At 42.2% G+C, this 60,732-nt stretch overlaps 1 protein-coding gene across 1 annotated transcript; it reads right to left on the reverse strand.

Moving 5' to 3' along the window:
- Positions 1 to 15,954: 15,954 nt before the first annotated feature.
- LOC120309842 lies at positions 15,955 to 43,886 on the reverse strand. Its single transcript, XM_039347458.1, has 9 exons — positions 43,760 to 43,886; positions 30,817 to 30,826; positions 29,107 to 29,229; positions 27,106 to 27,712; positions 25,980 to 26,124; positions 23,097 to 23,253; positions 20,989 to 21,149; positions 18,492 to 18,574; positions 15,955 to 17,729 (listed from the first exon to the last, which is right to left on the reverse strand). The coding sequence occupies exons 1-9, from the start codon at positions 43,884 to 43,886 to the stop codon at positions 17,109 to 17,111; spliced, it is 2,034 nt and encodes a 677-aa protein (XP_039203392.1). The 3' UTR covers positions 15,955 to 17,108.
- Positions 43,887 to 60,732: the final 16,846 nt, after the last annotated feature.

Consider the following 60,732-nt stretch of genomic DNA (forward strand, 5'->3'; position numbering starts at 1 on the left):
CAGGACAATTCTTTTGTAGTCAGTGAAGAATCACGCTGGCTTTTACTCTAACAAAAAAAATTTAAAAGTGGTATTGCAAAGCTTAAATAAAGTCTTTTCCGATGATGGTAAGCAGATTTATGATAATTTTTTTATATCTGAAATTTACTCAGAGTCACAGAAACATGGGGTTAAAATGACTCTTGGAGGATTTCAAGTTGAACTCCTGCTCGGGGCAGGAATCTTCTTATCAACCAGCCTATCCCACTTTCCCTTGAAAACCACCAGTGATTGAGAACCCATGTCTCCAAGAAGCAGATTGTTCCATGGTTCCATGGTCAGGAAATTCCTTTACTTTGAATCTGCATCTCTCTCTGAAAAGCTTTAATTCATTAGTTCTTGTCCTATCCTCAGGTATTACAACAAATATATTCATATCCTCTTTCTTGTGACAGTTTGTCAAGTACAATTGCAGTTCCTTTAACCATTCTTTTCAGGATTTAGCCCCCAAGTGCCTCACCATCTTTGTTGCTCTTTTCTGCACTTTCTCTGGTTCCTCAGCAGCCTTCTTACAGTATATTCTGGCAACCACTAGTGGACATAGTATTCCAGATGCAGCACAGAGAAGAATGATCAATTCCAGTGATCTCAATACCATCCTTCTGCTGATACAGCCCAAGACTGCCTTACCTCTTTTGACAGCTATGGTATGGCACATGTATTATTTCTGGGTCAGGTCCCATCTATCGTGTATTTCAATATAGAAAAATTATGAACAATTCACTTCTACTGGTGCATGACACCCTTCCTCATTTATCAGCTGAAAGACTCAAATCCTGGAGACCCTCCCTGGCACTTGCACAACATCTACCCATCAAGTTTAACATAGATTCCCAATAGAAAACTAATGGGGCACTGAATGCCCAGACATAGGAAAACATATAAATGGCCACACATAGCATTACCTCCATGTGTGTGTGAATAGAATACGGAGTACAGAGTATGGAGATTCTTCCCTCCCCCCCCCCGTCACAGAATGTGTTACAGCTCTCGGACACACACACACACACACACACACACACACACACACACCTGGAAACTCGCCTCCCATTTACTTCCTCAAGGTGGAAGGTGCAAAGTGATCCATCATTGAGAGGGGAGGGGGGAGCAAACTTGATGGAGAAAGCAAATATCATTTAGATCAGTGGTTCTCAACTTTTTTAATGCCGCGACCCCCAACCGGTCGTAAGTCGAGGACTACTCACCTGGTCATAAGTCGAGGACTACTCAACTGGTGCAGCACCGTTTGCAGAATGGGACTTTTGGCGGGTTCAGCAGGGCAGAGACAGCCTGGACAATTCCTATTGGCTTTTGAAAGCCAATAGAATTAGACTCTATTCAAGAGAGTCTATTCTATTGGCTTTCAAAAGCCAATAGAATAAAAGGGAGTAGCACAGCTAAGGAAAAGGGGGGGGAAATGGCGGACTGCGTTGTTTGGCGACCCCCGTGAAATGGTCGTTCGACCCCAAATGGGGTCCCGACCCACAGGTTGAGAACCACTGATTTAGATGCATTTCTCCCAGTGGACATCCTGCACTGTAGGAGTCCTACAAGGGACCAAGGACAAGACATTGGCTAGGAGGAAGGGGGACTGAAACCAGACTGGATGAACAGAGGGGAAAAGGGGGGAAGGGAGAGTTGAGAGCCACGCAGAAGCCCGTCAGGCTGGAGTCCAGGCACAGAGGCAACGACAGGTGGGAAGGGTCAAAATGGGAAGCCTCCGCCCACTGCTGCTTGCCTGTTACCCTCTCTGCCCAGAGCTCTGGCAGCTTTAAAAGAAAAAGCCTGGAGAGCAACGGCTTCCTTTTTTTCTTTCACCCTCCCCTCCATTGCCTCTGCTCCTGGACTCTGGCCTCACACTGAACGGGGAGTTGGCCTGCTGCCCTGATGACCAGGACCTAGGGGACAGTATCAATTGTGAATACGTACAGATGTTCTAAACCCACCTGAGGACAGCTCGTATCTTGGGGAAACACGCAAACCACCCAAGAGTGATCATAATGGTCTTGGGGGAAACACCCAAGAGAGAACATACTAGCTACTTCTGCTTTCTTATCTACAATGTGCCAGCCTTAAAGTCTTAATCTTATGTATGTCAGCTTTGCTGGGTGAATTGCTTATGTAATCAAAGTAACTATAAAAATAAGCTTTCTTTTCTATTTGAGGCTTTGGGTCTTTTATACAGAAGCCCATCTCTATTCAGCTGAATAAACACGTAAGATTGAACGCAACTTCTGGTTTCCTGTATTTTTTATCAAGCAAAACCTCAGAACCTGCATATCCTTTTTGGCCAGCCAGCCAGGAGAGGTGCTTGGTCCTAGGGAGGCTCAAAAAGGGGAAGGCGCAAAGTGCGCTCTGGGATTTCCTAGAGGAGCCCCTTTTCTTGACTCTTCACTATGGCTTTTAAACAGGAACTACTTTTTTTCCCTTTTTCTTGTGGTTGTTGCCTTTACTTGGTTCCTGCATACTCAGGATGTTATGGATAGTGACCTTAATTCGCTTTTTTCCTGTACATAGTTCCACAGATTACATATGATATGAATAAAACAAAGTAGCTTATTTTTTGTTGAGGCTCTTAATACCAGATATACAACGATAATAATTTTTTCCTAGATTTTTTTTTTCAATCAAATAGCATTTGGCAAATGCTTTTTTCTTAATCCTTTAAACTTCCTACCTTATTCCTGGATCAAATATTTGCTCTTCCCTTTCTCCGCACAATTATTTCTCCTTTGAACACACTTCACCTGAAACTTCCAGTTTGTTAATACCACATTAAACCTCAGTGCAAACAGATGGAAACTAATCAAGGAGAGAAGCAAGCTTGAACTAAGGAAAAACTTCCTGACAGTTAGAACAATTAACCAATGGAACAACCTGCCTCTAGAAGTGGTGAATGCTCCAACACTGGAAGTTTTTAAGAAGAAACTGGACAGCCATTTGTCCGAAATGGTGTAGGGTTTCCTGCCTGAGCAGGGGGTTGGACTCTATGACCTCCAAGGTCCCTTCCAACTTTATTATTATTATTATTATTGATCATCGCACAGTCAGCCAGATGTTCAGACTGGATTTGGCATTTTGTCTACCTATCGAGTCCTTACCCAGGACCTGGGATAGGCAGATGTGAATGTTTGATGGTATTACAGATATCGTCGCAGGATGGAAGCAGTTCCTAGTAAGGCCGCCTTTTGCAATTGACTAATAGCGAATTTGTCAATGCCAATGGTGTTCAAGTGGTGCTCCAGTTGTTTTGGGATTGCACCCAAGGAGCCTATTACTATTGGTACTACCCTTGCTTGCTTTTGCCACAGTCTTTCTATTTCTATTTGTAGGTCTTTGTATTTTGTTATCTTCTCTAGTTCTTTCTCTTCTATTCTGCTGTCTCCAGGCACTGCCACGTCCACTATCCAGATTTTTTTGTCTTTCTTATCGACAATTGTTAAGTCTGGGGTGTTATGTTGCAGGTGCTTGTCTGTTTGAATTCTGAAGTCTCAGAGCAGTTTAATTTTATCATTTTCTATGACTTTCTCTATTTTATGATCCCACCAGTTTTTGCTTACAGGCAAATGATATTTTTTGCAGATCTTCCAATGCACCATTGTAGCTACTTTGTCATGCCACTGCTTGTAGTCAGTCTGTGCAATCTTCTTGCAACAGTTTACCAGGTGGTCCACTGTTTCTTCAGCTTCTTTGCATAGGCGGCACTTACTGTCTGTTGCTGTCTTCTCAATTTTGACTTTGTATGCATTTGTCCTTAAGGCTTGGTCTTGTGCAGCCAGAATTAGTCCCTCGGTCTCTTTCTTCAATTTTCCTGCTCTATTATTATTATTATTATTATTATTATTATTATTATTATTATTGATCATCGCACAGTCAGCCAGATGCTCAGACTGGATTTGGCATTTTGTCTACCTATCGAGTCCTTACCCAGGACCTGGGATAGGCAGATGTGGATGTTTGATGGTATTACAGATATCGTCGCAGGGTGGAAGCAGTTCCTAATAGGGCCGCCTTTTGCAATTGACTAATAGCGAATTTGTCAATGCCAATGGTGTTCAAGTGGTGCTCCAGTTGTTTTGGGATTGCACCCAAGGAGCCTATGACTATTGGTACTACCCTTGCTTGCTTTTGCCACAGTCTTTCTATTTCTATTTGTAGGTCTTTGGATTTTGTTATCTTCTCCAGTTCTTTCTCTTCTATTCTGCTGTCTCCAGGCACTGCCACGTCCACTATCCAGACTTTTTTGTCTTTCTTATCGACAATTGTTAAGTCTGGGGTGTTATGTTGCAGGTGCTTGTCTGTTTGAATTCTGAAGTCCCAGAGCAGTTTAATTTTTCATTTTCTATGACTTTCTCTATTTTATGATCCCACCAGTTTTTGCTTACAGGCAAATGATATTTTTTGCAGATCTTCCAATGCACCATTGTTGCTACTTTGTCATGCCGCTGCTTGTAATCAGTCTGTGCAATCTTCTTGCAACAGCTTACCAAGTGGTCCACTGTTTCTTCAGCTTCTTTGCATAGGCGACACTTACTGTCTTTTGCTATCTTCTCAATTTTGACTTTGTATGCATTTGTCCTTAAGGCTTGGTCTTGTGCAGCCAGAATTATTATTATTATTATTATTATTATTATTATTATTATTATTATTATTATTATTATTATTATTATTATCAGTTTAATCTTAAATGTGTTGGCAGTAGAAATAACAGGAGCAGGCTTGGCACATCAGTTCTACAAATCATTATTTATCTCAGTGATAAGATGTTGACCCTTTTGGACAGAGAATATCTAACCAAAAGGGGCTTTGTGTGGACTTCCAAGACTGATACTTTTCCAAGCAAAATACCCAAGAACAGAATATTCACTTAAATATACACCTCTGTCTTTCTTCTTGCAATGTCCAATGTCCTCTTTTTCATTCATTCTTTTGTATCTGAGGAAATCAGTAGCCCAGGAGACCTGTGGAAAACACAACACAGATTCAATTTATTGTCTTGAATGAAAAATATGGATCCATTTGATCACTTCAGAGTCTTTTAAGACTGAGTGTTCTGGGAGTTGCATATGGCTATAAGCTCTCTCCCCTTTTTCTTGTCCCTGCCTGCTGTTCCAGAGATAAGAGGCAATGGGAAAATAGAAATACCATTAGGAATTAAATGTTAATGGAGTTTCTGAGCTGAAATGATCCACAACTGTCATAAAATTTGTCATCCTCATTACTAATCTCTATGCTGCTGTCTGGATTTTCTGTTTCAAATCCCAGCAGTCTCCCTGTTTCTTTCAAGATGTCAGCCAAAGTGACAAAGCTTCACTGATTTGACATACTCTGAGGCTACTATATTTGAAAAATCTTATGTTCACATCAGTACAATTAAGGACAACATAATCCTATCTCAAACATGGATTAAGAACAAGATAAAAGCAACTTTAGAGATATGACCAAAAAAATTAGAAGAAATGCAGCTAGGGCATTTTGGGGTCATGGTTAGGATCGAGAGAAGAACCCCCCCCCCCATGTCTGTTCCAAATAATTGTCAAATAATGTTGCCTTGATTGTTGTGTGCTCTTTGTTATTGGTTTTCTTTTCTGGCTTACTTATCGCTGTTTCTCAACAGTAAGTCATCAGCCTGCAGAGGGAAGCAAGGTATTTCAGCAGAAATGATGGAAGTTTTTTTAGGCCTTTTTGTCTGCTTCTCTCCTCTGCATCCCATTTGACCATCCTCCAAGTTAAAATGTGAAAAAGAAGGAAAGGTATCAGAGGCAAAAATTTGTCTCTTTCTTAGCTTTTTTTATTGTCTTTCAGTGGTGTGTAAATGTGGTTTGTTTCTATGTATCTGTTGATGACACACACTCTTCTAAATGGAATTCTCAATTTTCTGCATGTTTTGTTGCCGTCTACTGGCTTTCTAGATTTTTGCAGGGCAGCTATGCAAACCCTACCCTAGACTGGTGTTTCTCAAAACTTCAGCAACGTTAAGATACACGGACTTCAACTTCCAGAATTTCCTAGCAAACACAGGGTATTTAGGAAATAGAAGTCCACAAACCATTTTGAGGCCATCTGATCAAGTGATTAAGGTACTGTTGGGAGGAACTCCCCCGTTCGGTTCTTCCAGCCGGGATTCTCCTTGACGGCGCAGTGCAGAAGAAATAGATCGTGAAGCCAGCTACCAGAAAGAGGTTTTATTTCAAGGATCAGCGTTGAGTGACAATTCAGCTCGAGTCCCCGGCTAGCTAGACAGAGTGATCTTTAAACAGGGGTTTTTATACCCTTTTGTGGTTTCCAAACTTGTCATTTCTGATTGGTAACAAACTTACCATTTCTAATTGGTGAGTTAAAATTTGTCTTTCTTGATTTGCTGGTTTGTGACTATTGTTAGTTCCTTTTTCTTGCCTAAAAGGTGTTAATTACTTTTATTGTTGTGTCCTGATTGCTGCTAGCTGGTTCCTCATTGTGTGTGTCAAGTGTTTGCTGTTTTAGCCTCAGGCTGCTGTTGACCCAGTTTAGTTGGGGTGTTCCTAGATTATTTCTTAGTTGGGCTGGGGAGGGGGTGTCCAACTCTCATCAATTCCCCCATTTTGGGCTATTACTGATGTATCAGTGATTAGCCAACTGGTTCATATATACGGTAGTGGTGATCAATTTGGCACATCATGAGAGATGTTTTCTTGCTCTGTCCCTTGCTTCTGATGGGAGTTGTGCAGACCTTTAGGCATTTTAACCCTAAAGGTGCTAATTGGCATAGGCAACAAAGGAGGGCTCCACCTATTGCGACTGTGATTATACTAACAATGAGAATTTTCAACCAATGGAAGTCTGGTAACCATGAAAAGAGCCAGGAAAGGTTCCAGGATGACTGGTTGTGCCCAATGTTTTGTGCTAGTTCTCTTAAATGTTGGATGTCACCTTTAGCTTCCAGTCAGGTTTGCATACCCCCCCAAAATTCTTCACAGCCATGGTTCTCCTTAGTACATGACCACTGACTGCCCAGTTTCAAGGGTTGTTTCCTGCCTTAGCTCTTAATTCAGTGCATCCAGGTTTGTAATGCCCAACTGCCAGGCTATTAAATTTTTCTTTAAATTGCACATAATGAGTTCTAAGAATCCCAATCTGAGCTCAACAGTGCAAAATATTCAGGGCATAAGTTTGGGATTTTTCCTATTGCTTCCTTAGTCAGGGCATATGAATTGCAAATCACCTGAGGGGGCCTAGTTCCCTCCCCCCTGGAATCTGTTGGAAGTTGGTCCCACAAAGCTTTGGTGCAATAGAGCAAAAATCAGCCTGAGGAGAACTTTACTAAAGGCAGGTGGAGGGGATAGACTCAAGTATGATTCTGAATGGTGTGTGTGTGTGCACTTTTACAAAATAGTCAATACAAACATTCTGGATAAATTTTCCCTCCCACCAGATAGAAGTCCAAGGTGTTCAGTACTTGTTCTGCCACTATTCCTAAATGCCATCTCTCCATTAATACATTCAACTGGCTTGTTACAATACAAATGGGGCAAGAAAGAAAAGTTTACAATGAGTTTCCACCCTCCCCCCCCCCACAGTCTAATTTTCTCTTCTGAGGCTTCACATGGCACCAGGAATCTTTCCTTCTGCAGCTCTCACAGGCATCTGGGGAAATGGTAGGACTTGGGAAGATGTTCCACTCAAGATTGCATGGTGGCTTTTTAGTGGATGGCTGGATTCAAAACTCAATTCCATGGCTCACATGGATGGAGGCAGCATCTGGGTCTGTGTGTTCTGCTTCCAAAGGCTTGGGAGAGGGTTTCAGGGCTGAAAGATACAAGAACAAGGTCTCCCCCCCCCTTTCTGGGTGGACTCTCCCAGGAGAGGCAGACAAAAGGTATGGAGAACAAAGGTCAAGAAAAGAATTGGAAGGGGGGTAGCTTGCAGACAGTTTGAGAATGCTGAGAACTCCAAATAATTTTAAAAGCCTAATATTTTAATATGTGCAACTTGCCAAGGGCAGGAGAATCTGCCTTTAACATTTATTCTAAAATAGATAATATTATTTTAGAGATTGGAAAATGCTTATGTTTCAGAAAGCTTCATAGTAGTTTCACCAGTAAGTGATAGGATAAGAAAAGTAACTTTAAAAATTATTTCCCTACACAAGCAGACTTGAGTTTCAAAAGGCTCTTGTAGATAGACACACATTTTTCAGGAAAAGGATAGATAAAACACATACAGTAAATGCAAGTGAAACTTTTCCAACAGATAAACTTAAAACAATCCCTCCTAGTAACTTAAGGCTGTTCTTGAGCGTACACAGAGAGAAAGAGGAAAACAAACAAACAAACACAATTTTTTTTTCTTCACTCTGTTTGTTGGCCAGACAAACAGAGTGAGGTATTTCCTTTTTGTGGCTTATTTTTAAGCATAATTTCTAGCAGAATTTAAAATTCATTTTCCTTTGGATTTGAAACAGTTAACAGTCACATTTACCTCTCACGCACAGACTTTGACAAACATATATACACAAAGACAAGAGAACAGAAGTCTTAGTTTTACACATCCTAGTCATTCCCACCATAAATTTCAGATAACTCAAGTTAGGGAAGGCACACATTTTAAACATACCACGTGGTTGCATAGAGAAGAGATAGAGAGAGATAGAGAGAGAGAATCACTATTTCTTATTTTCCCTTTTAAGTACCTTTATTTAGCCAAATTGGTTTCCCAGCAAGGCCCTAAGCAAAGTCTGTTATTCTTTCATACACTAAACAGTTGAAGTCTCCTTGTGAGACTTCTTTCCAAACACAGTCGAAGTCTCCTTGTGAGACTTCTTTCCTAATACAGTCGAAGTCTTCTTATGAGACTTCTTTCCTAACACAGTCGAAGTCTCCTTGTGAGACTTCTTTCCTCCAATACAGTCGAAGTCTCCTTGCGAGACTTCTTTCCTCCAATACAGTCGAAGTCTCCTTGCGAGACTTCTTTCCTCCAATACAGTCGAAGTCTCCTTGCGAGACTTCTTTCCCAATACAGATTCTCGGAGGTGAGCGGCCACCTCCGCTCGGGGCTACTGCTTTGATATTTACTGGCAGAAGGGGTCCTGGCTTGCCCAGAATAGGGTTCTCTTTCTCTGCCCGCTCGGTCCTCCTCTCTCACCAGAAGGTCTCACGCTCCGATGCCCCCCCCTTGCTTTCCCGAATTCCGCCGGTCACGGCTCCACTGGAGCTAGCAGCAGGTCGGCTAGAGGGCACACGGAGGGAGCGAGCTCCAGCTGATTCTAAGAGGAGGATGCCTCACACACACACTCATGCATTCTTCCTTTCGTTCCCCCAGACCCTTTAACCTAATAGATTTAAATTTGGTGGCACTTACCCTCTTTCCTGGTAGCTGTTCGAGCGTAAGACTCAAAAACTCCCTTTACTACCCGATGCCGACCGGGCAGGGTCCGAGGAGGCTTCCCCACGGATCAAAGTGTCCGCTGCCGGCTGGGTGATGACTCTTCCGGGCCCAGTCCGGTGGCTGGGTGAGCTGGAAATCCCTTCGTAGGTCGCCAGATTGTTGGGAGGAACTCCCCCGTTCGGTTCTTCCAGCCGGGATTCTCCTTGACGGCGCAGTGCAGAAGAAATAGATCGTGAAGCCAGCTACCAGAAAGAGGTTTTATTTCGAGGATCAGCGTTGAGTGACAATTCAGCTCGAGTCCCCGGCTAGCTAGACAGAGTGATCTTTAAACAGGGGTTTTTATACCCTTTTGTGGTTTCCAAACTTGTCATTTCTGATTGGTAACAAACTTACCATTTCTAATTGGTGAGTTAAAATTTGTCTTTCTTGATTGGCTGGTTTGTGACTATTGTTAGTTCCTTTTTCTTGCCTAAAAGGTGTTAATTACTTTTATTGTTGTGTCCTGATTGCTGCTAGCTGGTTCCTCATTGTGTGTGTCAAGTGTTTGCTGTTTTAGCCTCAGGCTGCTGTTGACCCAGTTTAGTTGGGGTGTTCCTAGATTATTTCTTAGTTGGGCTGGGGAGGGGGTGTCCAACTTTACTTCTAACAGTACCAAGCTAGAAGTCAGTTCTAGTCCCATGAAAGCCAGCAGTGACCTTGAACCTGTTTCTCTCTCACAGCCCAATTACCTCACAAGATTGTTGTTGTGGAGGCTCTCTCACAGCCCAACCTACCCCACAAGTTTGTTGTTGTGGAGGAGAAAGGAGTATTATGTGCTTTCTCCACCTTGAGTTATTTATTTTTAAAAAGTGGGATATAAAATAAATTAAACCTTAAGTTCCCTGAGAAATATTGTTCGAGGTGTTATTTCTGACAGAGGACAGATGACTAAGACACCTTTACTATCCAAGCCGTATCCCGCATTATCTGCAAACGTGGGGGCGGGGGAAGCAGCGACAGATATGCTGCAGCATGTCAGAAGGCGGGAGGAGAGGGACTACAGAGAACTAGCTTTAAATTGGTCGGCTAACCCTGCGCGCCTCTATCACTCCTCGCACGGAGTTTCCTTTGGAAATTCTGGGAATTCCATCTTAAGGTTGCTGAGGTTGAGACCGAGTCAAAAAACTCTACCTCGCAGACGAGGGCGGGGGGAGGAGGAGAAAGAAACCGCGCGATGGTCACGCGCTTAACGCCTGCCGGGAAAGACGCCACGCCCCTAACGGACATCCGGCGCTCGCGCTCACTCCCTCCGTCGCACGTGCGGTGGGCTGAGTGGGGCGAGATCTTCATAGGAGGCGTCATTCGTTGCAAATCTCGCGCGAGCCGTTCCTTCGTTTTCCCGTCGGAGCCGGCTGGAGGGGAGGTGAAGCACGGCTGAAAGAGCTTTAGGGAGGACGTTTCGCCTAGCTTCCAAGGGGCGGCTCGGCTCACCGACCGGGGACTTTCGTGATGCTGCAGCTTGCCAGAAGTGGGGTGGGGGAGAGCGGACGGGAACCCGGGTCTCTCCTCCCCCGGAACCCACTCTTGGATTATTTGGCTCTCTTTTATTTCCTTCATTTCGTACCTCGATACCTCTCCTCTCCTTCGGGAGCTGAAGGCCGTGTATATGTTTATTGTTTTGCATTTTATTATCTCACCTTTATTTTGTAAAATTCGACAAACCTCGTGGTGAGCTGGGTTGTGAGAGAGAGTGGCGTTGGAAAGTCTCCAGGGTCAGTCCAACACCATAGAAAAATTGGTAGGCTGCCTTGTCTGATACAGTAATTGCATTTACGTTCTCCTGCAATCCACCGATCTGAGCAGCAGCTCAAGATTCCTGGTTTACTGAACTCGCACTATGCTTCTGTGGGTTTCCTAAACAGTGCATATTTGGATGTGATTTGTATTACTTATTAACTATCTCTGCACCTTTGTTATACAAACATGCAAGGCAGTTTACAGTAATAATCTGGTGAACCAACTGAAGTCTTCCTTCTTCATTCAAAGAAGGAAGACTGCTGTTTACAGTATTTGTCTCCAAATTCAGTCCCCTCTTTTCTTCAAAGTAAAAGGTTGAATTAAACAGCATTGTCCAAATATATTTGTAAGTAGCCTTATAGCGAGGGCCAGGTGGGATGAGCAGATATGCCTTTTTTGATCATTGGAAAGTGAAATACCAGGGGAAAGTTGTTTTTCTTTTAGTTGAGAACTGGTGGCAGTAAGTAGATGCAATTCTCGGAATGAGTTGTGTAGTAATGTTTTATATATTATTGCTGAGAATATTTCATAGGTCTAAAGCAGCAGTCCCCAACCTTTTGGGCATCAGGGACCAGTTCTGTGGAGGTTTTTCCACAGACCAGAGGGGGCTGCCTGCATCCCATGGATGGGGTTATTTGCACAGCCCAGTTTCTGGCATGCTGTGGACTGGTGCCAGTCCATGAAGCAAGGGTTAGAGACCCCTGGTCTAAAGCATTCAGAGTACACACCTGTATTGCTCTTCCATCTGCTAGCACGTTATTTTTCCATTACTGAAATTATTAAGCATGTGAAGGCAAGCTTTGACGGTTCAGCTTCAAATCTTGTGTAAGATCTGCTATTTTCCTTAGCCAAGGAATTATTATTGTTGCTTGTATAAACACCATTTTAGAGCTTGTAACATCATTGATATTCAAAGTCATTATTATGCAGAGAAAGCAAGTATAAAGTGGGCTATAAGCAGACAACATTCATAGAATTGAAAACTGCATCCAGTGTATGGTCTCTGAAATAGCTTCACCTATCCTTTATACCCAATGAAATAAGGTGATAAAAATTTACCACTCTGATCTATATATGCTTCAGTTGGGTTGTTTTTGGCTCTGAATTAGTATGTAGTATGTAGCTCTAACCGGAAATAAGCTTTTCAAAGTAACAGTCAATAGTTTGACTCTGGATAAAACACACCCAGTAATGGGACTAATCACTTTGCTCAATTATTTATTTTGGAGATTTTGAAACATTTAAGTCAGTCCATTCTATCACTGTATGAAAAAAGACCATAGATTCCACAGGTTGGGTTTGGGTGCATTATACAGCATTGTAAAGCATGGTTAGGCTGTGTGTTATTAAAACAATTCTCTTGTAACACTGCAGATAATTCAGTCTGCTATATTTTCCATAGTACTGTATATGATCCAGTTATTCTCAGTTTTAATTAAAATGAGACTAGACTCACAAGTAGAAATTGCCATGTTGTACTGTCATGCTTGGAGAATAGTACCATAATTGATTTTGCTTCACTCATTGCTTTTCTAAGACTCAGGCACTAGGCCCAATATTTCAGAATTTGTAAACAATGAAACTAAAAGAACCAAGAATTTTATTTTGGACTACAGAAGTTTGGCAAAAATGTGTGTGATGCCATTTGGATCAAGTGAAGCTAGATAATTGAAAACATGGATACCTGAATCAAAATCTAATTCCAGGAGAATGGGGCATGTGAGTCGCACACAGTGATAAGGTTGTCTTGTCATCTTTCCTCCAGAGCAAAGGTGCTTCTACAACCTTGTTGAAAACATACTAATCTTTTTTCCCTCAGGGAACATAACCTATTATCTAGACCAGTAGTACATTTATATTATTTGATTTACAGTTGAACTTCCTGGCCATATCCATTTTTCTATTTACTTCTAATATTGATGTATTATTTTCACTGTTTCTTTAAAATTAATAAACAGAAATAAGATGTAACAGCTGCATGTGCAAAGTATGGTGCTTCATTTAGTAGCCTTACAAGATGATGTATTAATGTTATGGTGCATACTCACCCTTACCACTAATACTACTGCAATACCAATGGTTCATAGTGCTGAAAGTCATCAGGAATTTCAAAATAGTACTGTTCTCCTATCTTCCTGGCTCAGATCATCCACTAGGGCAGTGGTGGCGAACCTATGGCACAGGTGCCAGAGGTGGCACTCAGAGCCCTAGGCCTTCAGCTGGGTTTTATAAAACCTTTTCGCTTTAGGCCTTTAGGTTCAATCAATCAGTCAATTTCAACTTCTTGCAGGAAAAAAAAAAGATCTTGTAAAGTTGGAATTGATTGAATTTTTTAGTCCCACCCAGTCTGCCGTTACCACCACAGCCACGCCCACCCAATGGGCCACACCCACCCAATGGGCCACACCACCCGGCACTCAACAATGCATACGTGGGGTTTGGGTTGCAGTTTTGGCACTCAGTCTCTAAAAGGTTCGCCATCACTGCAATAGGGTGAATAGGACAGTTTTGAAACTTGTCTATAAATCAAATTACAGCACATCCAAATAATCAGTTTCAAGTTGGAAATGAAATTTAACTTGCGGTCATGCATACCAAGATGGCATTTTTTAATTTTAAAAAAGGAATATATTTTCAATGTGTTTTTATACAGTCTACTTCTTTTAAAGTCTGTGTTTTTTATTCTTGTATGTTAGAGCTTTCTAATTATTCTGGAAGTGGTTAATACAAATGCAGGAAATATTTGCTGCTTTTCTAACCATCCTGGTTATTTTGGACAGGTTGCTTTACCATTTGAAGAGTAACTATATTTGTGTTCCACAGACCACCTAGATAAGCTCCAAATGTTTGTTAGTGAGCAGGCAAAACTGAAATATGCTAGAAAGCAAGTGTCTCACCTGTTAAGTGTCATTTGCTTCTCTCCTCCCCACCCCATTCTTTTTGAATATGTGATGTTTTTGTGTTTTTATGCTTGTGCTGTTACCTTAAGGGAGGGGTGATGTAAAAATTGTGTTGAACGAGAATAGCGCAGTATCCTAACACATTTTGTTGTTTTGATATGCTTTGTTTCTCGAAAAGGAAGTTCAGATACAGTTGATTGTGATTGCAAGTCTTGTACCACAGTCAAATAGTACTGATTATATTAATAGCTAATAAGGCTGTTTTCTGGAACAAAGTATGGGTGGATCACATCAATTCACATTATAATCTTGAATATTGTATAAATGATTCTTTTTCTAAAACAAGCTACTTCTCATTCTGGAACATTTTTAATTTTCGAAACCATTTTAATTAATGTTAATAATTAATTACATCTGTAAGGATGTAGAAATTCACAAGAAGCATTTTAGTCAGACAAAGCATTTGCCAGTGTAGTATATTAATATATTCAGAGCACTTGAGAATCTCATTTACCTCTAGCAAAAAACTTACCTTACGATTTGGTATCTTAACTGAGAAAATATTCAGTGGGAAGTAAAGACTAAAGATATTTGCCTGCAAGAATGTGCATGAACCACAAAATAATTCTTTTAAACTCAGAACCATTGTGCTCTGGTTATTCTGATGAATAATTTCAATTTGGCAATGATTCAGCAGCAACAAAACCTGAAACATTTTGGATTGTTGTACATTCTGCCTAAAACATATCCCAAGGGGCTTTACACAGCAAAAAGCACAAAGCTGACGCCACACAAAATGTGTGTTCTTACGTTTTCTAGATTCCTCTATCAACAATTATTTTTGGCTTCAAATAGCCACACGGAGGCTCTGTGGGCTACCCATCTGTATGCCATCTCCAGGGAAACAACCAGGATCTGCTCATCCCTATTGCCATGGCAACTGAACTCACAGTTCCTTCTTCTGTACACAACTCTGCCAGCCTTCCCATTGCTATGCAACAAGAATGAATCAACAGCCCATTTGGGCAATCAAGGGCTGGGTTTGAGGCTAACAATGCAGGTTCAGATTAAAATTTGAGTCCATTAGAAAACAGCTGGGCCTGTGAAATTTTAGAAACAAGATATTGTCTACTTTTTATTTTGACAGACTTTCACATGGGCCTAAGGCTATTAGACAATAGTTTCTATTCAGCCAGTTTCTCTATAGATGTGAAATAAATATTGCAAAAGGAGTGAATTTCACACTGAGTCATAAAGACTAGTGATTGAAGGTTAAAGAAAAAGATACTGTAAAGGATAATGTATTTCATCCCTTTCCATCTGTATTTCAAGATTGTATACAGCTTTTATGCCATTATTGTGTTCCGCTACTATAGCACACTGTAAAGTTTTATGAATGCATGAAGATAAAAGCTGATTTCACGTGCTATGTAAAAGCAGCCAAAATATTAACTGGAAAGCTTTCAGAAGCCTACCTGCTTTTCAAAGCTCATAGCAGTGTCTTGACTGTTCTGTGCCACAGATTTTGACTTCAGGTTGCATTTTTAAAAAATATTTACATTGTAGAAAGGCTTTTAGAAAGTTAAATATTGTATAGATTGGGTTTGGCTAGTCCAAAGAAAAGAAGAAATAGAGGTGACATGATAGCAGTATTCCAGTATTTGAGAGGCTGCCACAAAGAAGAGGGGGTTCAAATTATTCTCCAAAGCACCAGAGGGCAAGACAAGAAACAGTGGTTGTGAACTGATCAAAGAGAGAAGCAACCTGGAATTAAGAAGCAACTTCCTAACAGTGAGGACAATTAACCAGTGAAACAAGTTGCCTTCAGAAATTATGGGTGCTCCATCACTGGAAGAGACTGGACAGTCACTTGTCTGAGATGGTATAGGTTCTGCTTGAGCGGAGGGCTGGACTAGAAGACCTCCAAGGTCCCTTCCAGATTATTCTATTCTATATAATTGGTCATATGATCTCCAATTTAAAGAAAAAAATACAGTGGCAATTTAGTAATTTGAATGATTAAACCTGTCATTTTCAGTATTAATACATTTAGCAGACTACTCATCTTTTTCTCCTTTAATTTTGCAGAAATGTATTTTTTCTCTCTATTGCCTTACTTGGCCAGCATAATCAGAAACAACTTACAAATTATCATGCTCAATCTATCTCCTGCTCAAAGAAAGGCACCTATGAATTTTACGTGAAAGTTTTAATAGCTTGTAGGACAATTTGTTAAGATATATGAAAGATTAAATATAAACTCAATGGTCCAAATGACCATTGCTTCACAACAGTATTCTAATGCAATAGAAGTGTGTTTAGGAAAGTGCTTGATAACCAGTTGGACAAATATTTGAACTGCCACTCTAAGTGCACAGATTTGACACGTGTAAAGGAACGAAAGAAAAGGTGTGCCTTATTTATGCTTTCAGTTCTTTGTGACAAAGCTCATACACATTTTCATTTGGCATAATAAATATTTTCCCCAACTGACCTGAGTAACAGTATCAGAGAATTTCTTCCTATTATAGGAAAGGTAACATTAATCAAAGAGATAAGAAAGTATGTACAGATCTCTACTGAAAAGGCACAAAACAAATCAGTGCATGCTTTCGTTGTTTGCCAAAGAGAAAAAAATGATGTAAAGTGCTTTAAGGACACTGATTTCATGCAAAATTGTAGAAAGCAAAAGTTAGATTAAATAAGCAACACAGAGCAGCTGAGAAAAGAAGTTGCCTTCCTATCTTCAGGGCCAACTTTCTACTTCTCAAAGGAGGCATTCATGTCTGATTTACTGTCTGAATTTATAGAGAATTCGATGAAGAGAGAAATGATGATGTACTGAGCTTATTGTTGGCATTTAAATGTGCAACTAATTGCTCATGTAAAGCAAAGCGCATGTAAGGAAGCCATACTTGGCAAATATATGCATGGGAATAGGTTTTTTTTTTACTTTTTAAGATACAAGAGAAAGTTTGATGGCTTCCTCTTCAAACTGAGCTCTGGTTTAAATAATAAGTAACTTATTCCTTAGATTTCTATAACCAACTTCTCTTCATCATCACTGCTGCTTACATCATCATATTCCAAATGAGTTGGCTTATTCATTGCTTCCAAGCTTTGCTTTTGTTTAGGTAGAGTTCCTGGCGAAGGTTTAGTTGAAACTGACCTCTCAGTACATAGTCTTGATGTGAGCGAAACAGGATATAGTCTTTGGCGTGTGGGAGCATGTTGCTCTTTTAAAAAAGGATACAAGTCTCTCTCCATGAATTGTTCTGTTCTTTCTGCAATAGGAATGGGAGGTTCTAGAATTATAACATTTTTATCCTTTGATTCTAAGTTATTAAAACCTCTTTTTGAATGAACAAAAATAGGTCTAGTAATCTGAGATGCAACAAAGTTACATAAGTGGCTCTTTGTATCTTTGAATTCCAAATGATAAGATTCAGTGGAAGATCCGTTGGACTCAGAATCCACATCTGGACATTGTTCTTTTGGAAAGACTCCCAAGGAGCAACTATCTAGACTGCTGGGTTTTTCTGCTGATATGTTATTAGACAGTGGACAGGAGTATGTAGGTACTTCTCGAATTGTAGAAATTTGTTGAAGAAATAAGCTATCGCTTGAGCATTTGTTCAGTCCAGGTGTTCCCTACCAAACATAAAGAAGAAATTATTAATTCATCAGTTGCTATAAACTACTAGTAATATGTATGTCACTGAACCCTCTTTCTGTGGGAACAAAAATCAGAAGCATTAATACATCCTTGATCTGCATGAGGACTTCTTCTCAGCAGCTGATTGGCCATTTTGGGAAGAGAATGTTGCACAAGATTAAGCCGACAGGACTGTCCTCTAGAATACTAATAACATCATCTGCAAGAATGTCTTCCCCTGACATGCTTTGTGTTAAGTATCTCATGCAACCTGTCTTGTAAATAATTGTGAAATCTATATTTTCACATAAAATTAGATTCCATAAGAATGATCACAATACAATAAATCTTATTAAGAATGAATTTACTTAATATCAACTGAATATATTTTGCCACTGACCCATCATAAATGCTACAATAATACAATATTATACTATTCTTTCTTGGTACTAAATAATTGGTAACAAGCAAAATGTATTCCACTCATTATCCAATAGTTTACAACTCTCTAAAGTTATTTTTGATAGGCTCTTTAATCTTGTCTTTCCAAGTTCTTCCTACACAATCTTCTGCATTCTAAGGATACTTTTTTATTTTTTTTAATATGGCCTATTAATGCAAACATCTTATTTTGTTTGATGGATTTTAAGCAGATATTACTATCCGTTGGTGAACAATCAATAACCCATTTGTCAGATTAACCTGAAGTTACCTGATTTAGCATGAGAAAAAAGTGTCATACATAAGTTACTCCTTACTTGTTTCATCTCATCCACTTCCAAATGGAAAGCTGCTTTATCTGTTGTGCTGTAATGTGGCTGTTGCAGATTTTTGTCATTTCCTGTTTGGAAAAAAAATGCTTTTATAAACAAGATTACTGATGTTCATATACTTAACCGTTTCTCAGAGAAGGGTAAATACATGTGGATTTTGCTTAAATCTTATTTCATTATTAATACACTTGAGAAATTGAATAATTTACAGGCATCTCTTTAATTTTAATTAGTTAGATATCTTTACCAATTTATCCCCAAGGGATCAAAATGGGTTAAAATATAATTCTAATTATGACCTCAGTTATGGTCATAAGCTTAAACAAAAATTTTAAAGATCAACATTTAACTGAAACCAGAACTTTTTTTGCTGGAATGAATGGACCATCATTAGGGAAAAAAACATGGGAAATAATTTTTAAATGATTATTGCTGCAAGACTATTATATGTACAAAAATTAGAAGATTCTGAAATAACCCACAACAGAGGAATGGCTGATGAAGATGACAGAACTAGTAGAGATGACAAAACTTATTTGTTTGATAATATATATCTTCATTTATCAGTGACTAGAAACCACTTATGGATTTTTTGTTGGAAAAAAAGAAGTGTGTTTTATGGGGTGATTATTAGAAACTGTAACTTATTGAAAGAAGGAAATTATGATGTAACCTGAAAGTGAGCCACGCAAGAAACTTCAAAGTCTAAAATCAAGCCCCAGGTATAATTCAAAGAAAAACTGCACAGGAATCCTGGTGCACATGCAAACATAGAAATTCAAAATTAATATCTTCTTATAATAGCAGTCATATCATTATCTTGATTATCTACTAGTAGGCAGTATACAGTTCAACATTTCAATTTGCTTTAATCTATCTTCAAGTCAGTTTTTACTCCTGGCAACTGGCTGGGCTAATCCCTGCAGTCTTGTGGCCAAGATTTTAGAAGTGGTTTGCCATTACCTCCTCCTTAGAGTTGAGAGAGAATAACCGGCCCAAAGTCAACCTGCTGATTTTATACCTAAAGTAAAACTAGAACTCAGGGTCTTCAGCTTTCTAGTTTGTTGCTTTAATTACTATACCAAATTCTATAGTTACAAATATCTTAACAATAAAGAACATAGTAAAATTTGTTGTTTAGGATGAACTATCAAGTTCTGTAGGATGACTGTTAAACCCAAGAAGTCTGGGCAATGCCCTAAGGCAGGGGTCCCCAACCCCTGGTCCGTCGACTGGTCCCGGTCCGTGGCATGCCAGCAACCAGGCCATACAAACAAAGCCTGTCCGCGGGATGCAGCCAGCACACAAAACCACGCCCCCTCTGGTCCGCGGAAAAACCTCTCTCCACATAACCGGTCCCTGGTGCTCAAAAGGTTATCCTACAATCTGTTGAGGTCTTCAAACAACAGATTTTCAGGATAGATGTTGGAGAAAATTCTTCAACTCTGAATAGCTTTCCTTATTCTTCATTTATAGCCTGCCTTTCATTTAATAGATCATTGTCAACGCTGTGACAATGGATGTTCCTGCTCTGACAACTGAAGGAAATTGCAGCCATTTTTACTCTGCTTACAGCTTGCTTTTTCTGCTGTTTACAAATCAGATGTAGAAGAGGGGAATGGGGTGAATACTTGAGCTCAGCTAGCCATAATAATAATGCAGCTTCGTGGGAACCCAAGGACACAAACCGATAACGTTTTGGCGGGCTGAGGAGCTGGAGAGGGAGCCTGCACTTCAGGCTAGTTGGAGAATGTGATTTATGACTGCTTCATGGGGGTGGGAATTGCAACTTGTTACTTTGTATCGGGGGAGGGAATTTAGTTTTGGGTTCAGCTATGTAGTGCTGATACTTTGTTTCCTAAATAAAAAGTTCTTTAAGGAAGAATTCTTGCCTTGAAGTTCTTTAATGGCTTTCATTTATTGAAACCATGACAATCATGGCAACATACGGAGGACTCTCCCATATTTTTCCCATCAACAATAACATTGTGAGCAAGGATGTCTGCAAGACATGCTTAAAAAAGTGAAGAGGCCACAAGGATACAATTTAAGCTGCTTGGGTTTTTTTTATCTGTGCTGCATTAAAAACAGACAGAACTTTGATCACATTATGCCAATCAACCTTACTTGCAACCATTCAATTCTGCCTGTGTGGTATGCTGGATCGATGGAGAATGACTGCTGAAAGGCAGCTATTGAGCCTCGTATGCCTGCAATTATCTCTCACGGGCATATTGATAAGCTTTGTTCACAGGTTAAAAGTCTATCAAAAAGAAACCATTAAATTGAAGGAAAAAAATGTGAAGATGGCCAACATCATATAGTTTTTATTTTCTATGTTACTCTGTCACAGCAAACTGAAATATGAATACCAGAAATAAGTGCAAGAAGCAGTAATTTGTAAATAAAAAGACCCCACAAATATTAAGGGGCAGCTGCAGAAATTTTTGTCATTTTCCATTTTCCTTCCTATCTGGCTTACCTAGTGAAGTTGTTGGAAAACAATGGCATTTTCCACAATGCTCCCAAATGTCAGAAGTGTTGATGTGGGAATGCTTTCTGGAAGTTCTCAAGGCCCAGCATTGCTTGCTTGACTTATGGCTTTTGAGAAGACAGTGTCTTTGTGCGTGATGATCTTCATGTCTATATAATGAAATCTACAAATTAATGTTATGTCTTTAGAACATCCTTCAAGCTCACATTTCATAACAAATATTTAGTACTGTTTAGCTTGCCAAACTTCAGTAATCCAGAAAGAATATTCCTTCCTGCACAGTTTGTCTCAAGGGGGAAAAAAATATGTTCAGTGTAACCAACCATAATGTTCAACAATCATCTTATTAAATTTGACTGTTGTGAATTTTAAAAATACTTACTTGAAACAAATGAAATTATATCTCATTAAAATGTGGTTCCATTTTTATTCCTACATTCAAATCTCCTTGATGATATAATCTGTTTTGGCTGGTTTAAATTGGTTGTGCTGAAAAGCAAGTTCTCATCCAAAACTAAATAGCCATTCTGTCTTTGGAGATTTCTATATAATTTTAATCATGTCTAATATGACATTTTTTTCCTGCTACAAAAAAATTCAGCTACCAGTACACAAGCCTAATGATTTTATCCAACCTGAGCAAGGCTTTTTTGGAACGGTTTTTGCATCAACTTTAAACTTCAGCAGAAATAAAATCATTTTTTTCAAATACTAGCATTATAACCCACACAGATGAAATGTAAAAACAGAAGATGTCCTATTTGATGCTTTCAGCATTAAAGTATCTGCTCTTTCTTCCCTGTCTGTGTTCTCTTTTTCCTATTAATATTTCCATTCTGCTTTTTTGCAAAGAAAGAAACAAAAAAAAATGTAGAGAAACCAAATAATAATACAGGTAGTCCTCGAGTTACCAGTGTAATGGAGCCTGCACATTCCACTCGTAACTCAAAAACTCGTAGAGTAAATCTCGTACCTCGAACAAGATCATTCCCTTGCTCGTTAAAACGTACATGGCTCGTTAAGTGCACATGAGGTATCTGAGGGTGGGGAAGGCCACCCAAGGCTTCCCCAACCCACTAGGAAACCTCATGCTTCCCCCTCCATTCTTGCCGCCCCGGATTCACTTACCTTGAAAAGATCCATCTCCTCTCTGCCGCGGTTCCTGCTTTCGATGGACAGGAGAGTCAATGGAAGCCCCTGGGTGCTGTAATATCACGCGAGTTCAGGCACCGATCCTTTTTTGCAAGAACGGGTGCCTGAATTCTCGCACTGTTTGTGGTGCTGCCTCCTGCTTCCCCCCAACTCCAGAGCCATTCTGCCGCTGCCCCCAAAACAGAGATCGGGGGGGGGGGGTTCTGCATGCCTCTGGAGGTTGTATCTAGCCCTCGGAGGACTGCACCAAGCTGTTGCCGCCCAGAACAGAGCTTCCAAAAGCCTGATCCAAGCCTTGAAGGGGTTTTCCTAGCCATCTGCACCAGGAAACGGGCTGGACGTGGGTGCGAGGGGCCTGGCTTTCTCCCCCAGTTGAAGGAGGCCTGCCGTCAGGCAGAAAGCAGTTAGGGGCAGGAGTAGGAGAGAGGCACCTTTCGCATAGAGAATGAATGTTTCTGAGGTCCGTGATTTGGTGCAACTTCAAACATTCGTGCGAGATCACGGACTCCAGAAACTTTCATTCTCGGAGTGAAAAAGATTTCCAAGCCGACTCTCCTCTCCCTCAAGGGGAAAGAAACCGTGGCAGAGAGATAAAATGTATGCCATGATGCAAAGGCTAAAACTTAATTACTTCTAGCACCAGTAGGATAGGATTTCTGTCATGATGTTACTGTGTGCAGGTTACTGTATTAAAGATATTTGTCCCATTGCCCCTTGACATCAATAGGTTATGAATACTGAGACATGTGACATCTGAAGTCACAACATAATATAGTGTTAGTACTTCTATAACACAATCCATGTAAGTGTCCCATTTTCTAAAATAAAATTTTGAGAAGTTCTCCACACAAAGTTTTTCTATCATATTGTTCAGCTATAAATGTTACTGATACTCAAAGAAAAGTTGTTTTTCTAAGACTAAGGCTAGATTCTGCATTTCTTACCGCTTGGGGCTGACCTTCACCTTTATCCTTTTTAAGTTTCTCTTTTCTCGCCTTTTGTAAAGCTTTTCTTTTTTCTTTTCTAGTTCTGGGATGTTTTTGGAGGCTTCCTGAGCACCAGTACTTAAAATGTACTTCTGTAAATGAAAGAAATGAGTAAAATTGCATGACAAGTATCAAGTGTAAACAATAGCACAAAACATGAAAACAGTGGAACAGTGTGTCTCCTCTCAAAAGAATGTTGGATAGAGTTGTGATTGTTTTGTTATGTTACTATTTTGTATTTATATATTGTACTGTTTATTGTAAAGACTTTTTCCTCTTCTCTGGTGTCTTCTTTGTTCTTATGCTGCATACCACTCAGTCACAGTGGTTGGGTTGGGCAGCCTATTAAATCTTACAAAGAAAACATCTCCATCTTGTGAGAGCTACCGTGGCACGGCAATGCTGTCCTTATAATCCTAGAAAAAGACACGTTTATTCTTCCAATTTTAAATGTGTTTTCTTTTATTCTAATTACAGCACACATTATTCATAAATATCTCATTTCTGCAAAGGAATGAGAATGGTTCTCTGCTTTCCAGAAGAGCACTCAGGGGGATCAGAACGATGGGACTCCGTCTTCCCACTGCCACATACCTCCTTCTGAGGTGGCTGCAAACTGATTGTGGAAGAAATGGGGTATTCAAAGGCATCTCTAATGTGGCAGGAGGCTAATTTCTATAACGGACAGCTCACAGATTGTTTCTGAGTTAGATAAATGTCAGAGAGAACCTCCCTTCTGGCAAATTGGGTGAGTTGAATGGCTAATGAATTTAAGATGATCAGGGTCATGATAAATACATAACCTTTGTGGCAACATATTCTCAAAACTCCAAGACAGATTACCTACATTGTGTCAACGTGTTCTAACCTAAGAGTTCAACCTATAATCATCTTATTACACTGAATCCACAATCTTCAAATCTATTACTAATAAGGTGGTACAGCAGCTTCCTCTTAACCAGCACTCCCATTTTATTCTAAAGCTAAACCATAATCATCAACAGCATCTCTCTATCTAGGAATAGGAAAAGCATAAAGCCATTACCTTCTCTGTTTCCTGCCTTTGTGGAGAAGAGACCAGAGCTTGGGGGTTTTCAATTCCCCAGCCTTCCCTACCAGCCTTCCCATGGCTTTTCATTTTGCAGATTGACCGTCCATGTTTTGAAATGAAGCTTTCATTCATATACAAAGAAGAATATGCAGAATCTTTAATTTCCTTTTGCTCAATAGGAAGAGGGAGGCTTCTTGATAGGCAACACCAAGTCAGCTGAGGCTCCGCATTTAGAGTTGGGAAGGACAGATTCAGACTTGGGATTTGTAAGTTTCCTGCATGAGATTCTCTGCTTAACTGGGGCTGAGAGAAAGTCTCCTTTGGTTGAGTACACAGCACATGACAATAAAGCATACTTGAAGAATGGCAAAGACAATTCGGACTATTAACTGAACAGGAGGGCAATTCTTCAAATCCTGGCGAACGGTTAGTCTCCAATTGCCATTCCTTGGCTTCCTTCCCACTACTTTCACACAAAACTGCCCTTTCCACTAATGAAGAGAGTGAAATTACTGAACTCTTCGCTGATTGTATTAACTTTAAGGCTGAATTTTGTCCAGTCATATCTGATGATATGAAAAGCCCTCCTGTATAAATAGTGGTAAAGCATACTTTCCTCCCAGGAATGTGTGATGTGCAAGCAACTATACATTCATCCTCTTTTGTTACCAATCTTTGATCACCTAAGTTGTCTCCTTTACATGTTTCTTTAACTTTCCTGCTTGCACTTTGAAGATGACATTCTTGATCTCCCATGGTTGTAATTGTTGCTTCAAGGAGAGCTGGTGCAGAAGCTACCAAAGGTGTCCACGTTGTGTCCACGTCCCATTTGAGCTCTTTTCTTCTAGCTGAATGACTCAGATCCAATTGCAAAGGGCACAAAGATATATCAATGGAGCTACTATCAAGCAGTTTATTGTTACAGGCAGGATATGGGGAAATGGTTGAGCTGCTTGGCAATGTAACATATGGTATATTTTCTGGCTCTCTTGTAAGAAACAAAGGCACACCTATATTGTTTCCTTCTTGTGAATATTTTAAGATGTACTTTGGAAGAAAATTGTTTTTCTTTAGATGAGAAATCACTTGATTCCTTACCACATGCTGAGAGTGGGCTGGTGCTGAGTCTCTACAGTTTGATAGTTCTTCTGTTGCTGTTGTTATGGGAGATGTCAGCTTTTTTATTGCAAACAAATCACTGGTGTGTTCCTCTGTTACATTGGTCTCGAATTGTTCAGGAAGCGACGTCGCAGATACACTTGCTGTATCTGTTTGACTTACAATACAATCCCTATTATTAGATACTGTTATAGAGTGTTGGATTCCTTCCTCACATTCCATACTGCTTCCTGAAGCAGGTGTTCCTACCATTACTGTCCATTTTTCTCCCTTACCTGAGTGCTCTGCTGATTCTGCAGCAACTAAATTAAGATTGTAACAGTCTATCAGTTTCACAACCAACTCGGCTGAACAATTATTTTTAAATGTTATGTTTTCTATGTTTTTCAGTGTATCCACCTTAGGCTTTTTTCTTTCTGAAGGTAACTTCTGAGATTCATACACTAGCTCACTGGCGTTGCATTGTGGTGCTGATAAATCTGTGTGTCCAAGGTGGGCAATTTCTTTCCTCCTGCATCCTTTTCTATTAGCTTCCGTATCCTCATATTTTTGTACACATTCAGTAATGTGTCCATCTTCTAAGTCATGATCGTGCCGAGTAGCAAGGTTCAGCTGAGTTTGCTTAAGTTGGACTTTCAATTTACAGCCTTTACTTAAAGGCAAAGCTTTACTATTGTCACTCTGGTTGTGTTTGGAAACATGCAAGTTTCTGCATTGATGTCCAGCAAATGATGTCTCACTTGCCATGCTGTAATGTTCACAATCACCAACTGAACACAATGTTTCTCTTAATTCTGCCAATCTTCTTGAATTCTCCTGAGAAAAAGTAGGGTGACAAACAGGGCTAGCTTTGGAATGGTTTTCCAATGCATCAGGATTTACCTTTGCAGTAACATCTGCTAGTGATGAAATTACATTTTCAGTTACAGAGCTTCTGCCTTCTCTCGACAATATAATTTCCTCCCCACAGGCAGTTTCCTTGGTATCTGAATAAATGTTTGAAACATTTGTTAAATTACCTTTTTGTTTTTTGGCTGATTGACTGCTTTTCTTTTTCTGATAAATTTTCTTAAATGACTCATCCCCATAAACTTGCCATTTTTCCTGAGAAAACATTTTTAATTTTCTTTGACTTGGTTTCTTATTCTTGCTGTTCACTCCTTCCACCCCAGCCTCAGATTTTTGTTTACCTTTTTTCTCCTCTAAAGAGGATGAAGATTCATTCATATAATTTAATGGCACATCATCCACTGCCACCTGTCTAACAAGTGCCCGGGGGTGGCTGTTAAGAACATTTATCATATTTGTGTCTAAATTGCTGCTATGCAACAAGCCAGATAAACCCACATCTGGGGACACTCTAGTGAAAGAAGATAATTTTGAACTATCTGCCTGGTCCTGTGTCTTCCTTGTACTCTCAATAAAAGGCAGAGAGTTACTTCTTGTAACAGGCACACAGTCAATTGTTGTTGAGAATTGAGTGGGAACTGAGTGAAAAAACAATGGCTTAGTTTTTTCCGCAGGAGTGAAGATAGACTTGGCTGAGCGCAGAGAAATATTCTTTTTCTTGCTGGTGTCCAGAGGCCGTATATCAAAATGGAAGGAGTCTTTATACATGTAAGGCATTGGCAAGTCAATGCTTCCTTGTTTGGATAGAACTGTTTTCCTGGGCCTAACACTGTCCAACTGGGTGTCATCCACAACTGCTTTATTATGAGATATTAGCCTTGAGATATGCTCTTCCAACCTTTTTTTCTCCAGGGTTACGGTTCCTGTTGCTTTCTCAGTTGAACCTACTTTTGAGAAAGTGTAGGTCATGCATTTATTGATGACAGCTACATCATCTTCTGTCTCTGTGCTATGTTCACAAAGACTGTGCAGAAAGCCAGGCGAGGGTGTTTGATGTTCCACACTATCAGAGCGTGACAGATAACCCGAGTCACTGCTCTCACACTTTTTTAGCTTGGTGTCCACAGATCTGCTGTTCCACAGCTTCTCTGAATACAGAGCCTGCTGTCTCTGTAGTTGACTATGCTTGCTTCCTGTTGGAGACCTTTGATCCTGGGTCTTCTTTCTCTGAGGTAGATCTGTGGCATCATCTCTGGTGGTCTCTTTTTCAAAGACATTCTGATTTATTTCTCCATGACAAGCGTTACCCGTTTTCATCCTCTGACTTTCCGAAACAAGGAGTGTTTCTGATAACGAAGTAGCAAGATTATGTTTGTCACTGAGCTCTGAAGCAGCAGATCTAATCCTTGCACTTGGCTGGACATCACTTTTATCATGAGATTCTGTAGTCTGGGTGGATGCAACTATCTCAGTCAGCTTCTCATTCCCTTCTAATAGACTACTGCTATCAGATTCTGAAGGCACCCTGGCATTATTGACATGTGTCTGAGTTCTCCTGTGTTTATACAGATTGCTTTGAGTTTTAAATGCAATGCCACATGTTGTACATGGAAAAGGCCTCTCACCTGTATGTGATCGCATATGTTTCTCAAGGACACTTGGCTTCAGACAGTCACGCCCACAATGTTTACAGAGGTACCTCCCAGAACTTTTGGTCTTCCCTGGGCTTCCAGCTGGTGCACATGGAGAAGAACTTTGTGGCAAAAGTGAAAAATGACTAACTATGTTTATTGTACTGGGTTGCTTCTGAATGATTGCCTGAAGTTGATCTGTCCCTTCTGAATGCAAAAGTGGATTGAAGATTAAAGGTAAATTACTATTGTCTAGGTTGATATTTGTCTGGACTCTGGAAAGTTTATGGTTTGATTGAACAGGCTGGTAAAAAGGAATAGTAAGTGCTTTCAAATATACAGTTTGAGCAATTGCTTGTTCTGGCTGGAGAATCATGGGACTCAGTAAGAGATCTGATGCTGCTGGAATAGCCTGAAGGCAGGAGAGTTGAACTGGTGGGTCTTCTAAGGAAGCAGGTGGACAAGGAAGTCTCTGACCTTCCATTTCCTTTAGATGTTCCAACACTGTATCTGGGCCTATCTGTGGGGAATACAAAGAACACCTACATTTGAAATCTGAACACATTTTTCCTCGCTTTCAGAAATAGGTCGGGACTATATTGATGCCAAGTCACTACATGGGCACATGTTAACCGATATATACATTCATCAATGATGAATTTTTAAAAGTATTTTCTCTTAAAAGACATCACAGGCATACAATTATCTAATACACATTTCTACATACTTAGCAACAGAAGTTTTGGGCTCCACTATGTTGTAAGTTGAAGACTACCTGTATAAGGTTTTATTATTTTTATTAAAATAAAAATTGTGTTGTGATATATTATTAGTTGCTTATAACAAAAATGAAGATACCGTGTTTCCCCAAAAATAAAACCTGTCCCAAAAATAAGCCCTAGCTTGATTTTTATGTGTGCACCTAATATAAGCCCTATTCCCAAAATAAGCCCTAGTTAAGACTCCATCTAACCATCTGGTTGCACGAGGTGAGGCAAGCCACATGTGTAAAAATCAAGCTAGGGTAGAGGGGAGGTTGGACCTGTCCCTCACACCTCGCACCTGTGCATCTCAGCCCCCCAGCAACCTCCCCCTGCCCATTCAATAACCCAGTTGCCGGCCCGCCTCTTTCACTCCCCTCCTGAGCAGGACTGCCATGCTATGGAGGATGGCTTGGTTCCCTTACCTGGTCCCCCTCTGCTGTTTCGGAGCCAGCGGGCAGTGACAGCAAAAGGCCTCCGCCACTGCACATCAGCTCCGTCCACCACTGGAAGGACTTTCTTTGATCCCTAGCAACCCTGCCCCGCAGATCATCTACCTTGCAGCCGCCACCGCTGCCTCCTCCCCCTCCTGCCGCTTTGGTCCTGTGGTCTGGTCCCCGTTCACCATTTCAATGGTGACAGAAAGCCAAATGTTCAGGCACCATTGGACGGAAATGAAACTTAAGGATGGGAGCGATTAAAATTGAATCAATACACCCTCTTCTAGAATATAAATAGACATTGGCAGCACTCAATTATCAATATACTTGAAACCATCATTCAAGGGCTCCTTTTAGTTATCATCAGTTACACATGACTACAAATAAAAGATTCTCAAAAGCTCAAAGCACCTTTTGAAATAAAATGAAAAATAATAAAGGCATAACATAATTATAATAGATATTTAAAAGTCACGAATATTACATTATAATACTTAATAACTAGGTCATTCTAAGCTTAATATGCAATATAATAATGAATCTAGGCAAGTTGTATAAGTGTTGGCTTTTAAATAGAGTACAATAGGAGTGATTTAAATTGTGCCAGGTCCCCATTCAAATCCATCCAGATGAAAATTTACATTGCATATATTTTGAGCAGCATTTCAAACATGAATTACAGCAAATATTTTCCTGATAGATAAGCAAGAAACAATTCTTTAAAAAACCCAATAAAATGAAATATTGTTGCAATGAAAACAAGAGAGTTTCCATATACTCTGCAATTATTGGTCAGAAAATGTCTAAAAATATTCAAATTTTGAGTAATAACTGAATACTGGCAGTACACCTGCTGATTTTCAAAAAGTCTCTATTAAAAATATCCATACATTACTATCGGAACGTACATTAACATTCCTGTAGACTTAAGTTTTTCTATTGAAATATTGGCTCTTTCTATTTGTTCATAAGGAAGGTAGGCTATGGAGGCCTATCACTAACTATGGAGGAGAATACTAGGAAAGGCGCATCCCCTGTAAGAGAGGTGGTAGCAATAATAACTAACAAGGAGTTACATCAGGGCAGGAAGGCTAGCCAGTATGTACAAACTCAGAGGCTTCCAGAAGAAGAAGTATGAACCCTCTAGGCCAGCCTGTTGCTACAATATGTAGGAAAAAATCTGGATGTCTTGGACTATCAGTAGAAAGTCTGATTTTATGCACTTCTGTTTGTCATGGCCGTGGGGCCCCAGAGAGCAGTACAGCTGCATCTGGTCGTTGTCACCCATTTAGCACTGCCCAAGGAGCACATGTAGTTAAGAAATGCTATAGGCATGGGTGTATTTATTGAATTTACTGACCAAACTGACTGTTAACATTCTGGGGTGATGATGCCAATACCCTAAGAACAATAGCCTTGGCTTTGGTTTATTCCCCAGCTGAATATTGGGCCAGTGTGTGGCTTAACAGCATCCACACTCAAATGGTCAATGTTCAACTTTGCCAGATAATATGTATTGTCTCTGGAACATTGTATACTATTCAGGTACATTGGTTACCAGTATTTAACAATATCAAAGCGTACCACATTAGAAGACAACACACTCTCCTTCAGCTATGGTCAAGGATGCTGAACAACAAGGTCCGTCCTGTTCACCAGGGCAATGCACAGCCCATCACAAGATTGAAATCCCATAGGCCAGCATGGAAAACACCTATTTACATAACATCTACCCAGTTTAATGCCTGAAAAGAGGAATGGTCCAAGATACCTTTGTGTGGTCTGACCATTACTGATCCCTCTACCAAACCACTTGGTTTGACCTACCTGGCTTTGTCTGGACAAAATTGAACAGAAGTAGGTGTGATATTGGAAGAAGTGCTTCTGCTCTGTATCAGTGGGGATAGAAAGATTTCCCTTTGTTGCAATTGTGCTGATACGCAAACTATTAAATACACTGTGCAAAACTGCCCATGACATGGGTTCCCTGGTTCCCTAGAAGACTTGCACAAAGCAATGCCAGAGGCAATTGCCTGGTTAGCTGAATTTTACATCCATTTATGAGTCCATTGCCATACCCATGTAGAAGTTTTGTATATAATTACATGGATTGTGTGTATATGTTTACTTCTCCTCTGTCAGGTTTTCATCATACACAAAATAAATAGAAAATGAATTAACCAGAAGAAATAAAACCTTAAAATAACATTGCTAGGAGAAGCATCAGCAACCTCAGATATGCTGAAAATATTCTGATAGTTGAGAATTTCTTGCTAAAAAAATAAGAGTGCAAAATCCTGTCTGCTGCTCAACGTTAAAAAAGACACAAGCAATGCCAGCCTAATATAAACAGCTTAAAAACTTGAAGTAAAAACAAACTTTTATCTTCCTAGGCTCAAATATTCACAAGGATGGTAAGTAAAACCATGAAATAAAGAGACATCTTTATTTGACAGAAAAATTATGACAGATCTAGATAAGGTATTAAAATACAAATACATCATATAGACAATAAAGATATTGTCAAGAGCATTATGTTATTATTGCAACATATGGCTATGAAAGTTGGAACAAGTTGGAGTGACGAAAACATTGATCCTTTGAATTATGGTGCTGAAGAGACTACTTTGGATTAGAAGTAGAAGAAATAATTTAATACCAGATAAAATAAAACCAGACTTCACTGGAAATACAAGTAATGAAGTTATAGCTTCAATATTTTGGACACATAATGCAAAAGAAAAGCCAAAAGTCCCTGGCAAAGGAATTATATTTGGAAAAATTAAGAAAATGATGATAAAGGTCAAGGTGCCTAGATACAACCATTGGTGAAACAGGCAAGAGGTTAAAATAATGCAAAGAAGCAGAATGAACTGTCTTCAGCTTGACCTTTTAGGTCTCTCAGTGGTACATTCATTGCACAACACAAGAGAAATAAAAAACCCAATGCAGTTGGATTCTTTATATTTCAGCATGTTGTAGGAGCCCATTATCATAATGTGACCAGCCATCATCACAATGAACTATAGTAAGCTATAATAGTTTGTAAGATCAAATTTGGGTCAGTCACTGGAATACTAAACCTCTGGTCCCAGTGACCGACCCAAATTCGATCTCACATCTTTATTTGCCTTCATTCATGTATAATATAGATTATTTGTTGGCTATCCAGTACCATATAGCAACTTTGTTTTGACAACTAGGCTTAGGACTGTTTAATATGTTGTATGAATATAATCACATTCAGTGTGGATCAATGATGATCTTACCTGTTCCTGATCTATTTTATTATATTATCACGTATGGAGTTGATACCATAGGCCAATATACAAAACAGTGAAGATAACTCAGCAAGATTAGTGCCTCATTTTAAGTACTTTGCAAAATGTAGAACATGCATCAAACCTGTATCACTATAGGTCATATATCTTATCCACACATAAAAGCAAATTATACCAATTAAACAATAGTTAATATGGATAATTTAGGGAACACTTCTTCAAGTAGAATTTATTTGGCTTCAAGTCGGGGGGAGGATGCTAAGGAAACTATCTCTATGAAAATTCAAGGGGACATGACTAAGGTTTGCCATCTCCTCCCAGAGATGTACCTAACATCTCCTCCCCCCCCCCCAATATACATTAGCCTTCCACAAGGCAGTCAAATCTGTGTTGTTTGAACACAGCATTCAGAGGTTAGAACTGTTGGGGTTTGGCAGAGCGGGTGGCCATCTGCATTCTAAATGTATTGTTCTGTTGACTTGATGTTGATTTTTATATGTACGTTAAACTACCAGCAGTCATATTAAGCTAAATATAAAAGATCTTCTAATAAATATACAAAACATATGGATTCTGGCATTATAAATATGTAATGGCTGGTATTCTAAAATCATTTTCTGGTGAGAAATAGTGTTCATGGGTAGCAGTTTTAGGACAATGTCAACCTTATGAATGGCTCTCATGATTACACTGGCATGTAACTGAAAAGTGAAAAGCACACAGTACTTGAAAATAAAAAATGGTGATTTACATTTGTATTAACAGACGTGCTTCTAAAAAGAAGACATTGAGCTCAGTAACGATACAGATGGTGTGAAGCAGCCCTACACTCTTAGGTGATGACAGTAGTCTTAATGTTTTCCAAAACAAGCTGATTTTATCTTTCTTTGTGGTATCCGGTGTTTTGCATATTTCACTCTGATCCTCTGACTCTGTAAATTCTGAGATTCTTCTATGGGACAGTCATTCTCTTTCTTTGCACGCAGATGCATTTTACACACCCACTCAATTCTTAAACCAAAATGCACCAGTTCAGGAAACAGGGTACCCTTTGCAGATATAAAGCATGCTGGTATTAAAAGCTTTCCACTGAAGGTAACACACCTTATTTACTATTCAAATAGAAAGGCTCTTTTCTGCATTCATTTTCCGCTTAGGGTTTGTTGTTGTTTTTTGACATAAAGAGATACATTAAAAAGTATAATTGAAGCAGTGAATTCTGTCCTATCATTATATTTGGCCCACTAGGCTTATCTATGATAACTGAATGGAACCTCATGATGGTGCCAATGAGAACTAAAAAGAGAAAACTACTGTAATTAATAAACTCTACTAGTCTCCACCAGTAAAATCAGGGTGTTGTGCACTACAATGCAACAAACCTGAAGAGCCAGAAATTAACCACCATTAGATATGTAAGGCCTTTTTCTATGTTACTGAATGAAGACAAAATTACTTATCAGGACTCATTTTTATACAGCATTAAATCAGGCAACTAACTCCAATTGTCTTCAAAAGCAATGAAGAATCCCTGTGAGGAATGAACTAAATGGCAGTACTAACATTGTAAATATTTTAATACTTTTAATAAAGTATTTTGTTTTTGCAAAAACAGTTAGATATGCCCATTCTGATTTTTTTCACATTCCTTTTCTACATTAATGAGAACTCTAGGAATTTCTATTCTTTTATCACAAAATCTGGTATACACAATTGTAAGCTGCTCCGAGTCACTTGACAGTGAGATAGACAGCATATAAATGTAATAAATATAATAAAATAAATTTGTGAAAAAATGTAGCCAGAAGAGGTTGTGAAGAAAAGATGCAATTCCATGCAACATATGACATAAAATGGAAAAATGGTTAGTTTGTAACTGTTCTAGAATTAAAAAAAATGAATGCTCATTTTTAGCAAGAAAATAAGCAGGCTTAGCAATAATTGGCTTTATACAGTATATTGTTTTTTCCCTGGAAGGAAATGATTGCTGGCATGCATAATAACTGACAACTTCTGATGTACCTGTGAATGGATAGTAATGTGTTCTACAACAGCAGAAATATTAGATCTAAAGTTTCTAACTTAGATGCTTCTTTTTAAAAGAACAATGTCTCAGTTAATACAGATGCCTATATTTCATTTTATACAGTTTAATTGTGAGTCGCCCAGAGTCATTTTGCAGAGTATGATGGGCAGCATAAATTTCTCCATTATTATATAAATAAGGAGCATGGTGGCTTGCATGGTTAGGATGCTGGGATGCAGGTTAGCAAGCCCACATTTGAGACCTAAATGCTGCTAAGAGGCGGTGTTGAGCTCCTGTCCTTCGCTCCAGCTTCTTCTGGGACATGAAGGGAGCCCCCAACTAGGTGTCTCCCAGGCAACGTTGATGTCACAGGCTAATCCTTTCAACCTGGAAGTGCAATGCAATTATATAAATGATGCAAAAAGCAGAACTGTGCCTAAGAGACTGATATATACGATCCTCGCCAGAGAATCAAGCATAATTATGCTGGGCAGGGGTAGAAAGAATGATACATAAAACCTTGTAAAATAATTCAGTGTTGTTATCTTCTCCTGGTGTGTTGCAATTATACTATTAAAAGCACTTGATTGTGAAGTAGCAGGATTTTTGATGAATGCATATGCTCCAAGGTTAAGGAAGAATGCATGTTTTCCTAACTCTCTAATCCTAGGTGGGCCCTTCCTTTTAGTGCAAGATTGATACTGCGGCTCAAAAATTTCTGATCTGTCATGTATTCCAAAGAGAAATCATATACTCATGCTTTACATACGTGTCTAGAAAACATAGTCCATGGACAGGATGCAAACTAGACAAAATAACACTGCATGGTAAAAGAAAGACAGACAATATTGTTTAATGAAGAGAAGGACTAGGGATGACATGATAGCAGTGTTCCAATATCTCAGGGGCAACCACAAAGAAGAGAGAGTCAATCTATTCTCCAAAGCACATGAAGGCAGGATAAGAAGCAATGGATGGAAACTAACCAAAGAGAGAAGCAACCTAGAACTAAGGAGAAAGTTTCTGACAGAACAATTAATCACTGGAACAACCTGCCTCCAGAAGTTGTGAATGCTCCAAAACTGAACGTTTTTAAGAAGAGACTGGACAACCATTTGTCTCAAATGGTATAAAGTTTCCTGCCTGATCAGGAAGACCTCCAAGGTCCCTTCCAAGATAATAATAATAATAATAACAACAACAGTAATAATAATAGTAGTAGTAGTGGTGGTAGTGGTAGTGGTAGTGGTAGCACCATTGAATACCATTGGCATTGATAAATTCGCCATTAATCAATTGCAAAAAGCAGCCTTACTAGGAACTGCTTCCATCGTGTGACGATATCTATAATATCATCAAACATCCACATCTGCCTATCTCAGGTCCTTGGTAAGGACTCAATAGGTAGATAAAAATGCCAAATCCAGTCTGAACATCTGGCTGACTGTGCGATGATCAATAATAATAATAATAAACGTTTCTACCAATCCATCAGTGGAGAAACTGCAATGAATCAGTCAGTACCTGACAAGGAAGAAACAGTGCAGTTCTGGAAACAGATATGGGATAACCCAAAGAAATACAACAAGGATGCGGCTTGGTTAAAAGAGGTGGATGCAAATAAAACAGAAGTTGAAATGAAAGAACTAGTAATAACAACAAAAATGGTAGAAAAAAGAGCAAGGAAAATCAAAAATTGGTCAGCACCAGGTGAAGATGAACTGCATGGGTTTTGGTTGAAACATCTAACTGTTATACACCCACTCATTGCTAAGCAGTTCAACAATATACTACAAGGAGGAGAAATTGAAAAGTGGCTAACAACTGGGAAAACCTACCTAATAATGAAAAATCCAGCAAAAGGGGCAACACCAGGCAACTACAGGCCAATTACCTGCTTACCAACAACTTTCAAATTACTAACTGGTGTGGTAGCTGATGCAGTACAACAGCATCTAGTTGAAAACAATCTCTTTCCACCTGAGCAGAAAGGAAACCGCCCCAATAGCAGAGGAACAAAAGATCAACTCCTAATAGACAAAATGATCTTGGAAAACTGCAAGAGAAGGAAGACCAACCTGAATGTGGCATGGATTGACTACAAAAAGGCATTTGACTCTCTGCCACATGACTGGATAATCAAGTGCCTAGAAATAACAGGAGTCAGTAGAAACATCATAAAATTTGTGCAAAGATTGATGGCACAATGGAAGACACAGTTGCAGATCAATGGTGAAAGACTGGGAGAGGTTAATATCAAGAGAGGAATATTTCAAGGAGATTCATTGTCACCATTACTATTTGTTATTGCATTGTTTCCTCTGTCAACAATACTGAATAACTCAGGACATGGCTATCAAACATCAAAAACATCTACCAGACTATCCCATCTCCTTTACATGGATGATCTGAAGCTGTATGGAAAAACATCATCTGAAATAGAATCGCTGCTCAACACTGTCCGTATATATAGCCAAGATATTGTAATGGAGTTTGGCTTGGACAAATGTGCCACACTTACTATCAAACAAGGAAAAATAGTGAAAACTGAAGGAATCAAGATGCCCCACGAAAATAACATTAAGAGTCTGGATGAGGAAGAGTACTACAAATACTTGGGTATCCTTCAAGCTGACAACATCAAGCACACTGAAGTCAAGAAAAAGATTAGAGGTGAATACATCAAGAGAGTGAAGAAGATCTTAAAGTCCAAACTCAATGGAGGAAATACCATAAAGGCAATCAACACCTGGGCAATCCAGTCATTAGGTACACAGCTGGAATAGTGGACTGGACTCAAGCAGAACTAAAAGCAATGGATAGGCAGACCAGAAAAATAATGACAATGAATCATGCCCTTCATCCACGCAGTGACATTGATAGACTTTATCTACCAAGGCAAATAGGTGGGCGTGGAATGCTACAAGTACATCAGATGGTTGAAGAAGAAAAAATGGCTTTGGAAGAATATCTGAAGAACAATGATGAAGATGCACTGAAATTAGTATATCAGGAAGGCTTACTAACTACTGGAGAGACCAAACTGGCCTACAAGAAAGACCAAATGAAGAACAGAATAGAGGCATGGGAAGACAAAGCACTACATGGCCAATACATTAAAAAAATAGCTGGGAAAGCAGATAATAACAAGACCTGGCAATGGCTAAGAGCAGGAAAATTGAAGAAAGAGACTGAGGGTCTAATTCTGGCTGTACAAGACCAAGCTTTAAGGACAAATGCATATAAAGTTAAAATTGAGAAGGCAGCAACAGACAGTAAGCGCCGCCTATGCAAAGAAGCTGAAGAAACAGTGGACTACCTGGTAAACTGTTGCAAGAAGATTGCACAAACTGACTACAAGCAGCGGCATGACAAAGTAGCAACAATGGTGCATTGGAAGATCTGCAAAAAATATCATTTGCCTGTAAGCAAAAACTGGTGGGATCATAAAATAGAGAAAGTCATAGAAAATGATAAAATTAAACTGCTCTGGGACTTCAGAATTCAAACAGACAAGCACCTGCAACATAACACCCCAGACTTAACAATTGTCGATAAGAAAGACAAAAAAGTCTGGATAGTGGACGTGGCAGTGCCTGGAGACAGCAGAATAGAAGAGAAAGAACTGGAGAAGATAACAAAATACAAAGACCTACAAATAGAAATAGAAAGACTGTGGCAAAAGCAAGCAAGGGTAGTACCAATAGTCATAGGCTCCTTGGGTGCAATCCCAAAACAACTGGAGCACCACTTGAACACCATTGGCATTGACAAATTCGCTATTAGTCAATTGCAAAAGGCGGCCTTACTAGGAACTGCTTCCATCTTGCGACAATATCTCTAATACCATCAAACATCCACATCTGCCTATCCCAGGTCCTGGGTAAGGACTCGATAGGTAGACAAAATGCCAAATCCAGTCTGAACATCTGGCTGACTGTGCGATGATCCATAATAATAATAGGAAGGGAGGAGGAGGAGGAGGAGGAGGGAGGAGGAGGAGGAGGAGGAGAGGAGAAAAGAGGAAGAAGAAGAAGAAGAAGAAGAAGGAAGAAGAAGGAAGAAGAAGAAGAGAAGAAGGAGAAGAAGGAGAAGGAGAGGGAGAAGAAGAAGAGAAGGAGAGAAGAAGGAGAAGGAGAAGGAAAGAAGAAAAGAAAGAAGAAGAAGAGAGAAGAAGAAGAGAAGAAGAAGAAGAAGAAGAAGAAGAAGAAGAAGAAGAAGAAGAAGAAGAAGAAGAAGAAGAAGAAGAAGAAGAAGAAGAAGAAGAAGAATCACCACCACCACCACCACTGGTGCAATTCCAAAACTAGAGCACCACTTAGACACTATTGGCATTGAAAAATTTGCCATCAGTCAATTGCAAAAGGCGGCCTTACTAGGAACAGCTTCCATCATGTGATGATATCTGTAATACCATCAATTCAAACATCCACATCTGGCTGTCCCAGGTCCCTGGTAAGGACCCAATAGGTAGACAAAATGCCAAATCCAGTCTGAACATCTGGCTGACTGTGTGATGAATGACAACAACAACAACAAAACAATAGTAGTATTAGTAATAATAACAACAACAACATGCACAGCATGACTCTATGGAACACTCTACTCTCATCCTTTTTTTCCAGAAAGTATTAAAACTTAGTTTTGCCAGTTTACTTGGAGCCCCAAGGAGTGCACTCACCACAGGAGGTAGTTAATGGGGTAAGAAGGCCTCATCTTTATACCATCCCTCTCTTGGTTCCTGTTTTTTTGCATAGTTTTAAATTTTTAATTTGGATGGTTTAAAAATTTTAACTGTTTTTCCATTATATTTTTTATGATTTGCAAGTCACATAGAGTCACCTTATTGGGGAGCTGGGTGGTATATAAATGTAATAAATAAAATAAAATGTATTAGATAATAAGTATCACAAAGAATAGCTAGCAATCTCTTGATTTATTGACTAGGACTAAAGTCATTCTAGATTAAGCAACTTTCAGCTGATTCACAACTGGTTAACGACGTGAGTATTTTTTCAAGTATTTTTCTTCAATTTCAACCCCTAAGAATGGAAGACATTGGTGGAAAGATATTATATCTAGATCTCAATTTACTAATTGAAAAAGGAATAATCTACTTTGTGTATTCTCTGTTTATATTTAAATCAAATATACAATCACAATTGTATCAATTTTCCCCTTTCCCACTGCAAAAAACATTCCTCATAAACAGCCATTTACAAAATGCTCACTAATGTTTCCAAGATGTATATTGGTAGCCCTTCTGATTTGCATAGAGAAGGGGGCTGGTTTTACAGATAGGACTGAGAAAGATTATAGTGTATGGTTTCTGGAGAGCTGTTGCCAATTCATGGATCTGATACAGCATAAAATTCTCATTTTCCTGTTCTAGAAGACATTACTTTTTTCCTGACAAATCGTGGGGAATTATCATTCAAGAAGAAAAATTGCCAGGTTTTTTTTTTTCTAGTGACATTACTGTATGTTATACACCATGACCCCAAATCATAATCTATATACAACTTTGTCTCAGCCCCTGAAAAATCCTGGTGAGGACTACAGCTTCATCAAGATGCCAATGATGTTGTAAGAAATTCCCTTAGGGTCAAAGAATCTCCATTTCAATTGCTTACAGTCCTGATTGATTGTGTGTCATCAAGTGTGCCTGGCTGAGGAATTCTGGGAGTTGAAGTCCACAAGTCATAAAAGGATCACGTTGGAAGACCCCTGGCCTAAGCGTTTGTTAATTAAGACCCTGCCTTGTGAATTGAGTCTGGCTTTTGTAATTTTATCTCCATGTTCCTGTAAGTGTGTAGGGTCTTTCTGTAATATTACGGCTAGATGGATAGTTTGCAATTTTATTTTACCAAAGCAAAGACAAATAAATTACCTTTGCTCCATGACCTAAATGGCTTTATATTTTAAAATATATAATGTCAGGTATCTTCTTGTTTTTTCTCATGACAAACCATTTAGTTATTCAGACTGTGAGCACATGCTGAAGTGTTGTTCCTTGCAAAAAAATACTGTAGGCCATTGTGAAGAGGCAGCATGAGAAAGATGACTAAACTTAAAAATGATATTAGAACAAAATGTGCATAGAAGCAAGAGCAAAGCTTTTTACAGGGATTGGCCACAAAGCAACATGTTCAGTATGACCAATGGATTGAAGGGCAGAGTTTAAAAATAAAAACATTGGAAGAGGAAAAATAACACCAAGCAATGATTCATATGCACTTGTTTGGTTTGTAAACTGCAAGGAAAAGGTCATAATCCCCCAAAATTATTTTCACATTATGAAGAGTTTGTGTGTGAAGACATCCTAAAAGCTGAATTTTATAAGAAAGCAGTATTCAGAGATGAGATTCACAGCTTGCAGTAAATCATAATGCATTCTGTTTGGATTAATGTGATCTAAGAGTCCTGCTATTGTGATCTGGGAATCATTATTTTTACATCTTACTGCAATCTGTAATCCCAACAACTGACATTTATTTTGCATGCATTTTAAAAGCAAAAAATTAGCTTAATGTGTCAATACAGCCAATTGTAAAAGAGATTTTTATATTGCGTACAGCCCCATGGGCACTGTTAGAAAAGAAAAATGATAGCCCTCATTTTGTTTGGAAATATGACCACCTGGTGAGAGAAAAGCCAGAAAACAGATAAAAGTAAGAAAGAATCATCTACGACCAAACAATGGCAGAAATCAACTTCCTCAATTTTCCTTCTAGTGAGTTTTCTAACTGGCTGTACCTTCATGTACTTTGTGGTGGCTAATTTATAATAAACTCAGTTCAATTTAATTTACATGTAGTCCTCATTTAGGGACAATTGGGACTGGCAACTCAGTCGTTAAGCAAAGTGGTTGCTAAGTGAAACCGCAACTGTGCTTACGATCTTACTTTAGCTTTCCTTTGCTTTATAGAGCTTGCTTGTAAATAATGTCAACAAAAAACCCAAAATCAAAAATCCAGACTTTGTTGTTTTACACAAGCAACTCAGCAGTGAAAGTATAAACTACACAACCTACTATGTGATAAGATAGAAAAATGTGGGTTAAAGAGCATCACCGATGGATTCGTAACTGGGTGACCAACTGAATTCAACGTGCAGTCCTCAAGGGAACTGCATCTACATGGGAAGTATGCAGTGGGGTTCCCCAAAGCTCTGTCTTAGGCCCAGTACTCTTCAATATCTTCATCGATTTAGAAGAAGGGATAGATGGGAAACTCATCAAATTTGCAGATGACACCAAGTTGGCAGGAATAGCTAACACTCCAGAAGATAGGCTTAAGATACAGAAGGATCTTGACAGACTTGAACATTGGGCGCTATTTAATAAAGTGAAATTCAATGGTGGAAAAAGTAAGGCTCTACGTTTAGGCAAGAAAAATCAAATGCACAGGTATAGTATAGGTGGTACCTGGCTCAATACTAGTAATTATGAGAGGGATATTGGAATCCTAGTGGACAATCAATAAATATGAGCCAGCAGTGTGCTGCAGCTGCCAAAAAGCCAAGGCAGTCAGTCTTAGGGTGCATTAATAGAGGGATAGAATCAAAGAATTGGAATCAGAATAGAGCTGGAAAGGACCTTGGAGATCTTCTAATCCAGTGGTGGTAAACCTATGGCACATGTGCCAGAGGCGGCACTCACAGCCCTCTCTGTGGGCACGCGCGCCATGCCACGGAGATGGCAACCGTCCCTCTTCAACCAGCTGCATGCTAACTCGCCAAGGTCCCACATGGCTGGATGCATCCCAGCACCCATGTGCTCACTGGTCTCTGTGTGCAGGGGCTGATGGTGTCAGGCAGCAGCTGCCCCGGCCCCTGCCTCGCCTTTCCCTGTGACAATGGCACCCCTGCCCTGCCCTGCCCTGCCTTGCCTTGCCTCACCCCGCAGGACAAGCCTCCTACCCACTGCCCCACCTGCCAGAGACCCCCTGGATCTCCCCCAACCCTGCCCGGCCCCCACAGACGTCCCTCCCCACGAGCAACATCGAGATGATCATGCCCACCTTGGCCACTCCCACCCAATCTGCCATGACCACTGCAGCCATGCCCACCCAGCGAGACATGCCCACTTGGCACCCGGCAATAAATGAGTTTTGGGTTGCAGTTTGGGCACTCAGACTCTAAAAGGTTCACCATCCCTGTTCTAGTCCAACCCCCAGTTCAAACAGGAGATCCTATACCATTTCAGATGATTGTCCAAGTCTCTTCATAAAAACCTCCAGTGATGAAGCGTCCACAATATCTGGAGGTGAGCTGTTCCACTGGTTAATTGTCCTCACTGTTAGGAAGTTTCTCCTTAATTCCAGATTGCTTCTCTCCTTGATTAGTTTCCATCATTTCTTGTCCTGCCCTCTAGTACTTTGGAAAATAAATTGACCACCTTCTCCTCTTTATGGCAACCTCTTAAATACTGGAACACTGCTATCATGTTCCCCCCTAGTCCTTCTTTTCTCTAGACTAGTCAAATCCAAATCCTGCAACCGTTCTTCATATGTTTTAGTCTTCAGGTCTTTAATTATCTTAATCTTCTTTGCACTTTTTACAAAGTCTCAACATCTTTTTTGTAATGTGGTGACCAAAACTGGATGCAGTATTCCAGATGTGGTCTTACTAAGGCTTTATAAAGCGGTACCAACACTTCATGTGATTTTGATTCTATGCCTCTGTTTATACAACCAAGGATTGCATTAGCTTTTTTGCCTGCTGCTGCACATGGCTGACTCATATTTAACTGATTGTCCAATAGGACTCCAAGATCCCTCTATCACTTACTGTTTTTGAGCCAGGTTTCGCCTAATCTATACTTGTACCTTTGTTTTTTCCTGCCCAAGTGTAAAACTTTGCTTTTCTCCACATTAAATTTCATTTTGTTGGATAGAGCCCATTGTTCAAGTCTGTCAAGATCTTTTTGATCCCGAGCTTGTCTTCTGGGGTGTTAGCTACTCCTGTCAGCTTAGCGTAATTTGCAAATTTGATGAGTTCCCCTTCTATTCCCTCATCTAAGTCATTTATAAAGATACTGAAGAGTACTGGGCCTAAGACAGAACCTTGTGGTACCCCACTGCTTAATTCCCTCCATGTAGATGTAGTACTGTTAAGGACTGACAAACCACAGTCCTAGATCGTCCGGAATGAGGGTCTGGAACGCAGGAACTTGGTGCACGTTAGCAATTTTTTATTTACTAACTGACAAAGTCAGCACTGGGGATAACTTCTCCCCAGAGCTCTTTATAATGTGTCCACGCCCACACCCCCACCCTCCACCCACAAACCACCATCCGGTTCATCATCCTTATAACCCCACCCCCGTGCCCTAACCCCCCTCCCCGTGCAGCCCCATCCCCTATGGTCCAGCGTCCACCCGCCTGCTGTTGTTGCCGCACGTTTGCCGTCTCCAGGTGCCACGGTAAGTTAATGTTCTCAGCCGCTAACTGTCCAGCCATACCGAGAGTAATGTGCGCCTCCTTCCCTTCTAGGGCCGTGCCGGGGTTGGCTTGTTGCTGGGGGGGCCGCTCTGGGTCGGCTGCGGGACTCTTCACTACGTCGGGGGGTGATCGCATGCCGCCCGACATGTCCGGCCGCCGTCCGTCCCCCCGCTGGCCAGTAGCATCCGCCGTTGGCTGGGAGGCTGCCGGCCGTTCCTGTGCTCCCAGCCGGCCCGCGAGGTGTTGCAGCCCGGTTCCAGCAACCCCTGTGGCGCTGGGAAGAAGTCTTACGCCGCCCGACGCAGCCGGTTCCCTCCCGCCTGCCAGCTGGGCGGCAGGACGCCTTGCAGCCGCGGCGCCGTCACTGATGCCTTGGGCCGGCTGGGAGGCGGCGGGCCGCTTCCCTGCTGCTGGCTCCTCCCCGCCTCTCAGCTGAGCGGCGGAACGCTCTGCAGTCGCGGCAGCTCCTCCGACCCCAGGGAGGGGGGCGGCAGGCTGCCTCCCGGCTGCCGGAGCTTCCCCGCGTCCCAGCTGAGCAGCAGAGCGTCGCGTAGCCGCAGTAGGTCGTTCCCCTCCTCCCGGCGAGCGGTTGCGGCGGTGCGGGCTGGGTCCGGGCCGGCGTGTAGGCGGGGGTGGGGTTGTTCGCTCCTTTTCCCCCCCACCGAATGGCAAGCCCCTTGGGGCTTGACATGCGGCTCCTCCTACCACGTCCTCACCTGCAAGAAAACGACAAGAGAGTGAGTTCCCTTGGTTGTGTTGTGCCTGGCCCGGTTTCTCTGGCCAGCGCTTGTGGAAAGCCCGTATGAGTCGTGGGGCATGCACGTCCCCCTCCCTCACCCAGGATGCTTCCGACAGTGGATATCCCCTCCATCGGATGAGGTATTGCAGTTGGCCCCGTCTCATTCGGGAGTCGATTATCTCTTGTACCTCGTACTCTTCCCCAATGACTGGTCCGGGCCCCTTCGTCCCCACAGCGGGTTTCGGTACTAACTTCAACAAGCTACTATGGAACACCGGGTGCACCTTTCCTAGAAGGGGGGTCAGCCTCAGGCGTACTGTGACTGGGTTGATTACTTTGGTCACTTGAAAGGGACCTACATATTTTGGGCCTAATTTCTTAGTAGGGACCGGCAGCCTAAGATATTTTGTCGATAAGTAGACCCAATCCCCCACTTTGAAGGGCGGGTGGTCAGTTCTTTTTTTATCGGCCTGCTTTTTGGTGGTTGCCTCTGCCTTTTGTAGAGCGTCTTTTATTACTCCCCAAAGTCCTGTTAATCGCGTCATCCACGCTTGGGGCATGTACCCATTACCCGTCCCGTCGGACCACTCCGGAAAGGGAACAAACTCCACCCCGTTCACCACCCGGAATGGAGCGAACCCGGTACTACTATGTATGGTGTTGTTGTACGCCACCTCAGCGAATGGTAGTAAATCCGCCCAGTCAGTTTGCTGGAGGGTGACGTAACAACGTAAGTACCGCTCAACCATAGCATTTGCCCTTTCCGCGGCACCGTTGGTAGACGGGTGGTAGGCCGAACTAAGACCTTGGGATGACCCAATTAAGGTTAGGAATGTGCGCCAGAATTGGGCCGTGAACTGTACTCCTCTATCTGAAACGACACGTCGTGGCACGCCGTGTAGGCGGTAAACATGCTGTACGAACATTCTGGCAAGCCGCTGCGCCGACGGCAACCCTTTACACGGGATGAAATGGGCTTGTTTCGAGAAGAGATCGACTACGGTCCATATCACCGTGTAGTTGCGGCTTGGGGGCAACTCCACAATAAAGTCCATTGCGATCTCTTCCCAGGGTTGTCGTGGATCTGCCACTGTCTGTAGTAGGCCCATTGGCTTTCCCACTCGAGGCTTCGCGGTAGCACATATGTGACAGGCTTTGACATACGTTTCCACATCTGGCTTTAGGCGGGGCCACCAAAATTGCCGTCGAACGTGATGGAGGGTTTTCAGGAAGCCAAAATGTCCTGCCTGCTTGGTGTCGTGGCACCTCTTAAGAACAACTGAGCGTAATTTTTCAGGGACATAGAGTTTGTCGGCTTTCCACGCTAGCCCATCCCTTTGGGTTAGTAGGCCTGGATGGTTCTGTAACCACTCATCATGCACTACAGCCTCTCGCAATTCTGGTAGTGTAACGGTGGTCGTTCGGGACGTCTTTATACCCGCTACCCTGTGAGTACAGGTAGGGATTATTGCCTGTACAATTTCCTCTCGATCACTATGGTACTGGGGAAGGCGGGAGAGTGCATCCGCAAGAAAGTTTTTCCCACCCGGTACATATTTCAGGGTAAACCGGAACCGAGTAAAATATTGGGCCCACCGTACGTGTTTTGGAGATAAGCGCCGTGGTTTCTGTAGCGCTTCAAGATTTCGGTGATCAGTCCACACCTCAAATGGGCGAGGGGAGCCTTCCAGGAGGTGCCGCCAGGTCATTAAAGCCCATTTGACGGCATAGGCTTCCTTTTCCCAAATGGCCCATCCGCGCTCTGTCGTAGTGAATTTACGAGACGTATATGCGCACGGCTGCAGTAACCCCTGTTGATTTGGTTGGAGTAAGACAGCCCCTACAGCTACGTCGCTTGCGTCAGCCTGGACGATGAACGGAGCATCGGGGTTTGGATGGAGCAATATTGGCTTCTTTGCAAACAGCGCTTTGAGTTCCTCAAATGCTTTCTGGCAGGCTATAGTCCATCCTACTGGCTGGCCAGGTCGTGGTTTACCTTTCAGGTATTTCGTTTTTAACAGTTCTGTTAAAGGGTGAGCCACGCCAGCAAACGACGGAATAAAGTGCCGGTAGAAATTGGCGAACCCGAGGAAACTTTGTAACTGCCTTCGGGTGGTAGGGGCCTGCCAATCGAGAACCGCTTTAACCTTAAGTGGATCCATTTCCACTCCTGTCGCTGATATGCGATAGCCCAGATAGTCCAGCCGCGTACGATGAAACTCGCATTTGGAGAGCTTGACGTACAATTTTGCCTCCAATAGTTTCTCTAATACCTGTCGTACCAAGGCAACATGCTCCTCCATAGTGGTGGTATAAATCAGGATGTCGTCAAGGTAGACGAGGACCCCCCGATAAAGGTGTTCGTGCAGTACTTGGTTTATTAACTGCATGAAGACGGCGGGGGCCCCCTGCAGTCCAAAGGGCATGACACGGTACTGGAAACTCCCCAGGGGACAGTTAAATGCCGTCTTCCATTCGTCCCCTCGTCGTATTCGTACACGGTAATACGCCTCCCGCAAGTCTAGTTTGGTAAATATCCTTCCTTTCCCTAACTGGGCCAGTAGGTCCTTCATAAGGGGGAGCGGGTATAGATGCTCCACGCACACAGCATTCAATCCCCGAAAGTCCACACAGAGACGTAACGATCCGTCTTTTTTTTCTCGGAACAATACAGGGGCCGCAACTCGAGACCGAGCTGGTTGGATGAAACCTCGTGCCAGGTTCACATCAATGAACCGTCGCAGTTCTTCCAATTCTGTGGGTGTCATGGCGTACATCCGAGGCTTCGGAAGTTTAGCCCCAGGTTCGATTTCAATGCCGCAATCCGTCGGTCGATGGGGGGGGGTAGTTGGTTGCACTCTGTTTCACTAAACACTGCAGCCAGGTCCTGATATTCGTGGGGAAACAGGTCCTCCCCTCCCCCAATCACTCCACCCACGGGGGTTGGTGTGTCCGTCCCTGGAACCCGACACTGACTGGGGGGTTGAGGTCCCACCCCCAAGCGGACTCTACGGTACCCCCCCTTCCCACCAGATAGTGGGCTCCCACTTATCTAGCCATGCCAGGCCGAGGATCACAGCCTCACTCATGGCCGGTGCCACGGCGAACCGGATGGTTTCCCAATGGGCTCCCAGCTCCAACCGTATGGGCTCGGTAATGTGAGTCGCCGGGCCCCCCCCCCCAGCAAGGAGCCGTCCACTTGTTCGAACCGTACGGGCCGGGCCAACCTATGTAGACGGATCCCATGCTCCAGAGCTAACGCCTGGCTGATTAAGCAACGGGTGCACCCTGTATCTATCAGTGCCTTACATTCCCACTGTTCCCCGGAGTGGGGACTCGTTAGGACTATAGGTAAAACGAAAGGGGCTATAGGTTCGCTTACCATCGGATCGTCGACGGGGTCGTCATCACTTTCCTCGTCGACTGGCCGATACTGCGCCGTCGCCATGGTATCCAGTGGTGTTGACGGGGTTTTTGGATGGGCTGCAGCTTTCGTCGCGTCGGGACCCTTCCGAGGCGTTTGCGCTGGGGCCCTCGGGGTGCCGGACACTCGTGGAGTGGGAGCCGGACACTCGGCCGCCCGGTGTCCCGGCTGATTACACCGGAAGCATCGAAACATCGTGCCACTGGATGGACCGGCCGATCTGGGGTAGCTAGCTGGACTGGCGGGTGGTCTCTGTCCGCTCTCCCTCGGCTTTCCCACAGGCATCCGTGCCTGACGGCCGTCCTGATGCCTCTGGACCTCCCTGAGATTGGTATCGAGGTCCACAGCTACGCGGAACCATTCCCGGAGACGGTTGGGAATGCCCCTGTAAATACATGCCTGGCGTAGCTCCTGATCCAGCCCGGCCCGGAAGTGATGAATTAGTAACCTATCCGGCCAGGCTGAAATGAGCCGGCCGGCTAGTCGCCGGAAGTCACGGACGTATTCTGCAACCGGTCTGCCACCCTGCCTCAGGGACAGGAGCTCCGACTCGGCCCGCTGAACCCGGGAAGAGTCCTCAAAGCGTTGATGGAGTGCCTCCAGGAACGAACCCACATTACTGAGTATCCTAGCGTGATCGCTGTATAGGTCGGCAGCCCAGGCCGCCGCCTCTCCCTGTAGCCCCGCTGTAACCCCCACTACCATGGCCCATTGGGACGGGTATAAATGGCCATAGCGGTCCAGGTGGCAAACTACATGGCTTAAGAACATTGCCAACCTGTCCGGATCCCCGTCAAAAGTAATGGGGAGGGCTGGCGGGCCCCATTGTTGACCCGGGGCCCCTTGCGCAGGTGGCACCACCCCACCACCTCCGGCCAATGTGGCTGGCCCAAGCACTGCAACCGGACTGTGTGCCCTTCTGCCAGAAGGCTGTGCCCAACCGACGGGGCCCATGCCAGTGGGCCATGATGCCGGCCCCAAAGGCCCCGTGGACTCCATCCCAGAAATTGCAGGGCCCACCGTCAAGGCATCCCCCTGCTGGGGTAGCCGAAACCGTGGACTACTCAGCCGGAATTGCGAAGTGTCCACCCGTCCGGAAGCGCCCTCTGATCGTTGACGCGAGGAGCGGCCCTGGCAGCTGCCCTCTCCGAACCGTTCCCGTAGGACATCCAGTGTGTACTCGCCGGGCGCGGTGGAGTAGCTCCATTCATCTTCATCCTCACCCGTCAACCGTCTCTCCCTCCAACCCAGTAGGGATGACCTGCCCGGCTGGTTGCGGGACCGCCCAGCCTCCAACGATGTCAATGCCGGGCTCTGCCACCACTCCTCCCTCGGCTTGGCAGCCCCAGCCTCCGTGGCCACCACCGCAGGGCCGGACCCCTGGGTGGTTTTGGGCCTGACTACCGGCGGCTCCTCCCCTGCCGCCACCGTCTGGGTAGGTCCTGTGGGGCCAGTGGCCGCAGGACCAGGCAGCAATGTATCATCCACCGAGGCAGCATCCTGTTTCCCTTCTGCCATCCCTCAGAGGTGAAGTGAAGACAGAAAGTAGGCGAAAGAAAATGGGGAGTGCTGACTTACTGACAAACCACAGTCCTAGATCGTCCGGAATGAGGGTCTGGAAAGCAGGAACTTGGTGCACGTTAGCAATTTTTTATTTACTAACTGACAAAGTCAGCACTGGGGATAACTTCTCCCCAGAGCTCTTTATAATGTGTCCACGCCCACACCCCCACCCTCCACCCACAAACCACCATCCGGTTCATCATCCTTATAACCCCACCCCCGTGCCCTAACCCCCCTCCCCGTGCAGCCCCATCCCCTATGGTCCAGCGTCCACCCGCCTGCTGTTGTTGCCGCACGTTTGCCGTCTCCAGGTGCCACGGTAAGTTAATGTTCTCAGCCGCTAACTGTCCAGCCATACCGAGAGTAATGTGCGCCTCCTTCCCTTCTAGGGCCGTGCCGGGGTTGGCTTGTTGCTGGGGGGGCCGCTCTGGGTCGGCTGCGGGACCCTTCACTATGTCGGGGGGGTGATCGCATGCCGCCCGACATGTCCGGCCGCCGTCCGTCCCCCCGCTGGCCAGTAGCATCCGCCGTTGGCTGGGAGGCTGCCGGCCGTTCCTGCGCTCCCAGCCGGCCCGCGAGGTGTTGCAGCCCGGTTCCAGCAACCCCTGCGGCGCTGGGAAGAAGCCTTACGCCGCCCGACGCAGCCGGTTCCCTCCCACCTGCCAGCTGGGCGGCAGGACGGCTTGCAGCCGCGGCACCGTCGCTGATGCCTTGGGCCGGCTGGGAGGCGGCGGGCCGCTTCCCTGCTGCTGGCTCCTCCCCGCCTCTCAGCTGAGCGGCGGAACGCTCTGCAGTCGTGGCAGCTCCTCCGACCCCAGGGAACGTTTGGGGGGCGGCAGGCTGCCTCCCGGCTGCCAGAGCTTCCCTGCGTCCCAGCTGAGCAGCGGAGCGTCGCGTAGCCGCAGTAGGTCGTTCCCCTCCTCCCGGCGAGCGGTTGCGGCGGTGCGGGCTGGGTCCGGGCCGGCGTGTAGGCGGGGATGGGGTTGTTCGCTCCTTTTCCCCCCCACCGAATGGCAAGCCCCTTGGGGCTTGACAGGACTACTTGTTGAGTACTGTTTGTCAACCAGTTACATATCCATCTGTGGTGATGCTGTCTATCCCACATTTTTCTAGTTTACCAAGAAGTTGTGGTTTACTTTGTCAGATTCCTTGCTGAAGTCTAAATATACTATGTCCACAGCATTTTGCTGGTCTACTAATTTAGTTACTTTGTCAAAGAATGAAATAAGATTGGTTTGGCATGATCTGTTTTTAACAAACGCATGCTGGCTACGCAAGTGAAGTGTTAAAACCACTCTATAATGCCTTGGTAAGACCACACTTGGAATATTGTATCCAGTTTTAATTGCCAAGATGTAAAAAAGATGTTGAGACTCTAGAAATATAGAGAAGAGCAACAAAGATAATTAGGGGACTGGAGGCTAACATAGTTGCAGAAATTGAATATGTCTAGTTTAATGAAAAAAGAGATTAGGAGTGTCATGGAAACAATGTTCCAATATTTAAGGGGATGCCCCCAAAAGAAGGGGTCAACCTATTCTCTAAAGCACTGGAAGGCAGGACAAGAAGCAATGGATGGAAACTAATCAAGGAGAGAAGCAATCTAGAACTAAGGAGAAATTTCCTGACAGTTAGCACAATTAATCAGTGGAACAACCTGCCTCCAGAAGCTGTGAATGCTCCAACACTGGAACTTTTTAAGAAGAGATTTGTCAGAAATGGTATAGGATTTCCTACCTGAACAGGGGGTTGGACAAGAAGACCTCCAAGGTCCCTTCCAACTCAAGTTATTCTGTTATTCTGAAAGAGCTTTAACTCATAAAATGCAGTTAAAAACTGTTCCATTACCTCCATAATATGCCTGAGTTAAAGTATTTTATGGATTTGGTTACTTATATAGTTGGGTAATATTAATTAGAATTTGATTATTAATTTGTAACCCTGTACTCAGCTCTGGGAAGTGGGGGGAGGGTTAGGGGTGGGTGGGTTTTGGGATATTGTATACTGTATAAAACTTTTCAATAAAAAAAAATGCCCAAAACACTCATTGGGAGCAATCACTCTTAGCACTTTAAAAGAAACAGAGGGCATCAAATCTCATTTATATTTCGAAGCTGATTGAAGTGTTTCTGAATACAACAGTACACTGGGACTTCTCTGCTAAAATTACTTTTTGGTGAACCAAATTATTGAAATATAAGGCTTGCATAGATCAGAAGGCGCCAGACTGTCCCCCCCTTTGTGTACCAATCGGCTCAATCCAGATTCCTACAGTGAGGGAAAAAATTATTTAATCCCCTACTGATTTGTACGTTTGCCCACTGACAAAGAAATGATCAGTTTATAATTTTAATAGTAGGTTTATTTTAACAGTGAGAGACAGAATAAAAACAAAAAAATCCAGAGGAAGAACGCATTTTAAAGAAGTTATAAATTGATTTGCATTTTAATGAGTAAAATAAGTATTTGATCCCCTATCAATCAGTAGGATTTCTGGCTCCCAGGTGTCTTTTATACAGGTAACAAGCTGAGATTAGGAGCACTCTCTTAAAGGGAGTGCTCCTAATCTCAGCGTGTTACCTGTATAAAAGACATCTGTCCACAAAAGCAATCAGTCAATCAGATTCCAAACTCTCCACCATGGCCAAGATCAACGAGCTGTCCAAGGATGTCAGGGACAAGACTGTAGACCTACACAAAGCTGGAATGGGCTACAAGACTATCGCCAAGCAGCTTGGTGAGAAGGTGACAATAGTTGGTGCGATTATTTTCAAATGGAAGAAATACAAAATAACTGTCAATCTCCTTCAGCCTGGGGCTCCATGCAAGATCTCACCTCACGGAATTTCAGTGATCATGAGAATGGTGAGGAATCAGCCCAGAACTACACGGGAGGATCTTGTCAATGATCTCAAGGCAACTGGGACCATAGTCATCAAGAAAACAATTGGTAACACACTACGCCATGAAAGACTGAAATCCTACAGCACCCACAAGTTCCCTCTGCTCAAGAAAGCACATGTACAGGCCCATCTGAAGTTTGACAATGAACGTCTGAATGATTCAGAGAAGAACTGGGTGAAAGTGTTGTGGTCAGATGAAAACAAAATTGAGCTCTTTGGCATCAACTCAACTTGCCGTGTTTGGAGAAGGAATACTGCCTATGACCCCAAGAACACCATCCCCACCGTCAGACGTGGAGATGGAAACATTATGCTTTGGGGGTGTTTTTCTGCTAAGGTGACAGGACAACTTCACTGCATCAAAGGGACGATGGACGGGGTGAGAACCTCTTTCCCTCAGCCAGGGCTTTGAAAATAGGTCATGGATGGGTATTCCAGCATGGCAATGACCCAAAACACATGGTCAAGGCAACAAAGGAGTGGCTCAAGAAGAAGCATATGAAGGTCCTGGAATGGCCTAGCCAGTCTTGATTTTAATCCCATAGAAAATCTGTGGAGGAAGCTGAAGATTCGAGCTACCAAACGTCAGCCTTGAAACCTTAATGACTTGAAGAGGATCTGCAAAGAGGAGTGGGACAAAATCCCTCCTGAGATGTGTGCAAACCTGGTGGCCATCTACAAGAAATGTCTGACCTCTGTGATTGCCAACAAGGGTTTTGCCACCAAGTCTAAGTCATGTTTTACAAAGGGGTCAAATACTTATTTCACTCATTAAAATGCAAATCAATTTATAACTTTCTTGAAATGCATTTTTCTGGATTTTTTTTGTTTTTATTCTGTCTCTCATTGTTAAAATAAGCCTACCATTAAAATTATAGACTGATTTCTTTGTCAGTGGGCAAACGTACAAAATCAGCAGATCAAATAATTCTTTCCCTCACTGTAGAAATAAAAATGGAAAATGTATTCCTCATAATCCAGATAATTTTAGCATCAATCCAACAATCCTACAGTTGACTAGTAGTCTCTTATTTATTGCATTTGAATGGCACAAATTTGAGGGAGAAGCAATTCCAGTCCGAGATAAGAAGTTTGCAGGATACAAGTGCTGTTTTATTCAACTATGTATTTTCCAACCTCACAAAAAAAAGTGAATTCCATAAAATACATCTGCTTCTTCATATTTCAAGATTACATTTAAATTAGGTCCAGGCAATCTTTTTGGGAATTGTGATTCTCAAATATGAAAACATAAATTCATAAGAAACCATGAAAGCAATTTGAAAGAGTCTAAAAAGAAAAGGAACTGATTATTGAAGTTTTTTTTACTTACTTCCAGATGTGGTTGACTTTAATCATTCCCAATAACTGGGTGCTCTCAAAGACATCATAAATCAAATGGGTTAGACACTGGTTTAGAATCTAATTTATTGTTGTTCTTCTTTATAACAATACCCATGTGTCCTACTACTTTCTGATTATTTTAAATAATACAAAAGCAGGTTGGATATTGTAGAGATTTAAAAAAACTCATTTTTGTAAATTTAATATGCTTCTTAATTTCAAATGATTTATTCTGTTACATATTTACAGATTTCTATTGAATATATGTAATTATTCCAAAGAATTAAGGATATTTGATTTCCCATCCTCAACCTGATGATCTCAAAATATGTTTGACTAAAATCTGAAAGGTAGAATATTAAATAGCTGCACTGGTTGCCTATTGGTCTCCGGGTCCAATTCAAGGTGTTGGTCATTACCTTTAAAGCCCTATATGGCTCAGGGCCAGGCTATTTGCGAGACCGCCTACTACCTCATAGTTCCCTACGTCCGGTTAGATCCCATAGGCTGGGCCTCCTTCAGGCCCCGTCAGCCAAGCAGTGCCATTTGGTGGGGCCGCGGAGGAGGGACTTCTCTGTGATGGCGCCCACCTCTTGGAACCAGCTCCCCCCGGAGATTAGGACTGCTCCCACCCTGTTGGTCTTCCGTAAGCTACTTAAGATCTGGCTTTTCCGGCAGGCCTGGGGTTTATAAAACCTTACCCCTGGATGATTGTTTTGTATTGTTGTTTTGTTATGTTTTATGTGTTTTTTATTGTTAGCCGCCCAGAATCCTTCGGGAGTGGGGCGGCTTATAAATTTTATAAATAAATAAATAAATAGGACTGATGTGCAAATTTTTTGTTAACTCCAAAAACTATCCCTTACTAACTAAACAGGAATTTGCTACCCGTTTTAAGTCAAAACAGTCTAATCTGGGGATAGACAGATATATTATCCCCCTCCCCAAATGCATTTCATCATAGGTAAACTGTTGGGCAAGGAATGGCAAGGGTACCAGAGGGTACCATTAAGTGTTGCATGATATACTTGTAGATTGTTTCCATTTGTTCACATTACAAATGCATCCAATTATTCTCCTACATTGTTTCACATTTACATATTTGAATTCATCATGCCCTGAGCTTGCATTCCTACTCAGCACCTTTTTCCTTACAACATACACAGAATTGCTAAGATTCTGTGCTGTCCCACTCACTCACACACACACACACACACACATAATAGTGGTTTAATGGTTTATTAATATTCCCAAGCAGTTCCCTTCACCAAAAACCCAGACCTGTCCCAATTTAGTCCAGCCAAACGCAATGCTAGACCAATGCTAGTCCACAGAGCAATGGCCAATGAGTCCAAAAGGAACTTGTAAGTTTTCCAAACAAGATAAGTCCACCAGAACAAAATTAAATCCAAGAAGGTTCATGAGGCAAGAAAATTTCAGAGTCCACAAGGCACAATCCAAAGTCAAGGCATGGTGTCAAATCCAAAGCAAGGCAGGAATCACAACGATAAGGAAACACACAGCTAAGAAATGAATACATTATTCCCAGCATTATCTCTGTCTGTGTGCTGTGCTAAATAGCCAGATTCTGGTGCAGCCCATCAAGAGGGACGAGGCTACCTCTTCACAAGTAGTTGGGCTGACCTTTGCTGCTCCTGCCTTTTCTCCACCCTGTGTGTTCTCGGATCAGGTTCAGAAAGCAGTTCCTCTTCCTCATCATTGAGCGGTTACAGCTATGTGCTTTCCCACCTGAAGCCTCAGGATTGTCCTGAGGCAGGAGTGCTTCAGCCAAATCACTCTCAGCCTGCTGCTCATCCAGTTTCTTTCCCATCAAGCATTCCCCCTCACTTAGACTTTCAGTCCCTGCCTCAGAGTCAATGATCAACTCTTCTCCTGACGTGCCTAGGACTGGTTCATCCTCCTCTGAACTGACATCTGGGAAAGTGTCTGGGGGAGTAATTACAAATTCTCATGGTGCTTCTACATACCAACATTATCTTTTCACTCCAGGTGAAGGACAAGCATTACATTGATTTTTCACTTGAAGGGTAAGTTTGTTTTCATGAATGATGTAATAGATATGCCATGGAAGCAAGTCAAAGATTGCATAGGAAAAGGCTCCCTTGTATCAAGCTTAACTCTTGATGACCACATGAGTATGTGATTTGCCTCTACTTTCTTCATAGCCTACAGTCTGAAGTTCCTGGTGCTTCTTATCCAGCTAACAAGGTGCAATCTCGTTTAGTTCTTCTGAGAACTGTGACTGGTGGCTTTCCAGTGCAATATGGGTTATATAAAAGATCATTTTAAAATATAAGCCATTGTTAAGAGTTGAAGTATACTTAACTTTTAAATTAATACAATCTGACCTCACCAGCAGCCTTTCCATTTTGTTGCAATTTGCAAGAAGCAACATTACCATTCATTTATACCGTATATGCCGGCATTTAAGGCGACCCGGCGTATAAGACGACCCCCGTCTTTGGCGCCGAGTCGCATGCCTAGAACATCGTCTTATACGCCGGAAACTACCAGTATTTCCGGCGTATAAGACAACCCCCGTCTTTGGCGCCGATTTTAACACTTGCGGAAGTCGCCTTATACGCCGGCATATACAGTACTTCCACATTCCGTCTTATGCCGATAGATACACTGGATAACTTCAGGAAAATGGTCTGCTGTCTGCTTGGTATAACTTGACATTTTTACATTCCTATCCTGCCTTTGTTTTCCTAGTATTTCAGTCTTGTACATCCAAACATACCTTTTATAAAACTTTTCATATTTGCATACAGTTTTCATTACTAAATTGGAAAAACTGATACAGCTAAGCAAAAGGCTCCCTGCTGAGCTCTGAGCATCATTTATTGGGCTAGTCTTCCTTGTGGTTTCCTTCTTCCTGTTTTACTGCCCCTCCCACCCGGGATTATTCTTTTCCAAACAAATGGCATCATTATGAAGCAATAAAAAAAAAAGAAACAAGAGAATTTTCATCTGATCTTGTAGCCACAGAATTGTTTCTTCTACCATGCCAAATTTAACTAACAGCATCTACAGCTCTTACACTGGAGTTAATTTATTTAGTAACATATACTGTAATACATCAATTATTAATTCAGGGCAACAGTATGAAAAATCCCAGAAGATTTTTCAAAACATCCTCTTTTTTTAATTTCATAATACTGGAAAAATAAAAGAATATTCTATTTGAAAATAACATTTTCAAAATTAAAAAATGAATATTTTTCTTTAAATATGGCTTGAATTAGGTTTCTAACAATAGACCTAGAACTGAGGAATTGTGCTTCAAATCTGTCCTCAGCCATAAAGTTCTCAATATGAGTGTAAGGACCCACCCCACTTTGCATCTTAAGAAGACAGAACTCTTGGAATAGCTCTTCCAACAGGAATCCTTTATTAAGAGAAAATGGTTGCAGGCATGCTAGACAGGACTTGGGGTTCAAGCTCTCCCATTCAAGGTTTTAAGGGGTTCCCCAGTAGTCCCACCCAATCAACCCCCCTTCCAGTGATAGTTTCAAGTATCACAATTCCATCCCCTTTCTTCTTCCGTCTGGATGGAGACTTCAGATAACTACATGAAAGGCAATTACTCTTCTTTGATATGTTAAAGCTTAGAGGCCACAATAAACACACATTCAGTCCTTTGAAGTGTGCTGAAGGAAGTGAGGGCCATAAATCCCCTTTGCTCTCCCCCTTTTCTCCCTCTTATGGCAGAATCCAGAGAAGGCAGAATTGTGAGTTTCTATGTTTGATAATTAAAGATGAAATATAATTGGATTCTGACATCCGGCCCCTCTTAACAATAAGAGAGATCCACCTGAAAGAAAACACAAGTAAAAAATTTAGTTAGGCTTGTTAGGATACTCTGTGTGAAACTTCGTCAATAGCTTCGGGGCTCTGACGTGACGTTTATGGACCCACTCATTTTGTGAGGCAGGGAGGTGTTTCCAGGCAACTAGGTACTGAGTTGTTCCATGATATCTCCTAGAGTCAAGGATCTCTTTTATTTCGAAGTGTTGTTCCCCCTCCACCATGATTGGAGGTGGTGGTGGGGGGGGATTTTTGGCCGTAGAGGTGACTGATGCTCTCTTTTCAGCAAGCTGCAATGAAAAACTGGGTGTATTTGCCTGAGGTTTTTTGGTAATTCTAATTCTACTGTTACTGGATTTATGATCCTTTTAATTGGAAAAGGTCCTATATATTTTGGTCCAAGTTTTTTACAGGGCTGTAGGGACTTTAGGTATTTTGTAGATAAGTACACCATTTCTCCTATAATGAATGGTGTAGGCTCAACCCTTTTTTATCGGCTTGTGCTTTGTATGCCCGCCTAGCTTCATCTAGTGATTTTCTGACTATTGGCCAGTTGTTTTGTAGGTTTTCCATCCATTCTTTCAGTGAAGGGATCGTTGGTTCTTTTGGGGTTAACTCTGGCATAGGGTTGAAACTTTGGCCGTTGGCTATTTGAAAAGGAGTGTAGCCTGTGCTGGAGTGGACTGCATTATTGTAGGCCACTTCTGCAAAAGGAAGTAAGTCCGTCCAATCACTCTGTTGGAAATTTAAAAAACATCTCAAATATTGCTCAAGTACCGACTGGCAGCGTTCCGCTTGTCCATCTGTCTGAGGGTTATGGCTAGATGTCAGTCCCTGAGTGGTCCCTAAGAGGGATAAAAATTCCTTCCAAAATGTAGACGTAAATTGCACTCCCCTATCAGAGATGATGCGTTGGGGTGCCCCGTGCAATCTGTAAATGTGCTGGATAAAAAGTTGTGCTAAGGCCTTGGCAGTGGGAATTTTTTGGCAAGGGATAAAGTGCACCTGTTTGGAAAATAGGTCCGTGACTGTCCAGATAACAGTATTCCCATTGCTTTCAGGCAATTCCACTATAAAATCCATGGCTATTTCCCTCCAGGGGGCTGCGGGACTTGCCACTGGTTGTAACAGCCCTGGCGATTTCCCTTGCAACCTCTTTGCTGATGCACAGGTTGGGCAGCTGGCAACATAACTTTCTATGTCCTTTTTTATTGATGGCCACCAAAATTGCCGTTTACTTAAGTGTAAAGTTTTTACAAATCCAAAATGCCCTGCTGATTTTGTGTCATGGCAAAGTTGCATGAAAGTTAGTCTTTGAGTTGTTGGTATATATAACTTTTCCCCTACCCAAGGCAATCCGTCTCTCATTGTGCACACATGTTTGTTTTTCTGGAACCAATCATCTGTTTCCAAACTTTTTCTGAATTCAATCCCAGTTTGGCTGTCCAGTTTTGGTTTTATTTTGGCTTGGGTTCTTGTGGTTACTGGCGCTGCCAGTTGTGACTCTGCCATTATTGGTCTAGAGTCTGTGGTTCGTGCGCTGTTATATTGGGGCATGCGAGATAGAGCATCTGCCAGGAAGTTCTTTCTTCCTGGTAATGTTTGAGCTTAAATTGGAATTGGTGAAAATGCTGGGACCAGCGGGCTTGTTTGGGATTGAGTTTCCTGGAAGTTTTCAGGGCTTCTAAATTTTTGTGATCAGTCCATACCTGGAAGGGGATTTTGTTGCCTTCCAGGAACTGTCACCACGTGAGTAATGCCCAACGTATCCCATAAGCCTCCTTCTCCCATACGGGCCAGCGCTGTTCTGTTTCCGTGAGTTTCTTAGATGTATATGCACAGGGTTGCAATACTGCATCATCATTTTCTTGTAATAGCACCGCCCCCACTGCCACATCACTTGCATCTGCCTGTATTATGAAGGGCTTGTCCATATCTGGGTGCCTTAGTACTGGTTCGGCAGAAAAAAGTCTCTTTAGTCTCTCAAACGCTGCTTGGCACTCCCTTGTCCATGTTAGTGGCTGGCTAGGTTTTACTGAGGATGTTCCCTTCGTTTTTAGTACGTTGGTGAGGGGCAAGGCTATCTGTGCAAATGAGGGGATGAATTGGCGGTAAAAATTTGCAAAGCCCAGGAAACTTTGTAGTTGCTTTCTTGTGCGGGGTGGTGCCCATTCTAATACTGCTCTGACCTTCTCTGGGTCCATTTCAATGCCCTGTGGGGATCTGCGATAGCCTAGGTAGTCTATCCTTTCCTGGTGGAATTCGCATTTTGAGAGTTTGGCATATAGGTGAGCGGCTCGCAGCTTCTTTAAAACCGCTCTGACAAGTTTGACGTGTTCTTCTTTTGTTTCGGTAAAGATAAGAATGTCGTCCAAGTAACAAGGACCCCCTTAAACAGGTGCTCCCTTAGAACGTCATTGATTAATTGCATAAAGACTGCAGGGCCCCCTTGTAATCCAAATGGCAAGACTTTGAATTGATAGCACCCCATGGGGCAGTTAAATTCAGTCTTCCATTCGTCCCCTTCCTTGATTCTCACGCGATAGTAAGCTTCCCTTAAGTCTAGTTTAGAAAAAATTTTCCCTTTCGATAGGTGTGACAGCATGTCATTCATGAGGGGCAGCGGGTATAGGTTGCTTTCACTGATTGTGTTCAGGGCCCTATAATCCACGCATAAACGTAAAGAGCCATCCTTCTTCTCTCTAAAAAGGACCGGGGCAGCCACTTTAGGCTTAGCTGGTTCAATGAAACCTCTCTCCAGGTTTTTTTTTATAAATCTTTTCATTTCCTCCTTCTCCTTTGGGCTCATGGAGTATAATCTGGGTTTCGGGAGTTTTGCCCCAGGCTTGAATTCAATGGTACAGTCTGTGGGTCGGTGGGGGGGAAGCTCATTCGCCCTCTCCTCACTGAAGACTTCAGCAAGGTCCCTATATTCCTCTGGGATTTCTGTTAATCTTTTTTCCTCTCCTATGGATGCTTTTTCTATTCTTGATTCTGGTAGCCTCTCTTGGGGTTTTAAGTCCATAGGGTCCCCCTTCGGGAATTTGATTTCTGTCGTCCTCCAATTTACCCAGGGTTCCATTTTTTCAACCATTCCATCCCTAGAATCATTGGGCATTCCATACCTGGGTCACCACAAACGTTATGTCCTCTTCATGGTTGCCCAGGGAGAGGTGTATTGGTAGAGTG

This window comes from Crotalus tigris, unplaced genomic scaffold, assembly GCF_016545835.1.
Source record: "Crotalus tigris isolate CLP2741 ecotype Arizona unplaced genomic scaffold, ASM1654583v1 scf7180000018079.1514062397:295518, whole genome shotgun sequence".
NCBI lineage: Eukaryota > Metazoa > Chordata > Lepidosauria > Squamata > Viperidae > Crotalus > Crotalus tigris.

What these genes read in the sequence shown, in the direction of transcription:
- LOC120309842 (XM_039347458.1), bottom strand. Translation starts at nt 43,886, where the DNA reads ATGTCGGGCGGCATGCGATCACCCCCCGACGTAGTGAAGAGTCCCGCA. An exon ending in TGACCTACACTTTCTCAAAA is followed by an intron (nt 26,125 to 27,105) that starts GTAGGTTCAACT and finishes ACTTTTTCTCAG; the next exon opens with GAGAATTCAAGAAGATTGGC. An exon ending in GTGAAGGTCAGCCCCAAGCG is followed by an intron (nt 21,150 to 23,096) that starts GTAAGAAATGCA and finishes TTCATTATATAG; the next exon opens with ACATGAAGATCATCACGCAC.